Genomic DNA, 70,553 nt, shown 5'->3' with positions numbered 1-70,553 from the left:
TGCGTATACTTCAACGCAAGAAGCATCAGGAATAAGGTGAGTGAATTGAAGGCGTGGATGGGCACTTGGGACTACGATGTTGTGGCCATCACTGAAACGTGGATAGGTGAGGGGGAGGAATGGTTTTTGGAGGTACCTGGTTATAGATGTTTTCATAAGATTAGGAATGGTGGTAAAAGAGGTGGGGGGTGGCATTGTTAGTTAGAAATAGTGTAACAACTGCTGAAAGAATTTTCGAGGAGGATCTGCCGACTGAGGCACTGTGGGTTGAGGTCAGGAACAGGAAAGGAGCAGTCACCTTGATGGGAGTTTTCTATAGGCCCCCCAATAGCAGCAGGGAGGTGGAAGAGCAGATTGGGAAACAGATTTTGGAAAGGAGCAGAAGTCACAGGGTAGTAATTATGGGGGATTTCAACTTCCCAAATATTGATTGGCAACTCTTTAGATCGAATAGTTTGGATGGGGTAGTGTTTGTGCAGTATGTCCAGGAAGCTTTTCTGACTCAGTATGTAGACTGCCCGACCAGAGGGGAGGCAATATTGGATTTGGTACTAGGTAATGAACCAGGGCAAGTGATAGAGCTGTTGGTGGGCGAGCACTTTGGAGATAGTGATCACAATTCTGTAGCATTCACTGTGGTAATGGAGAGGGATAGGTATGTGCAACAGGGCAAGGTTTACAATTGGGGGAAGGGTAGATATGATGCTGTCAGGCAGGAACTGAGGAGCATAAGTTGGGAGCATATGCTGGCAGGGAAGGGCACGGTCGAAATGTGGAACTTTTTCAAGGAGCAGATAGTAGGGGCCATTGATAAGCATGTCCCTGTCAGACAGGGAAGGGATGGTCATGTGAGGGAACCGTGGTTGACAAGAGAGGTTGAGAGTCTTGTTAGGAAGAAGAAGGATGCGTATATAAAGTTGAGGAAAAAGGGCACAGGCATAGCTCTGGAGGGATACAAGATGGCCAGGAAGGATCTGAAGAAAGGGATTAGGAGAGCTAAGAGAGGGCATGAAAAATGCTTGGCGGGTAGGATAAAAGAAAACCCCAAGGCCTTTTACGCGTATGTCAGAAATATGAGGATGACTAGGGGGACCATAGGTCCGGTCAAGGACAATAGCGGGAGACTGTGTGTTGAGCCGGAAGAGATAAGTGAGGTTTTGAATGAGTACTTCTCATCGGTATTTACGAATGAGAAGGGGTGTATTACTGAAGAGGACGGTGTGAAACAGACTGGTAAGCTCGAGGAAGTGCTCGTTAGGAGGGAAGATGTGTTGGGGTTTTTGAATAACTTGAAGATAGACAAGTCTCCCGGGCCTGACGGGGTATATCCAAGGATGTTATGGGAAGCAAGGGATGAAATTGCAGAGCCGCTGGCAATGATCTTTTCATCTTCTCTGCTGACGGGGGTGGTACCAGGTGATTGGAGGGTGGCAAATGTTGTGCCCCTGTTCAAGAAAGGGAATAGGAACAACCCTGGGAATTACAGGCCAGTTAGTCTTACTTCGGTGGTAGGCAAGTTGATGGAAAAGGTGCTGAGGGATAGGATTTCTGAGCATCTGGAAAGACACTGCTTGATTCGGGACAGTCAGCACGGTTTTGTGAGGGGTAGGTCTTGCCTCACAAGCCTGATTGAATTCTTTGAGCAGGTGACCAAGCAAGTGGATGAGGGTAAACCAGTGGATGTGGTGTACATGGATTTTAGTAAGGCATTTGATAAGGTCCCCCATGGTAGACTTATGGAGAAAGTCAGGAGGCATGGGATAGTGGGGAATGTGGCCAGTTGGATTAAGAATTGGCTAACTGATAGAAGGCAGAGAGTGGTCTTAGATGGTAAATACTCAGCCTGGAGCCCAGTTACCAGTGGCGTGCCGCAGGGATCAGTTCTGGGTCCTCTCCTGTTTGTGATTTTTATTAACGACTTGGATGAGGAAGTCGAAGGGTGGGTCAGTAAATTTGCAGATGATACAAAGGTTGGTGGAGTTGTGGATACCGAGGAGGGCTATTGTCGTCTGCAAAGGGACTTGGATAGGTTGCAGTGCTGGGCTGAAAAGTGGCAGATGGAGTTTAACCCTGAAAAGTGTGAGGTCGTCCATTTTGGAAGGACAAACATGAATGCAAAATACTGGGTTAACGGTAGGGTTCTTGGGCATGTGGAGGAGCAGAGAGACCTTGGGGTCTATGTGCATAGATCATTGAAAGTTGCAACTCAAGTGGATAGGGCTGTGAAGAAGGCATATGGGGTGTTAGCGTTCATTAGCAGAGGGATTGAATTTAAGAGCCGTGAGGTGATGATGCAGCTGTACAGGACCTTGGTAAGGCCTCATTTGGAGTACTGTGTGCAGTTCTGGTCGCCTCATTTTAGGAAGGATGTGGAAGCCTTGGAGAGGGTGCAGAGGAGATTTACCAGGATGTTGCCTGGAATGGAGAATAAGTCTTACGAGGAAAGGCTGAACATTCTAGGCCTCTTCTCATTAGAAAGGAGAAGGATGAGGGGTGACATGATAGAGGTTTATAAGATGATCAGGGGAATAGATAGGGTAGACAGTCAGAAACTTTTTCCCCGGGTGGAGCAAAGCGTTACAAGGGGTCATAAATTTAAGGTGAAGGGTGGGAGATATAAGGGGGATGTCAGGGGAAGGTTCTTTACCCAGAGAGTGGTCGAGGCATGGAATGCCTTGCCCGGGGAAGTTGTTGAGTCAGAAACTTTAGGGACTTTCAAAAGGCTTTTGGATAGGTATATGGATAAAGGAGAATGATGGGGTATAGATTAAATTGTCCTTGACAGAGGACAAAGGATCGGCACAACATTGTGGGCCGAAGGGCCTGTTCTGTGCTGTATGTTCTATGTTCTATGTAGCTTCAAAAATTACAAAACGTATCTGCAGACATCAAATGACACTGCATTTTCACAATTTGGTTTAAAGGCTTTGCCTTCTCAAAATCTTTGGTTATTTGTTATCTTCTGTGACAAAGTACTGGACCTAATCCGAGGGAATGAAGCCGGTCAAGTGGTAGAAGTGTCAGTGGGGGAGCATTTCTGGGATCGTGACCATAACTCTGTTATCTTCAAGACAGTTACAGAAAAAGATAAGACTGGTCCTCAAGTTCAAGTCCTAAATTGGGGGAAGGCTAATTTTGATGGCATCAGACAGGAACTCTCAATAGTTGATTGGGAGAGGCTGTTCACAGGTAAAGGGACGTCTGGAAAGTGGGAGGCTTTTTAAAGTGAGATAGGAAGAGCTCAGGACCGGCATGTTCCTGTTAGATGGAAGGGCAAGGCTGGAATGTTTAGGGAACCTTGGTTGACGAAGGATATTGAGGGTCTGCTCAGGACAAAGAAGGAGGGATATGTCAGGCATTGGCAGCTGGGATCAAGCGAGTCCCTCGAGGAGTATAAGGGATGTGGGAGCACACTTCAGAAGGAAATTAGGAGGGCGAAAAGGGGCCATGAGATTTTCCTGGCAGATAAGATAAAGGAGAATCCTAAAAGATTTTATAAGTATATGAAGAGCAAAAGGGTAGCTAGGGAGAGAGTAGGTCCCCTTAAAGATCATTGTGGTAATCTATGTGTGGAGCCATGGGAAATGGGCGAGGTCTTAAATGAATATTTCCCATCTGTATTTACCATGGAGAAGGTCATGGAAGCTCATGAGTTCAAGGGAGGGAACAGCGATATCTTGGAGCATAGCAATATTACAAAGGAGGAGGTGTTGGAGGTTTGGAAGCGCATTAATGTGGATAAATCCCCAGGGCCTAAACAGGTGTAACCTAGGATGCTATGGGAAGCAAGGGAAGAGATTGGTGGGGCCCTGCCAGAGATGCTTGTATCATCGTTAGCCACGGGTGAGGTACCGGAAGACTGGAGAATAGCTAATGTTGTGCCTTTATTTAAGAAGGGCAGCACGGATAAGCCAGGGAATTATAGGCCAGTGAGCCTTACATCAATGGTGGGAAAGTTATTGGGAGGGATTCTGAGTGATAGGATTTACATAAGTTTAGAAAGACATGGTCTGATTAAGGACAGTCAGCATGGCTTTGTGCGTGGGTAATCATGTCTCACAAATTTCCTTGAGTTTTTTGAGGAGTTGACCAAGAGCATTGACGAGGGCAGGGCGGTGGACGTTGTCTACATGGAATTTAGTGAGGCCTTTGACAAGGTCCCACATGGTAGGTTGGTCCGGAAGAATCGAACAGATGGGATCCAGGGTGAGCTAGCAAATTGGATACACAATTTTCGAGATGATAGGAGGCAGAGGGTGGTGGTGGAGGGTTGTTTTTCAGATTCGAGGCCGGTGACCAGTTGTGTGCCGCAGGGATCGGTGCTGGGCCCTCTGTTGTTTGTCATAGATATTAATGACTTGGATGAGAATGTAGGGGGCATGATTAGTAAGTTTGCAGATGACAACAAAATTGGTGGTAAAGTGGACAGCGAAGAAGGTTGTCTAAGGTTACAAGATGATATCGATCAACTGGGAAAATGGGCAAGTGATTGGCAAATGGAAGTTAACACAGACAAGGTGCGTGGGTTTTTTCCGGGTGCTCCGGTTTCCTCCCACATGCCAAAGACTTGCATGTTGATAGGTAAATTGGCCATTAGAAATTGCCCCTAGTATAGGTAGATGGTAGGGAAAATATAGGGACAGGTGGGGATGTGGTAGGAATATGGAATTAGTGTAGGATTAGTATAAATGGGTGGTATAAATGGGTCGTTGATGGTCGGCACAGACTCGGTGGGCCTAAGGGCCTGTTTCAGTGCTGTATCTCTAAAAAAAAAAGTGCGAAGTGATGCATTTTGGGAAGTTAAACCAGGGCAGGACATATATTATGAATGGCAGGGTCCTGAGGATCGTTGTTGAGCAGAGAGACCTCGGGGTGCAAGTACAAAGTTCCCTGAAAGTGGCAACACAGGTAGACAGGGTGGTGAAGAAGGCGTCTGGCATTCTTGCCTTCATCGGCCAAGGCATTGAGTACAAGAGTTGGGACGTCATGTTACAATTGTACATAACGTTGGTTAGGCCGCATTTGGAGTGCACTGTGTGCAATTCTGGTCGCCGCTCCACAGCAAATATGTGATTAACCTAGAGAGGGTAAGGAAAAAATTCACAAGGATGTTGCCTGGTTTGGAGGGCTTGAGTTATAAAGAGAGATTGGTTGGGTTGCGTCTGTTTTCCCTGGAGCGAAGGAGGCTGAGAGGGGACATGATAGAGGTATATAAAATGATGAGAGGCATAGATAGGGTAGATAGCCAGAGTCTGTTTCCCATGGTAGGGGCGACTGAAACTAGAGGGCATAGATTTAAGGTGAGAGGGAGGAGGTTTAAAGGCGATCAAAAGGGTAATTCTTTTCACACAAAGAATAGTGGGCATCTGGAATGAGCTGCCTGAGGAGGTGGTGGAGGCAGGAATAGTCGCAACATTTAAGAGGCGTCTGGATAGGTACATGTATGAGCATGGCATAGAGGGATATGGAATTAATACAGGCAGGTGGGTTTTGTATAGATAGACATTATGGTCGGCATGGTCGCAGTGGGCCGAAGGGCCTGTTTTTATACTGTACGACTCTCTATGACTCTATGACTCTGTTTGGTCTGCCTGAAACTTGCTGGTCTTCCAGCGCAATGAGTTGCCCACGACCGAGTGTTGCAGACTGGCACATTCCAATGTCCAGGACTACGTGCTGAGGGACACACTAAAGCTTGGGGCAGCCACGGCAAAGGCTCAATGGGGAAATACCACTGTATAGTCCTCCCACCAAGGTGAATCAAGGGGCTGGATACATGTGAAACCCCTTGGGCTGTTTCCATCAAATATGGGTTTGCTGTAAAATGTACATGGCATGTGTAAAGGAATGGAAGGGTTGTGAGGCAGCTCACTCCTGTATTGAAGAAAACTGATTTCCTTGCACGTTTTAGAATATCAACTTGGTGCTGTTTTGAACTGTGCTGTCATGTAATTTTTTTACGGATTTTTATGAATAAAGTAAATTTTTGGGGGAAACAATGACACATTCCCCACTATTGTTGAGTGTGTGTGCGTGTGTGTGTGTGTGTGTGTGTGTGTGCTCCCTCTGTCTAAATCTGGTTTATAACTGTGATTTGATTGTAATTGAATATTGCTAATTGTCTGTGTAACTGAGAGAGGAAACCCTGGGCTCTTGCTGCACTGTTTTATTTAAAAATATCCTTGCTTCGTACTTTAATGCAATTTTTTCTCTTTCTTTCCCTTGAGGGTTTTTTTTTATTTTGAAAACTGCATAATGAAGATGAAAAGTGGGAAAGTCTGGGACGAGGAATCCTTGGACAGGAGTTTCCTCCAGAGGAGACGGACTGAGGCCTTGTCCGCACGTTGCACCCATAGGGCCCACGTGAGTTGTGTCTGTTTATTAGCCCGAGGTTTAATTTCCTCTCTGAGGCCCTGGGTTAACGAGTTCCTGTCAGATTGGGGCCCTGGAGTTTTAAACAGGTTGAGAGCCTGGGATTAAAGGAGCAGCCCAGTCTTGCAATTTGACACAGACATTTTAACCCCCGGTGCCTGACAAACAGGCTGCACCCCCTCTCCACCTCACAAGACTAAATTAAACAACCGACTGTCGAATGGCTTGTTGTAATTCCCGAATAATGCTGTGAATTTGGGCTGCGCCGTGAATTTGAGGGTTAAATGAAAAATGCAGCTGCCATTTGAATTGAGACTGAGGTTCTGAGAGTGGATTTCTTTGTCTCTGTCTCTCTCTCCATCTGTCTCTCTGAATGAGAGTAACAGGAGGGAGAGATGCAGGAGAGTGAGGGAAACAGGGAGGGAATGAGAAGGGGAGAGCAGGGGCAGCCGGCTGTTATCACACTGCTGCTTGTGGGAGCTTGCTTTGCACAAATGGCCTACAGCATTTCCAACTTTGCAACAGTGACGACCACTTTAATAATTAATTCATTGAGTGTCAAATGCTTCAGTGACTCAGCAGTTACACGGCCAAAATGCGATGGTTTGAAAAGGCGTGTTATCATTCCCGAATAATGCTGGTGTTTTAGGCTGTGGGTTGAATTTGACAGTGAAATGAAACACCTGGGGACCATTTGAACTCAGAGTTTCAGGGATGGGAATGTGGATTTCTCTCTCTATCCTTCTGCGTGAGAGGGGATTGGGGTCACCAGTGTTTGTGTGTTTTTACAGTGAGGCAGAAACTGATGTAGAGAGATATACAGAGGAATAGAGGGAGAGACAGAGAGAGACAGCTGGAAATAACAGGGTAAACACAGAGGCAGACACACAGGCTCTGGGGGGTCTGCAGTGTTTAGTCACTGCCCAGCTCCCAGCCCCTGTAGAGAAGCTCCCCTCGCCCACCCTCCCACAAAACCATCTCCAACCCTCGACTGTGTCTTGATTTTCAGTGAAATTAAATGCTAGCCCAGTGATAAACTGTTGGCAGATTCATCTCAGTTTAAAGAGAGAATTTCACAGTGTCTGGGAACAGAATGGAGCTGATTGCTGCAAATGTCTGTCTGTAAATTGTAGCAATGTTGTCTGCAGTGGGGTTTGGAGTGAAACGTTTGCAGGTCATCAGGAAGCAGCTCCTTGTCATGTCTCTGCTCAGAGTTGGCTCTGTTACCTGGATTAACAGGATAATTGGCAGAAATTCAGCTCCTAAAACCCTGTTTCACATTTCCAATCACTTCCCATTCTCTGGCTCTGTATCGGGGGATGTGTCTGCAAAATGGCGAGTCACTGAGGGATTGTTTTATGTCAATTAGTTAGAGAAAGAGCCCTGGGCACTTGCTGCGTTTGTTTTATGTTCAAAATTGCTTTGCTTTGTTTGAGTCAATTTTATATTCCTTATTCCCAAGGAGAATCTTTTCGGAAGCTGCAGCTTTGATGATGCAGATGGATAATATTTTAAAACGTTCAATTCTCAGAAAACAGCTTGGACCAGAGAGGAAAATAAGAATAAATACAAATGTGTTATTGTCTAATTCATTTTTAGATACAGAAAAAAGAAGACCTTGTGTTTTCTCAGCTGATTGAAAAACAAAGTGCTGGAAATGCTCAGTATTCAGTCTTCCATATGTGTGCTGCAACACCCAGCTCCAACTCTCCATCATCTCTCTCGACCCTCCACTGCCTCTGTGTTATCAGACTCTAACAGTCCTGTTTTCCATGAGCTGCAATTTCGTCCATTTAACTATGGGGCAGAACAAAGCCTCCACCTTTGGCTCCACCACAAACTCCATACACTTGTCATTGATTCCATCGCCATTCCCATCTGTTGTGTTAAGCTAAATATGATGTTGTGTAAATTATGTAAATTATGTAAATTAAAACATTTAGCTTTATTGGTACCCTGCATTGTAGCATGGTAAAGTGGGAAAATTTAGGAAATAGGGCACAGTGTAGACAATATGTCAAGATGGAAGGATTCTGGAGATGGAGTCAAGTTTTAAAATGTTTGCTTGCAGAAAAAGGTTGAGACCTTGAGAGTAGACAGTGGAAACAGCTTCTGTACAGATGTGCCTCGTAATGAGATAAAGAACCTCGAAATGTAAAAGCATTGAGATGAAGTAGTCAACATAAGTGGATATTAATGGCACAAATTCGAAAGGGTAGCAACCAAAACAAAATTATTCTTGGTTGATTCAGAAAGGCATCCTTTAATACAAGACTGATCACTGATTCGGAGAGGAGAGGATTAACTGGAAAGCTGCCAGGATAAAATTACTCCTGTCTTTGATACTATATGGCAGAGAATTTTCAAACAACAACAAGCCAACAAAGAGAGACAGACCAAAGGCTTGAAGAGCAAAAACTGCATGAGAAAGAGTTCTGTGCTCTGCCATCCAGTCTCTAAAACGGGTGCTGGAACTAGGGGTCACTCTTTAAAAATAATGGTTCCCCATTTCTGACAGAGATGAGGAGTTGTTTTCTCTCACAGTGGGTCGTGAGTCTCTGGAATTCTCTTCCTCAAAAGGTGGTGGAAGCATATTCTTTGAAAATTTTGAGGCAGAGGGAGATAGATTCTTGATAAGCAATGGGATGGAGGGTTATCAGGGGTAGGTGGTAATGTGGAGTAATCAGTTCAGCTATAAACTTATTGAATGGTGGAGTGGGCTCGAAGGGCCGGGTGGCCGATTTCCGCTCCTGATTCGGATGTTTGTATCGAGTATCTTTGTTAGGCTATTAATTACTGCCTGAACTTGTGACTATGGTTCATCTGAAAACGAAACAAACTTGTTTTTACCTTTGGTTTAAAGGCTTCGTATTCCGAGACAAAGTGCTCGACAAGGAGCGATAGTTGCAAGAATTTCTGTCCTCAATGTAAAGCTCCATGCCATACCATCAAGCTTGGGCATGAGAAATAGGAAACCATTAGCAAAATTAAATTGACATGTGTGCTTTTTTCAAATACACATGGAGAATGTATTTAAAGTTCAAGGAGATCAACAAAAAACTGGTGAATAAAAGAGGAGCAAAGTGGAAGTAGCAGATTTAAAAAGCATCAAAACATGCTAATGAGAGAGAATCAGCGGGAGGGTGGTGGATTTAAAAAACAATAAAATCCTGGTGAATAAGAGAGGAGCAGTGATAGAGGATTGGATTTAAAAAACACCAAAACCTGGTGAATAAGAGATAAGCAGTGATAGAGGATTGCATTTAAAAAACACCAAAACCTGGTGAATAAGAGATAAGCAGTGATAGAGGATTAGATTTAAAAAACACCAAAACCTGGTGAATAAGAGAGGAGCAGTGATAGAGGATTGGATTTAAAAAACACCAAAACCTGGTGAATAAGAGATAAGCAGTGATAGAGGATTGGATTAAAAAAACACTAAAACCTGGTGAATAAGAGATAAGCAGTGATAGAGGATTGGATTTAAAAAACACCAAAACCTAGTGAATAAGAGATAAGCAGTGATAGAGGATTGGATTTAAAAAACACCAAAAACTGGCGAATAAGAGAGGAGCAGTGATAGAGGATTGGATTTAAAAAACACCAAAACCTGGTGAATAAGAGATAAGCAGTGATAGAGGATTGGATTTAAAAAACACCAAAACCTGGTGAATAAGAGATAAGCAGTGATAGAGGATTGGATTTAAAAAACACCAAAACCTGGTGAATAAGAGAGGAGCAGTGATAGAGGATTAGATTTAAAAAACACCAAAACCTGGTGAATAAGAGAGAAGCAGTGATAAAGGATTGGATTTAAAAAACACCAAAACCTGGTGAATAAGAGAGGAGCAGTGATAGAGGATTAGATTTAAAAAACACCAAAACCTGGTGAATAAGAGATAAGCAGTGATAGAGGATTGGATTTAAAAAACACCAAAACCTGGTGAATAAGAGAGGAACAGTGATAGAGGATTGGATTTAAAAAACACCAAAACCTGGTGAATAAGAGAGGAGCAGTGATAGAGGGTTGGATTTAAAAAACACCAAAACCTGGTGAATAAGAGAGGAGCAGTGATAGAGGATTGGATTTAAAAAACACCAAAACCTGGTGAATAAGAGAGGAGAAGTGATAGAGGATTGGATTTAAAAAACACCAAAACCTGGTGAGTAAGAGAGGAGCAGTGATAGAGGATTGGATTTAAAAAACACCAAACCCTGGTGAATAAGAGAGGAGCAGTGATAGAGGGTTGGATTTATAAAACACCAAAACCTGGTAAATAAGAGAGGAGCAGCGGGAGAGGAGTGGATTTAAAAAACACCAAAACTTGGTGAATAAGAGAGGAGCAGTGATAGAGGATTTGGATTTAAAAAACACCAAAACCTGGTGAATATGAGAGGAGCAGTGATAGAGGATTGGATTTAAAAAACACCAAACCCTGGTGAATAAGAGAGGAGAAGTGATAGAGGATTGGATTTAAAAAACACCAAAACCTGGTAAATAAGAGAGGAGCAGCGGGAGAGGAGTGGATTTAAAAAACACCAAAACCTGGTGAATAAGAGAGGAGCAGTGATAGAGGATTGGATTTAAAAAACACCAAAACCTGGTGAATAACAGAGGAGCAGTGATAGAGGGTTGGATTTAAAAAACACCAAAACCTGATGAATAAGAGAGGAGCAGCGGGAGAGGAGTGGATTTAAAAAACACCAAAACCTGGTGAATAAGAGAGGAGCAGTGATAGAGGATTGGATTTAAAAAACACCAAAACCTGGTGAATAACAGAGGAGCAGTGATAGAGGATTGGATTTAAAAAACACCAACACCTGATGAATAAGAGAGGAGCAGTGGGAGAGGACTGGATTTAAAAATAACTAAAACCTGGTGAATAAGAGAGGAGCAGTGGGAGAGGAGAGGATTTAAAAAAGAACCAAAATCTGGTGAATAAGAGAGGAGCAGTGGGAGAGGAGAGGATTTAAAAAGTAACAAAACCTGGTGAATAAGAGAGGAGCAGTGATAGAGGATTGGATTAAAAAAAAAACAAAACCTGGTGAATAAGAGAGGAGCAGTGATAGAGGATTGGAATAAAAACACACCAAAACCTGGTGAATAAGAGAGGAGCAGTGGGAGAGGACGTGATTTAAAAAACACCAAAACCTGGTAAATAAGAGAGGAGCAGCGGGAGAGGAGTGGATTTAAATACACCAAAACCTGGTAAATAAGAGAGTAGCAGTGGAAGAGGAGTCGATTTAAAAAGCACCGAAACCTTTTGAAAGAGAGGAGCAGCGAGAGAGGAGCTGATTAAAAACAAACACCAAAACCTGGCAAATAACAGAGGAGCAATGGGAGAGGAGGGGATTTAAAAAGCACCAGAACCTGGTGAATAAGAGAGGAGCAGCGGGAGAGGAGGGGATTTAAAAAGCAGCAATACCTGGTGAATAAGAGAAGACCAGAGGGAGAGGAGTCGATTTAAAAAGCACAAGAACCTGGTGAATAAGAGAGAAGCAGCGGGAGAGGAGGGGATTTAAAAAGCACCAAAATCTTTTGAAAGAGAGGAGCAGCGAGAGAGGAGCTGATTAAAAACAAACACCAAAACCTGGCAAATAACAGAGGAGCAGTGGGAGAGGAGTCGATTTAAAAAGCACCAGAACCTGGTGAATAAGAGAGGAGCAGCGGGAGAGGAGGGGATTTAAAAAGCATGAGAATCTGGTGAATAAGAGAGGAGCAGTGGGAAAGGAGTGGATTTAAAAAACACCGAAACCTGGTGAATAAGAGAGGGGCAGTGGGAGAGGAGAGGATTTAAAAAGCACCAAAACATGGTGAAGAAGAGAGGAGCAGTGGGAAAGGAGTGGATTTAAAAAGCACCAAAACCTGGTGAATAAGAGAGGAGCAGCGGGTGGGGCGAGGATTTAAAAAGCACCGACACCTGATGAATAAGAGAGGAGAAGTGGGAGAGGAGAGGATTTAAAAAGCACCGACACCTGATGAATAAGAGAGGAGCAGTGGGAGAGGAGAGGATTTAAAAAGCACCAAAACATGGAGAAGAAGAGAGGAGCAGTGGGAAAGGACTGGATTTAAAAGGCACCAAAATCTGGTGAATAAGAGAGGAGCAGCGGGTGGGGAGAGGATTTAAAAAGCACCGACACCTGATGAATAAGAGAGGAGCAGCTGGAGAGGAGGGGATTTAAAAAGCATCAGAACCTGGTGAATAAGAGAGGAGCAGTGGGAAAGGAGTGGATTTAAAAAGCACCGAAACCTGGTGAATAAGAGAGGACAAGTGGGAGAGGAGAGGATTTAAAAAGCACCAAAAGTGGTGAATAAGAGAGGGGCAGTGGGAGAGGAGAGGATTTAAAAAGCACCAAAACATGGTGAAGAAGAGAGGAGCAGTGGGAGAGGAGAGGATTTAAAAAGCACCAAAACCTGGTGAATAAGAGAGGAGCAGCGGGAGAGGAGTGGATTTAAAAAGAACTAAAACCTGGTGAATAAGAGAGGAGCAGAGGGAGAGGAGTTGGTTTAAAAAGTACCAAAACCTGGTAAATAAGAGAGGAGCAGAGGGAGAGGATTGGATTTAAAAAACACCAGAACCTGGTGAATAAGAGAGGAGCAGCGGGAGAGGAGGGGATTTAAAAAGCACCAGAACCTGGTGAATAAGAGAGGAGCAGTGGGAGAGGAGAGGATTTAAAAAGCACCAAAACCTGGTGAATAAGAGAGGAGCAGTGGGAGAGGAGAGGATTTAAAAAGCACCAAAACCTGGTGAATAAGAGAGGAGCAGTGGGAGCGGAGAGGATTTAAAAAGCACCAAAACCTGGTGAATAAGAGAGGAGCAGTGGGAGATGAGTAGATTTAAAACAGCATCAAAACCTGGTGAATAAGAGAGGAGCAGCGGGAAAGGACTGGATTTAAAAGGCACCAGAACCTGGTGAATAAGAGAGGAGCAGCGGGTGGGGAGAGGATTTAAAAAGCACCAGAACCTGGTGAATAAGAGAGGAGCAGTGGGAGAGGAGTGGATTTATAAAGTACCAAAACCTGGTAAATAAGAGAGGAGCAGTGGGAGAGGAGAGGATTTATAAAGTACCAAAACCTGGTAAATAAGAGAGGAGCAGTGGGAGAGGAGTGGATTTAAAAAGCACCAGAACCTGGTGAATAAGAGAGGAGCAGTGGGAGAGGAGTGGATTTATAAAGTACCAAAACCTGGTAAATAAGAGAGGAGCAGTGGGAGAGGAGTGGATTTAAAAAGCACCAAAACATGGTGAATAAGAGAGGAGCAGTGATAGAGGATTGGATTTAAAAAGCACCAGAACCTGGTGAATAAGAGAGGAGCAGTGGGAGAGGAGTGGATTTATAAAGTACCAAAACCTGGTAAATAAGAGAGGAGCAGTGGGAGAGGAGTGGATTTAAAAAGCACCAAAACATGGTGAATAAGAGAGGAGCAGTGATAGAGGATTGGATTTAAAAAACACCAAAATATGGTAAATAAGAGAGGAGCAGCGGGAGATGAGAGGATTTATAAAGTGCCAAAATCTGGTAAATAAGAGAGGAGCAGTGGGAGAGGCAAGAATTGAAAATGCACCAAAACCTGGTGATTAAGAGAGGAGCAGCGGTTGGAGAGAGGATTTAAAAAGCACCGAAACCTGGTGAATAAGAGAGGAGCCGAGGGAGAGTAGTGGATTTAAAAAGCACCAAAACATGGTGAATAAGAGAGGAGCAGAGGGAGAGGATTGGATTTAAAAAGCACCAGAACCTGGTGAATAGGAGAGGAGCAGTGGGAGAGGAGAGGATTTAAAAAGTAACAAAACCTGGTGAATAAGAGAGGAGCAGTGGGGGAGGAGAGGATTTAAAACAGCATCAAAACCTGGTGAATAAGAGAGGAGCAGCGGGAGAGGAGAGGATTTATAAAGTACCAAAACCTGGTAAATAAGAGAGGAGCAGTGGGAGAGGAGAGGATTTAAAAAACACCAAAACCTGGTGAATAAGAGAGGAGCAGTGGGAGAGGATTGGATTTAAAAAGAACTAAAACCAGGTGAATAAGAGAGGAGCAGTGGGAGAGGAGAGGATTTATAAAGTACCAAAACCTGGTAAATAAGAGAGGAGCAGAAGGAGAGCAGTGGATTTAAAAAGAACCAAAACCTGGTGAATAAGAGAGGAGCAGTGGGAGAGGAGAGGATTTAAAAAACACCAAAATATGGTAAATAAGAGAGGAGCAGCGGGAGAGGAGAGGATTTATAAAGAACTAAACCCTGGTGAATAAGAGAGGAGCAGTGGGAGAGGAGTGGATTTAAAAAACACCAAAACCTGGTGAATAAGAGAGGAGCAGTGGGAGAGGAGAGGATTTAAAAAACACCAAAACCTGGTGAATAAGAGAGGAGCAGTGGGAGAGGAGAGGATTTAAAAAACACCAAAAAATGGTAAATAAGAGAGGAGCAGCGGTTGGAGAGAGGATTTAAAAAGCACCGAAACCTGGTGAATAAGAGAGGAGCCGAGGGAGAGCAGTGGATTTAAAAAGCACCAAAACATGGTGAATAAGAGAGGAGCAGAGGGAGAGGAGTTGGTTTTAAAAGTACCAAAACCTGGTAAATAAGAGAGGAGCAGTGGGAGAGGATTGGATTTAAAAAGCACCAGAACCTGGTGAATAAGAGAGGAGCAGTGGGAGAGGAGAGGATTTAAAAGACACCAAAATTTGGTAAATAAGAGAGGAGCAGCGGGTGGGGAGAGGATTTAAAAAACACCAAAACCTGGTGAATAAGAGAGGAGCAGTGATAGAGGATTGGATTTAAAAAACACCAAAATATGGTAAATAAGAGAGGAGCAGCGGGAGAGGAGAGGATTTATAAAGTACCAAAATCTGGTAAATAAGAGAGGAGCAGTGGGAGAGGAGAGGATTTAAAAAACACCAAAACCTGGTGAATAAGAGAGGAGCAGTGATAGAGGATTGGATTTAAAGAACACCAAAATATGGTAAATAAGAGAGGAGCAGCGGGAGAGGAGAGGATTTATAAAGTACCAAAATCTGGTAAATAAGAGAGGAGCAGTGATAGAGGATTGGATTTAAAAAACACCAAAATATGGTAAATAAGAGAGGAGCAGCGGGAGAGGAGAGGATTTATAAAGTACCAAAATCTGGTAAATAAGAGAGGAGCAGAGGGAGAGCAGTGGATTTAAAAAGAACCAAAACCTGGTGAATAAGAGAGGAGCAGTGGGAGAGGAGAGGATTTAACAGACACCAAAATTTGGTAAATAAGAGAGGAGCAGCGGGTGGGGAGAGGATTTAAAAAGCACCAAAACCTGGTGAATAAGAGAGGAGCAGCGGCTGGGGAGCGGATTTAAAATGCACCAATACCTGGTGAATAAGAGAGGAGCAGTGGGAGAGGAGAGGATTGAAAAAGCACCAAAACCTGGTGAATAAGAGAGGAGCAGCGGTTGGGGAGAGGATTTAAAAAGCACCGAAACCTGGTGAATAAGAGAGGAGCCGAGGGAGAGTAGTGGATTTAAAAAGAACTAAAATCTGGTGAATAAGAGAAGGGCAGTGGAAGAGGAGGGGATTTAAAAAGCACCAGAACCTGGTGAATAAGAGAGGAGCAGTGGGTGAGGAGAGGATTTAAAAAGCACCAAAACATGGTGAATAAGAGAGGAGCAGAGGGAGAGGATTGGATTTAAAAAGCACCAGAACCTGGTGAATAAGAGAGGAGCAGTGGGAGAGGAGTGGATTTAAAAAGAACCAAAACATGGTGAATAAGAGAGGAGCAGCGGGTGGGGAGAGGAGTTATAAAGCACCAGAACCTGGTGAATATGAGAGGAGCAGGGGGAGAGGAGTGGATTTAAAAAACACCAAATCCTGGTGAATAAGAGAGGAGCAGTGGGAGAGGAGTGGATTTAAAAAACACCAAAACCTTTTGAAAGAGAGGAGCAGCGAGAGAGAGGCTGATTAAAAACAAACACCAAAACCTGGCAAATAACAGAGAAGCAGTGGGAGAGGAGTCGATTTAAAAAGCACCAGAATCTGGTGAATAAGAGAGGAGCAGCGGGAGAGGAGGGGATTTAAAAAGCACCAGAACCTGGTGAATAAGAGAGGAGCAGCGGGAGAGGAGGGGATTTAAAAAGCACCAATACCTGGTGAATAAGAGAGGAGCAGCGGGAGAGGAGGGGATTTAAAAAGCACCAGAACATGGTGAATAAGAGAGGAGCATTGGGAGAGGAGTGGATTTTAAAAGCACCAGAACCTGGTGAATAAGAGAGGAGCAGTGGGAGAGGAGTGGACTTAAAAAGCACCAGAACCTGGTGAATAAGAAAGGAGCAGTGGGAGAGGAGTGGATTTAAAAAAGCATCAAAACCTGGTGAATAAGAGAGGAGCAGCGGGAGAGGAGGGGATTTAAAAAGCACCAGAACGTGGTGAATAAGAGAGGAGCAGCGGGAGAGGAGGGGATTTAAAAAGCACCAGAACCTGGAGAATAAGGGAGGAGCAGTGGGAGAGGAGTGGATTTAAAAAGCACCGAAACCTGGTGAATAAGAGAGGAGCATTGGGAGAGGAGTGGATTTAAAAAGCACCAGAACCTGGTGAATAAGAGAGGAGCGGTGGGAGAGGAGTGGATTTAAAATGCATCAGTAACTGGTGAATAAGAGAGGAGCAGCGGTAGAGGAGAGGATTTAAAAAGCACCAGACCCTGGTGAATAAGAGAGGAGCAGCGGGAGAGGAGGGGATTTAAAAAGCACCAGAACCTGGTGAATAAGAGAGGAGCATTGGGAGAGAAGAGGATTTAAAAAGCACCAGAACCTCGTGAATAAGAGAGGAGCAGTGGGAGAGGAGTGGATTTAAAAAGCAGCGAAACTTGGTGAATGAGAGAGGAGCAGAGGGAGAGGAGTTGGTCTAAAAAGTACCAAAACCTGGTAAATAAGAGAGGAGCAGGGGGAGAGGAGTGGATTTATAAAGTAACAAAAACAGGTGAATAAGAGAGGAGCAGTGTGAGAAGAGTGGATTTAAAAAGAACCAAAACCCGGTTGAGAAGAGAGGAGCAGCGGGTGGGGAGAGGAGTTAAAAAGTGCCAAAACCTGGTGAATAAGAGAGGAGCAGTGGGAGAGGACTGGATTTAAAAAGTGCCAAAACCTTGTGAATAAGAGAGGAGCAGTGGGAGAGGACTGGATTTAAAAAGTGCCAAAACCTTGTGAATAAGAGAGGAGCAGTGGGAGAGGAGAGGATTTAAAAAGCACCAAAACCTGGTGAATAAGACATGAGCAGTGGGAGAGGAGTGGATTTAAGAAGAACTAAAACCTGGAGGAGAAGAGAGGAGCAATGCGAGAGGAGTGGATTTAAAAAGCACAGAAACCTGGTGAATAAGAGAGGAGCAGTGGGAGAGGAGTGGATTTAAAAAAACATCAAAACCTGGTTAATAAGAGGGGAGCAGATGGTGGGCACAGGATATACAAAGCACCAAAACCTGGTGAATAAGAGAGGAGCAGTGGGAGAGGACTGGATTTAAAAAGAACCAAAACCTGGTGAAGAAGAGAGGAGCAGTGGGAGAGGAGTGGGTTTAAAAAGCACCAGAACCTGGTGAATCAGCGAGGAGCAGTGGGAGAGGAGTGGATTAAAAAAGAACCTAAACATGGTGAATAAGAGAGGAGCAGTGGGAGAGGAGTGGATTAAAAAAGAACCGAAACCTGGTGAATAAGCGAGGAGCAGTGGGAGAGGAGTGGATTTAAAAAGAACTAAAACCTGGATAATAAGAGAGGAGCAGTGGGAGAGGAGCGGATTTAAAAAGAACCGAAACCTGGTGAATAAGAGAGAAGCAGTGGGAGAGGAGAGGATTTAAAAAGTACCCAAACCTGGTGAATAAGAGAGGAGCAGCGGGTGGGGCAGGATTTAAAAAGCACCAAAACCTGGTGAATAAGACAGGAGCAGAGGGAGAGGAGTGGATTTAAAAAGTACCAAAACCTGGTGAATAAGACAGGAGCAGAAGGAGAGGAGAGGATTTAAAAAGAACTAAAATCTGGTGAATAAGAGAAGGGCAGTGGGAGAGGAGGGGATTTAAAAAGCACCAGAACCTGGTGAATAAGAGAGGAGCAGTGGGAGAGGAGAGGATTTAAAAAGTACCAAAACCTGGTGAATAAGACAGGAGCAGAAGGAGAGCAGTGGATTTAAAAAGAACCAAAACCTGGTGAATAAGAGAGGAGCAGTGGGAGAGGAGAGGATTTAAAAAACACCAAAATATGGTAAATAAGAGAGGAGCAGCGGGAGAGGAGAGGATTTATAAAGAACTAAACCCTGGTGAATAAGAGAGGAGCAGTGGGAGAGGAGTGGATTTAAAAAACACCAAAACCTGGTGAATAAGAGAGGAGCAGTGGGAGAGGAGAGGATTTAAAAAACACCAAAACCTGGTGAATAAGAGAGGAGCAGTGGGAGAGGAGAGGATTTAAAAAACACCAAAAAATGGTAAATAAGAGAGGAGCAGCGGTTGGAGAGAGGATTTAAAAAGCACCGAAACCTGGTGAATAAGAGAGGAGCCGAGGGAGAGTAGTGGATTTAAAAAGCACCAAAACATGGTGAATAAGAGAGGAGCAGAGGGAGAGGAGTTGGTTTTAAAAGTACCAAAACCTGGTAAATAAGAGAGGAGCAGTGGGAGAGGATTGGATTTAAAAAGCACCAGAACCTGGTGAATAAGAGAGGAGCAGTGGGAGAGGAGAGGATTTAAAAGACACCAAAATTTGGTAAATAAGAGAGGAGCAGCGGGTGGGGAGAGGATTTAAAAAACACCAAAACCTGGTGAATAAGAGAGGAGCAGTGATAGAGGATTGGATTTAAAAAACACCAAAATATGGTAAATAAGAGAGGAGCAGCGGGAGAGGAGAGGATTTATAAAGTACCAAAATCTGGTAAATAAGAGAGGAGCAGTGGGAGAGGAGAGGATTTAAAAAACACCAAAACCTGGTGAATAAGAGAGGAGCAGTGATAGAGGATTGGATTTAAAAAACACCAAAATATGGTAAATAAGAGAGGAGCAGCGGGAGAGGAGAGGATTTATAAAGTACCAAAATCTGGTAAATAAGAGAGGAGCAGTGGGAGAGGATTGGATTTAAAAAGCACCAGAACCTGGTGAATAAGAGAGGAGCAGTGGGAGAGGAGAGGATTTAAAAGACACCAAAATTTGGTAAATAAGAGAGGAGCAGCGGGTGGGGAGAGGATTTAAAAAACACCAAAACCTGGTGAATAAGAGAGGAGCAGTGATAGAGGATTGGATTTAAAAAACACCAAATTATGGTAAATAAGAGAGGAGCAGCGGGAGAGGAGAGGATTTATAAAGTACCAAAATCTGGTAAATAAGAGAGGAGCAGAGGGAGAGCAGTGGATTTAAAAAGAACCAAAACCTGGTGAATAAGAGAGGAGCAGTGGGAGAGGAGAGGATTTAACAGACACCAAAATTTGGTAAATAAGAGAGGAGCAGCGGGTGGGGAGAGGATTTAAAAAGCACCAAAACCTGGTGAATAAGAGAGGAGCAGCGGCTGGGGAGCGGATTTAAAATGCACCAATACCTGGTGAATAAGAGAGGAGCAGTGGGAGAGGAGAGGATTGAAAAAGCACCAAAACCTGGTGAATAAGAGAGGAGCAGCGGTTGGGGAGAGGATTTAAAAAGCACCGAAACCTGGTGAATAAGAGAGGAGCCGAGGGAGAGTAGTGGATTTAAAAAGAACTAAAATCTGGTGAATAAGAGAAGGGCAGTGGGAGAGGAGGGGATTTAAAAAGCACCAGAACCTGGTGAATAAGAGAGGAGCAGTGGGAGAGGAGAGGATTTAAAAAGTACCAAAACCTGGTGAATAAGAGAGGAGCAGTGGGAGAGGAGAGGATTTAAAAAACACCAAAATATGGTAAATAAGAGAGGAGCAGCGGGAGAGGAGAGGATTTATAAAGAACTAAACCCTGGTGAATAAGAGAGGAGCAGTGGGAGAGGAGAGGATTTAAAAAACACCAAAACCTGGTGAATAAGAGAGGAGCAGTGGGAGAGGAGAGGATTTAAAAAACACCAAAAAATGGTAAATAAGAGAGGAGCAGCGGTTGGAGAGAGGATTTAAAAAGCACCGAAACCTGGTGAATAAGAGAGGAGCCGAGGGAGAGTAGTGGATTTAAAAAGCACCAAAACATGGTGAATAAGAGAGGAGCAGAGGGAGAGGAGTTGGTTTTAAAAGTACCAAAACCTGGTAAATAAGAGAGGAGCAGTGGGAGAGGAGAGGATTTAAAAAGCACCAGAACCTGGTGAATAAGAGAGGAGCAGTGGGAGAGGAGAGGATTTAAAAGACACCAAAATTTGGTAAATAAGAGAGGAGCAGCGGGTGGGGAGAGGATTTAAAAAACACCAAAACCTGGTGAATAAGAGAGGAGCAGTGATAGAGGATTGGATTTAAAAAACACCAAAATATGGTAAATAAGAGAGGAGCAGCGGGAGAGGAGAGGATTTATAAAGTACCAAAATCTGGTAAATAAGAGAGGAGCAGTGGGAGAGGAGAGGATTTAAAAAACACCAAAACCTGGTGAATAAGAGAGGAGCAGTGATAGAGGATTGGATTTAAAAAACACCAAAATATGGTAAATAAGAGAGGAGCAGCGGGAGAGGAGAGGATTTATAAAGTACCAAAATCTGGTAAATAAGAGAGGAGCAGTGGGAGAGGATTGGATTTAAAAAGCACCAGAACCTGGTGAATAAGAGAGGAGCAGTGGGAGAGGAGAGGATTTAAAAGACACCAAAATTTGGTAAATAAGAGAGGAGCAGCGGGTGGGGAGAGGATTTAAAAAACACCAAAACCTGGTGAATAAGAGAGGAGCAGTGATAGAGGATTGGATTTAAAAAACACCAAATTATGGTAAATAAGAGAGGAGCAGCGGGAGAGGAGAGGATTTATAAAGTACCAAAATCTGGTAAATAAGAGAGGAGCAGAGGGAGAGCAGTGGATTTAAAAAGAACCAAAACCTGGTGAATAAGAGAGGAGCAGTGGGAGAGGAGAGGATTTAACAGACACCAAAATTTGGTAAATAAGAGAGGAGCAGCGGGTGGGGAGAGGATTTAAAAAGCACCAAAACCTGGTGAATAAGAGAGGAGCAGCGGCTGGGGAGCGGATTTAAAATGCACCAATACCTGGTGAATAAGAGAGGAGCAGTGGGAGAGGAGAGGATTGAAAAAGCACCAAAACCTGGTGAATAAGAGAGGAGCAGCGGTTGGGGAGAGGATTTAAAAAGCACCGAAACCTGGTGAATAAGAGAGGAGCCGAGGGAGAGTAGTGGATTTAAAAAGAACTAAAATCTGGTGAATAAGAGAAGGGCAGTGGGAGAGGAGGGGATTTAAAAAGCACCAGAACCTGGTGAATAAGAGAGGAGCAGTGGGTGAGGAGAGGATTTAAAAAGCACCAAAACATGGTGAATAAGAGAGGAGCAGAGGGAGAGGATTGGATTTAAAAAGCACCAGAACCTGGTGAATAAGAGAGGAGCAGTGGGAGAGGAGTGGATTTAAAAAGAACCAAAACATGGTGAATAAGAGAGGAGCAGCGGGTGGGGAGAGGAGTTATAAAGCACCAGAACCTGGTGAATATGAGAGGAGCAGGGGGAGAGGAGTGGATTTAAAAAACACCAAATCCTGGTGAATAAGAGAGGAGCAGTGGGAGAGGAGTGGATTTAAAAAACACCAAAACCTTTTGAAAGAGAGGAGCAGCGAGAGAGAGGCTGATTAAAAACAAACACCAAAACCTGGCAAATAACAGAGAAGCAGTGGGAGAGGAGTCGATTTAAAAAGCACCAGAATCTGGTGAATAAGAGAGGAGCAGCGGGAGAGGAGGGGATTTAAAAAGCACCAGAACCTGGTGAATAAGAGAGGAGCAGCGGGAGAGGAGGGGATTTAAAAAGCACCAATACCTGGTGAATAAGAGAGGAGCAGCGGGAGAGGAGGGGATTTAAAAAGCACCAGAACATGGTGAATAAGAGAGGAGCATTGGGAGAGGAGTGGATTTTAAAAGCACCAGAACCTGGTGAATAAGAGAGGAGCAGTGGGAGAGGAGTGGACTTAAAAAGCACCAGAACCTGGTGAATAAGAAAGGAGCAGTGGGAGAGGAGTGGATTTAAAAAAGCATCAAAACCTGGTGAATAAGAGAGGAGCAGCTGGAGAGGAGGGGATTTAAAAAGCACCAGAACGTGGTGAATAAGAGAGGAGCAGCGGGAGAGGAGGGGATTTAAAAAGCACCAGAACCTGGAGAATAAGGGAGGAGCAGTGGGAGAGGAGTGGATTTAAAAAGCACCAGAACCTGGTGAATAAGAGAGGAGCGGTGGGAGAGGAGTGGATTTAAAATGCATCAGTAACTGGTGAATAAGAGAGGAGCAGCGGTAGAGGAGAGGATTTAAAAAGCACCAGACCCTGGTGAATAAGAGAGGAGCAGCGGGAGAGGAGGGGATTTAAAAAGCACCAGAACCTGGTGAATAAGAGAGGAGCATTGGGAGAGGAGTGGATTTAAAAAGCAGCGAAACCTGGTGAATGAGAGAGGAGCAGAGGGAGAGGAGTTGGTCTAAAAAGTACCAAAACCTGGTAAATAAGAGAGGAGCAGAGGGAGAGGAGTGGATTTATAAAGTAACAAAAACAGGTGAATAAGAGAGGAGCAGTGTGAGAAGAGTGGATTTAAAAAGAACCAAAACCCGGTTGAGAAGAGAGGAGCAGCGGGTGGGGAGAGGAGTTAAAAAGTGCCAAAACCTGGTGAATAAGAGAGGAGCAGTGGGAGAGGACTGGATTTAAAAAGTGCCAAAACCTTGTGAATAAGAGAGGAGCAGTGGGAGAGGAGAGGATTTAAAAAGCACCAAAACCTGGTGAATAAGACATGAGCAGTGGGAGAGGAGTGGATTTAAGAAGAACTAAAACCTGGAGGAGAAGAGAGGAGCAATGCGAGAGGAGTGGATTTAAAAAGCACAGAAACCTAGTGAATAAGAGAGGAGCAGTGGGAGAGGAGTGGATTTAAAAAAACATCAAAACCTGGTTAATAAGAGGGGAGCAGATGGTGGGCACAGGATATACAAAGCACCAAAACCTGGTGAATAAGAGAGGAGCAGTGGGAGAGGACTGGATTTAAAAAGAACCAAAACCTGGTGAAGAAGAGAGGAGCAGTGGGAGAGGAGTGGGTTTAAAAAGCACCAGAACCTGGTGAATCAGCGAGGAGCAGTGGGAGAGGAGTGGATTAAAAAAGAACCTAAACATGGTGAATAAGAGAGGAGCAGTGGGAGAGGAGTGGATTAAAAAAGAAACGAAACCTGGTGAATAAGCGAGGAGCAGTGGGAGAGGAGTGGATTTAAAAAGAACTAAAACCTGGATAATAAGAGAGGAGCAGTGGGAGAGGAGCGGATTTAAAAAGAACCGAAACCTGGTGAATAAGAGAGAAGCAGTGGGAGAGGAGAGGATTTAAAAAGTAGCCAAACCTGGTGAATAAGAGAGGAGCAGTGGGAGAGGAGTGGATTTTAAAAGTACCAAAACCTGGTGAATAAGAGAGGAGCAGCGGGTGGGGAGAGGATTTAAAAAGCACCAAAACCTGGTGAATAAGACAGGAGCAGAGGGAGAGGAGTGGATTTTAAAAGTACCAAAACCTGGTGAATAAGAGAGGAGCAGCGGGTGGGGAGAGGATTTAAAAAGCACCAAAACCTGGTGAATAAGACAGGAGCAGTGGGAGAGGAGTGGATTTAAAAAGTACCAAAACCTGGTGAATAAGACAGGAGCAGAGGGAGAGGAGTGGATTTTAAAAGTACCAAAACCTGTTGAAGAAGAGAGGAGCAGTGGGAGAGGAGTGAATTTAAAAAGCACCAGAACCTGGTGAATAGGAGAGGAGCAGTGGGGGAGGAGAGGATTTAAAAAGTAACAAATCCTGGTGAAGAAGAGATAGAAGCGGGAGAGGAGTGGATTTAAAATGCAGTAAAACCTGGTGAATAAGAGAGGAGCAGAGGGAGAGGAGTGGATTTTAAAAAATACACAAAAACCTGATTAATAAGAGAGGTGCAGTGTTAGAGCAGTTGGTTTAAAAGGTACCAAAACCTGGTGAATAAGAGAGAAGCAGTGGGATAGGAGAGGATTTAAAAAGCACAAAAACGTGGTGAATAAGAGAGGTGCAGTGGGAGAGGAGAGGATTTAAAAAGCACCGAAACCTGGTGAATAAGAGAGGGGCAGTGGGAGAGGAATGGATTTAAAAAGCACCGAAACCTGGTGAACAAGAGAGGGGCAGTGGGAGAGGAGAGGATTTAAAAAGCACCGAAACGTGGTGAACAAGGGAGGGGCAGTGGGAGTGGAGAGGATTTAAAAAGCACTGAAACCTGGTGAATAAGAGAGGAGCGGCGGGAGAGGAGTGGATTTAAAAAGCACAGAAACCTGGTGAATAAGAGAGGGGCAGTGGGAGAGGAGAGGATTTAAAATGCACCTAAACCTGGTGAATAAGAGGGGAGAGGTGGGAGAGGAGAGGATCTAAAAAGCACCGAAACCTGGTGAATAAGAGAGGGGCAGTGGGAGAGGAATGGATTTAAAAAGCACCGAAACCTGGTGAATAAGAGAGGGGCAGTGGGAGAGGAGAGGATTTAAAAAGCACTGAAACCTGGTGAATAAGAGAGGAGCAGTGGGAGAGGAGTGGATTTAAAAAGCACCGAAACCTGTAGAATAAGAGAGGGGCAGTAGGAGAGGAGCGGATTTAAAAAGCAACAAAACCTTGTGAATAAGAGGGGAGCAGTGGGAGAGGAGAGGATTTAAAAAGAACTAAAACCTGGTGAATAAGAAAGGAACAGTGGGAGAGGAGAGGATTTAAAAAGCACCGAAACCTGGTGAATAAGAGATGGGCAGTGGGAGAGGAGAGGATTTAAAATGCACCAAAACCTGGTGAATAAGAGGGGAGAGGTGGGAGAGGAGAGGATCTAAGAAGCACCGAAACCTGGTGAATAAGAGAGGGGCAGTGGGACAGGAGAGGATTTAAAAAGCACCGAAACCTGGTGAATAAGATAGGAGAAGTGGGAGAGGAGAGGATTTAAAAAGCACCGAAACCTGGTGAATAGGAGAGGAGAAGTGGGAGATTAGAGGATTTAAAAAGCACCGAAACCTTGTGAATAAGAGAGGAGAAGTGAGAGAGGAGAGGATTTAAAAAGCACCAAAACCTGGTGAATAAGAGAGGGGCAGTGGGAGAGGAGAGGATTTAAAAAGCACCGAAACCTGGTGAATAAGAGAGGGGCAGTGGGAGAGGAGAGGATTTAAAATGCACCAAAACCTGGTGAATAAGAGGGGAGAGGTGGGAGAGGAGAGGATCTAAGAAGCACCGAAACCTGGTGAATAAGAGAGGGGCAGTGGGAGAGGAGAGGATTTAAAAAGCACCGAAACCTGGTGAATAAGATAGGAGAAGTGGGAGAGGAGAGGATTTCAAAAGCACCGAAACCTGGTGAATAGGAGAGGAGAAGTGGGAGATTGGAGGATTTAAAAAGCACCGAAACCTTGTGAATAAGAGAGGAGAAGTGGGAGAGGAGAGGATTTAAAAAGCACCAAAACCTGGTGAATAAGAGAGGGGCAGTGGGAGAGGAGAGGATTTAAAAAGCACCGAAACCTGGTGAATAAGAGAGGGGCAGTGGGAGAGGAGTGGACTTAAAAAGCACCGAAACCTGGTGGATAAGAGAGGGGCAGTGGGAGAGGAGAGGATTTAAAAAGCACCGAAACCTGGTGAATAAGATAGGAGAAGTGGGAGAGGAGAGGATTTAAAAAGCACCGAAACCTGGTGAATAAGAGAGGAGAAGTGGGAGAGGAGAGGATTTAAAAAGCACCAAAACCTGGTGAATAAGAGAGGGGCAGTGGGAGAGGAGAGGATTTAAAAAGCACCGAAACCTGGTGAATAAGAGAGGGGCAGTGGGAGAGGAGAGGACTTAAAAAGCACCGAAACCTGGCGAATAAGAGAGGAGCAGTGGGAGAGGAGTGGATTTGAAAAGCACCAAAACCTGGTGAATAAGAGGGGAGCACTGGGAGAGGAGCGGATATATAAAGCACCGAAACCTGTTGAATAAGAGAGGGGCAGTGGGAGAGGAGTGGATTTAAATAGAACTAAAACCTGGTGAATAAGAGAGGGGCAGTGGGAGAGGAGATGATTTAAAAAGCACCAAAACCTGGTGAATAAGATTGGAACAGTGGGAGTGGAATGGATTTAAAAAGCACCGAAACCTGGTGAATAAGAGAGGGGCAGTGGGAGAGGGGTGGATTTAAAAAGCACCGAAACCTGGTGAATAAGAGAGGAGAAGTGGGAGAGGAGAGAATTTAAAAAGCAACAAAACCTGGTGAATAAGAGAGGAGCAGTGGGAGAGGAGAGGATTTAAAAAGCACCAAAACCTGGTGAATAAGAGAGGGGCAGTGGGAGAGGAGACGATTTAAAAAGCACCAAAACCTGGTGAATAAGAGAGGGGCAGTGGGAGAGGAGAGGATTTAAAAAGCACCGAAACCTGGTGAATAAGAGAGGAGATGTGGGAGAGGAGTGGATTTAAAAAGCACCGAAACCTGGTGAATAAGAGAGGAGCAGTGGGAGAGGAGTGGATTTAAAAGGAACTATAACCTGGTAAATAAGAGAGGAGCAGTGGGAGAGGAGTGGATTTGGAAAGAACCAAAACCAGGTGAATAAGAGAGGAGCAGTGGGAGAGGAGTGGATTTAAAAAGAACGAAAAGCAGGTGAATATTGAGAGGGGCAGTGGGAGAGGAGAGGATTTAAAAAGCACCGAAAACTGGTGAATAAGAGAGGGGCAGTGGGAGAGGAGAGAATTTAAAAAGAACCGAAACTTGGTGAATAAGAGAGGGGCAGTGGGAGAGGAGAGGATTTAAAGAGCACCGAAACCTGGTGAATGAGAGAGGAGCAGTGGGAGAGGAGTGGATTTAAAAAGAACCAAAACCTGGTGAATAAGAGAGGGGCAGTGGGAGAGGAGAGGATTTAAAAAGAACCGAAACCTGGTGAATAAGAGAGGAACAGTGGGAGAGGAGTGAATTTAAAAAGAACTGAAACCTGGTGAAGAAGAGAGGGGCAGTGGGAGATGAGAGAATTTAAAAAGAACCGAAACCGGGTGAATAAGAGATGGGCAGTGGGAGAGGAGAGGATTTAAAGAGCACCGAAACCTGGTGAATGAGAGAGGAGCAGTGGGAGAGAGTGGATTTAAAAAGAACCAAAAGCTGGTGAATAAGAGAGGGGCAGTGGATGAGGAGAGGATTTACAAAGAACCGAAACCTGGTGAATAAGAGAGGGGCAGTGGGAGAGCAGAGGATTTAAAAAGCACCAAAACCTGGTGAATAAGAGGTTAGCAGTGGGAGAGGACTGGATTTAAAAAGCACCTTAACCTGGTGAATGAGAGAGGAGAAGTGGGAGAGGTTCGGATTTAAAAAGCACCGATACCTTGTGCATAATAGAGGAGAAGTGGGAGAGGAGAGGATTTAAAAAGCACCAAAACCTGGTGAATAAGAGAGGGGCAGTGGGAGAGGAGAGGATTTAAAAAGCACCGAAACCTGATGAATAAGAGAGGGGCAGTGGGAGAGGAGAGGATATAAAAAGCACCGAACCCTGGCGAATAAGAGAGGAGCAGTGGGAGAGGAGTGGATTTGAAAAGCACCAAAACCTGGTGAATAAGAGGGGAGCAGTGGGAGAGGAGCGGATTTATAAAGCACCGAAACCTGGTGAATAAGAGAGGGGCAGTGGGAGAGGAGTGGATTTCAAAAGAACTAAAACCAGGTGAATAAGAGAGGAGCAGTGGGAGAGGAGATGATTTAAAAAGCACCAAAACCTGGTGAATAAGAGAGGAACAGTGGGAGAGGAGTGAATTTAAAAAGAACCAAAACCTGGTGAATAAGAGAGGGGCAGTGGGAGAGGAGAGAATTTAAAAAGAACCGAAACTGGTTGAATAAGAGAGGGGCAGTGGGAGAGGAGAGGATTTAAAGCGCACCGAAACCTGGTGAATGAGAGAGGGGCAGTGGGAGAGGAGTGGATTTAAAAAGAACCAAAACCTGGTGAATAAGAGAGGGGCAGTGGGAGAGGAGAGGATTTAAAAAGAACCGAAACCTGGTGAATAAGATAGGGGCAATGGGAGAGGAGAGGATTTAAAAAGCAGCAAAACCTGGTGAATAAGAGAGGAGCAGTGGGAGAGGACTGGATTTAAAAAGCACCGAAACCTGGTGAATGAGAGAGGAGAAGTGGGAGAGGAGAGGATTTAAAAAGCACCGAAACCTTGAGAATAAGAGAGGAGAAGTGGGAGAGGAGAGGATTTAAAAAGCAGAATAACCTGGTGAATAAGAGAGGGGCAGTGGGAGAGGAGAGGATTTAAAAAGCACGGAAACCTGGTGAATAAGAGAGGGGCAGTGGGAGAGGAGAGGATTTAAAAAGCACCAAAACCTGGCGAATAAGAGAGGAGCAGTGGGAGAGGAGTGGATTTGAAAAGCACCAAAACCTGGTGAATAAGAGGGGAGCAGTGGGAGAGGAGCGGATTTATAAAGCACCGAAACCGGGTGAATAAGAGTGGAACATTGGGAGAGGAATGGATTTAAAAAGCACCGAAACCTGGTGAATAAGAGAGGGGCAGTGGGAGAGGGGTGGATTTAAAAAGAACTAAAACCTGGTGAATAAGAGAGGGGCAGTGGGAGAGGAGATGATTTAAAAAGCACCAAAACCTGGTGAATAAGAGTGGAACAGTGGGAGAGGAATGGATTTAAAAAGCACCGAAACCTGGTGAATAAGAGAGGGGCAGTGGGAGAGGGGTGGATTTAAAAAGCACCGAAACCTGGTGAATAAGAGAGGAGAAGTGGGAGAGGAGAGAATTTAATAAGCAACAAAACCTGGTGAATAAAAGAGGGGCAGTGGGAGAGGAGAGGATTTAAAAAGCACCAAAACCTGGTGAATAAGAGAGGGGCAGTGGGAGAGGAGACGATTTAAAAAGCACCAAAACATGGTGAATAAGGGAGGGGCAGTGGGAGAGGAGAGGATTTAAAAAGCACCGAAACCTGGTGAATAAGAGAGGAGATGTGGGAGAGGAGTGGATTTAAAAAGCACCGAAACCTGTTGAATAAGAGAGGAGCAGTGGGAGAGGAGTGGATTTAAAAGGAACAATAACCTGGTAAATAAGAGAGGGGTAGTGGGAGAGGAGTGGATTTAAAAAGAACTAAAACCTGGTGAATAAGAGAGGGGCAGTGGGAGAGGAGATGATTTAAAAAGCACCAAAACCTGGTGAATAAGAGTGGAACAGTGGGAGAGGAATGGATTTAAAAAGCACCGAAACCTGGTGAATAAGAGAGGGGCAGTGGGAGAGGGGTGGATTTAAAAAGCACCGAAATCTGGTGAATAAGAGAGGAGAAGTGGGAGAGGAGTGGATTTAAAAAGCACCAAAACCTGGTGAATAAGAGAGGGGCAGTGGGAGAGGAGACGATTTAAAAAGCACCAAAACCTGGTGAATAAGAGAGGGGCAGTGGGAGAGAAAAGGATTTAAAAAGCTCCGAAACCTGGTGAATAAGAGAACAGCAGTGGGAGAGGAGTGGATTTAAAAGGAACTATAACCTGGTAAATAAGAGAGGAGCAGTGGGGGAGGAGTGGATTTAGAAAGCACCAAAACCAAGTGAATAAGAGAGGAGCAGTGGGAGAGGAGTGGATTTAAAAAGAACCAAAAACAGGTGAATATTGAGAGGGGCAGTGGGAGAGGAGAGGATTTAAAAAGCACCGAAACCTGGTGAATAAGAGAGGAGCAGTGGGAGAGGAGTGGATTTAAAAAGCACCGAAACCTGTTGAATAAGAGAGGGGCAGTGGGAGAGGAGCGGATTTAAAAAGCAACAAAACCTTGTGAATAAGAGGGGAGCAGTGGGAGAGGAGTGGATTTAAAAAGAACTAAAATCTGGTGAATAAGAGAGGAGCAATGGGAGAGGAGTGGATTTAAAAAGCACCGAAACCTGGTGAATAAGAGAGGGGCAGTGGGAGAGGAGAGGATTTAAAATGCACCTAAACCTGGTGAATAAGAGGGGAGAGGTGGGAGAGGAGAGGATTTAAAAAGCACCGAAACCTTGAGAATAAGAGAGGAGAAGTGGGAGAGGAGAGGATTTAAAAAGCAGAATAACCTGGTGAATAAGAGAGGGGCAGTGGGAGAGGAGAGGATTTAAAAAGCACGGAAACCTGGTGAATAAGAGAGGGGCAGTGGGAGAGGAGAGGATTTAAAAAGCACCAAAACCTGGCGAATAAGAGAGGAGCAGTGGGAGAGGAGTGGATTTGAAAAGCACCAAAACCTGGTGAATAAGAGGGGAGCAGTGGGAGAGGAGCGGATTTATAAAGCACCGAAACCGGGTGAATAAGAGTGGAACATTGGGAGAGGAATGGATTTAAAAAGCACCGAAACCTGGTGAATAAGAGAGGGGCAGTGGGAGAGGGGTGGATTTAAAAAGAACTAAAACCTGGTGAATAAGAGAGGGGCAGTGGGAGAGGAGATGATTTAAAAAGCACCAAAACCTGGTGAATAAGAGTGGAACAGTGGGAGAGGAATGGATTTAAAAAGCACCGAAACCTGGTGAATAAGAGAGGGGCAGTGGGAGAGGGGTGGATTTAAAAAGCACCGAAACCTGGTGAATAAGAGAGGAGAAGTGGGAGAGGAGAGAATTTAATAAGCAACAAAACCTGGTGAATAAAAGAGGGGCAGTGGGAGAGGAGAGGATTTAAAAAGCACCAAAACCTGGTGAATAAGAGAGGGGCAGTGGGAGAGGAGACGATTTAAAAAGCACCAAAACATGGTGAATAAGGGAGGGGCAGTGGGAGAGGAGAGGATTTAAAAAGCACCGAAACCTGGTGAATAAGAGAGGAGATGTGGGAGAGGAGTGGATTTAAAAAGCACCGAAACCTGTTGAATAAGAGAGGAGCAGTGGGAGAGGAGTGGATTTAAAAGGAACAATAACCTGGTAAATAAGAGAGGGGTAGTGGGAGAGGAGTGGATTTAAAAAGAACTAAAACCTGGTGAATAAGAGAGGGGCAGTGGGAGAGGAGATGATTTAAAAAGCACCAAAACCTGGTGAATAAGAGTGGAACAGTGGGAGAGGAATGGATTTAAAAAGCACCGAAACCTGGTGAATAAGAGAGGGGCAGTGGGAGAGGGGTGGATTTAAAAAGCACCGAAATCTGGTGAATAAGAGAGGAGAAGTGGGAGAGGAGTGGATTTAAAAAGCACCAAAACCTGGTGAATAAGAGAGGGGCAGTGGGAGAGGAGACGATTTAAAAAGCACCAAAACCTGGTGAATAAGAGAGGGGCAGTGGGAGAGAAAAGGATTTAAAAAGCTCCGAAACCTGGTGAATAAGAGAACAGCAGTGGGAGAGGAGTGGATTTAAAAGGAACTATAACCTGGTAAATAAGAGAGGAGCAGTGGGGGAGGAGTGGATTTAGAAAGCACCAAAACCAAGTGAATAAGAGAGGAGCAGTGGGAGAGGAGTGGATTTAAAAAGAACCAAAAACAGGTGAATATTGAGAGGGGCAGTGGGAGAGGAGAGGATTTAAAAAGCACCGAAACCTGGTGAATAAGAGAGGAGCAGTGGGAGAGGAGTGGATTTAAAAAGCACCGAAACCTGTTGAATAAGAGAGGGGCAGTGGGAGAGGAGCGGATTTAAAAAGCAACAAAACCTTGTGAATAAGAGGGGAGCAGTGGGAGAGGAGTGGATTTAAAAAGAACTAAAATCTGGTGAATAAGAGAGGAGCAATGGGAGAGGAGTGGATTTAAAAAGCACCGAAACCTGGTGAATAAGAGAGGGGCAGTGGGAGAGGAGAGGATTTAAAATGCACCTAAACCTGGTGAATAAGAGGGGAGAGGTGGGAGAGGAGAGGATCTAAAAAGCACCGAAACCTGGTGAATAAGAGAGGGGCAGTGGGAGAGGAGTGGATTTAAAAAGCACCGAAACCTGGTGAATAAGAGAGGGGCAGTGGAAGAGGAGAGGATTTAAAAAGCACTGAAACCTGGTGAATAAGAGGGGAGAGGTGGGAGAGGAGAGGATCTAAGAAGCACCGAAACCTGGTGAATAAGAGAGGGGCAGTGGGAGAGGAGTGGACTTAAAAAGCACCGAAACCTGGTGGATAAGGGAGGGGCAGTGGGAGAGGAGAGGATTTAAAAAGCACCGAAACCTGGTGAATAAGATAGGAGAAGTGGGAGAGGAGAGGATTTAAAAAGCACCGAAACCTGGTGAATAGGAGAGGAGAAGTGGGAGATTAGAGGATTTAAAAAGCACCGAAACCTTGTGAATAAGAGAGGAGAAGTGGGAGAGGAGAGGATTTAAAAAGCACCAAAACCTGGTGAATAAGAGAGTGGCAGTGGGAGAGGGGAGGATTTAAAAAGCACCGAAACCTGGTGAATAAGAGAGGGGCAGTGGGAGAGGAGAGGATTTAAAAAGCACCGAAACCTGGCGAATAAGAGAGGAGCAGTGGGAGAGGAGTGGATTTGAAAAGCACCAAAACCTGGTGAATAAGAGGGGAGCACTGGGAGAGGAGCGGATTTATAAAGCACCGAAACCTGTTGAATAAGAGAGGGGCAGTGGGAGAGGAGAGAATTTAAATAGAACTAAAACCTGGTGAATAAGAGAGGGGCAGTGGGAGAGGAGATGATTTAAAAAGCACCAAAACCTGGTGAATAAGATTGGAACAGTGGGAGTGGAATGGATTTAAAAAGCACCGAAACCTGGTGAATAAGAGAGGGGCAGTGGGAGAGGGGTGGATTTAAAAAGCACCGAAACCTGGTGAATAAGAGAGGAGAAGTGGGAGAGGAGAGAATTTAAAAAGCAACAAAACCTGTTGAATAAGAGAGGAGCAGTGGGAGAGGAGAGGATTTAAAAGGCACCAAAACCTGGTGAATAAGAGAGGGGCAGTGGGAGAGAAGACGATTTAAAAAGCACCAAAACCTGGTGAATAAGAGAGGGGCAGTGGGAGAGGAGAGGATTTAAAAAGCACCGAAACCTGGTGAATAACAGAGGAGATGTGGGAGAGGAGTGGATTTAAAAAGCACCGAAACCTGGTGAATAAGAGAGGAGCAGTGGGAGAGGAGTGGATTTAAAAGGAACTATAACCTGGTAAATAAGAGAGGAGCAGTGGGAGAGGAGTGGATTTGGAAAGAACCAAAACCAGGTGAATAAGAGAGGAGCAGTGGGAGAGGAGTGGATTTAAAAAGAACGAAAAGCAGGTGAATATTGAGAGGGGCAGTGGGAGAGGAGAGGATTTAAAAAGCACCGAAAACTGGTGAATAAGAGAGGGGCAGTGGGAGAGGAGAGAATTTAAAAAGAACCGAAACTTGGTGAATAAGAGAGGGGCAGTGGGAGAGGAGAGGATTTAAAGAGCACCGAAACCTGGTGAATGAGAGAGGAGCAGTGGGAGAGGAGTGGATTTAAAAAGAACCAAAACCTGGTGAATAAGAGAGGGGCAGTGGGAGAGGAGAGGATTTAAAAAGAACCGAAACCTGGTGAATAAGAGAGGAACAGTGGGAGAGGAGTGAATTTAAAAAGAACTGAAACCTGGTGAAGAAGAGAGGGGCAGTGGGAGATGAGAGAATTTAAAAAGAACCGAAACCGGGTGAATAAGAGAGGGGCAGTGGGAGAGGAGAGGATTTAAAGAGCACCGAAACCTGGTGAATGAGAGAGGAGCAGTGGGAGAGAGTGGATTTAAAAAGAACCAAAAGCTGGTGAATAAGAGAGGGGCAGTGGATGAGGAGAGGATTTAAAAAGAACCGAAACCTGGTGAATAAGAGAGGGGCAGTGGGAGAGCACAGGATTTAAAAAGCACCAAAACCTGGTGAATAAGAGGTTAGCAGTGGGAGAGGACTGGATTTAAAAAGCACCTTAACCTGGTGAATGAGAGAGGAGAAGTGGGAGAGGAGCGGATTTAAAAAGCACCGAAACCTTGTGCAAAATAGAGGAGAAGTGGGAGAGGAGAGGATTTAAAAAGCACCAAAACCTGGTGAATAAGAGAGGGGCAGTGGGAGAGGAGAGGATTTAAAAAGCACCGAAACCTGATGAATAAGAGAGGGGCAGTGGGAGAGGAGAGGATTTAAAAAGCACCGAAACCTGGCGAATAAGAGAGGAGCAGTGGGAGAGGAGTGGATTTGAAAAGCACCAAAACCTGGTGAATAAGAGCGGAGCAGTGGGAGAGGAGCGGATTTATAAAGCACCGAAACCTGGTGAATAAGAGAGGGGCAGTGGGAGAGGAGTGGATTTCAAAGGAACTAAAACCAGGTGAATAAGAGAGGAGCAGTGGGAGAGGAGATGATTTAAAAAGCACCAAAACCTGGTGAATAAGAGAGGAACAGTGGGAGAGGAGTGAATTTAAAAAGAACCAAAACCTGGTGAATAAGAGAGGGGCAGTGGGAGAGGAGAGAATTTAAAAAGAACCGAAACCGGTTGAATAAGAGAGGGGCAGTGGGAGAGGAGAGGATTTAAAGAGCACCGAAAACTGGTGAATGAGAGAGGAGCAGTGGGAGAGGAGTGGATTTAAAAAGAACCAAAACCTGGTGAATAAGAGAGGGGCAGTGGGAGAGGAGAGGATTTAAAAAGAACCGAAACCTGGTGAATAAGAGAGGGGAAGTGGGAGAGGAGAGGATTTAAAAAGCACCAAAACCTGGTGAATAAGAGAGGAGCAGTGGGAGAGGACTGGATTTAAAAAGCACCGAAACCTGGTGAATGAGAGAGGAGAAGTGGGAGAGGAGAGGATTTAAAAAGCACCGAAACCTTGTGAATAAGAGAGGAGAAGTGGGAGAGGAGAGGATTTAAAAAGCACCATAACCTGGTGAATAAGAGAGGGGCAGTGGGAGAGGAGAGGATTTAAAAAGCACGGAAACCTGGTGAATAAGAGAGGGGCAGTGGGAGAGGAGAGGATTTAAAAAGCACCAAAACCTGGCGAATAAGAGAGGAGCAGTGGGAGAGGAGTGGATTTGAAAAGCACCAAAACCTGGTGAATAAGAGGGGAGCAGTGGGAGAGGAGCGGATTTATAAAGCACCGAAACCTGGTGAATAAGAGAGGGGCAGTGGGAGAGGAGTGGATTTAAAAAGAACTAAAACCTGGTGAATAAGAGAGGGGCAGTGGGAGAGGAGATGATTTAAAAAGCACCAAAACCTGGTGAATAAGAGTGGAACATTGGGAGAGGAATGGATTTAAAAAGCACCGAAACCTGGTGAATAAGAGAGGGGCAGTGGGAGAGGGGTGGATTTAAAAAGCACCGAAACCTGGTGAATAAGAGAGGAGAAGTGGGAGAGGAGAGAATTTAAAAAGCAACAAAACCTGGTGAATAAAAGAGGGGCAGTGGGAGAGGAGAGGATTTAAAAAGCACCAAAACCTGGTGAATAAGAGAGGGGCAGTGGGAGAGGAGACGATTTAAAAAGCACCAAAACATGGTGAATAAGAGAGGGGCAGTGGGAGAGGAGAGGATTTAAAAAGCACCGAAACCTGGTGAATAAGAGAGGAGATGTGGGAGAGGAGTGGATTTAAAAAGCACCGAAACCTGTTGAATAAGAGAGGAGCAGAGGGAGAGGAGTGGATTTAAAAGGAACAATAACCTGGTAAATAAGAGAGGAGCAGTGGGAGAGGAGTGGATTTAGAAAGAACCAAAACCAGGTGAATAAGAGAGGAGCAGTGGGAGAGGAGTGGATTTAAAAAGAACCAAAAACAGGTGAATATTGAGAGGGGCAGTGGGAGAGGAGAGGATTTAAAAAGCACCGAAACCTGGTGAATAAGAGAGGAGCTGTGGGAGAGGAGTGGATTTAAAAAGCACCGAAACCTGTTGAATAAGAGAAGGGCAGTGGGAGAGGAGACGATTTAAAAAGCACCAAAACATGGTGAATAAGGGAGGGGCAGTGGGAGAGGAGAGGATTTAAAAAGCACCGAAACCTGGTGAATAAGAGAGGAGATGTGGGAGAGGAGTGGATTTAAAAAGCACCGAAACCTGTTGAATAAGAGAGGAGCAGTGGGAGAGGAGTGGATTTAAAAGGAACAATAACCTGGTAAATAAGAGAGGGGTAGTGGGAGAGGAGTGGATTTAAAAAGAACTAAAACCTGGTGAATAAGAGAGGGGCAGTGGGAGAGGAGATGATTTAAAAAGCACCAAAACCTGGTGAATAAGAGTGGAACAGTGGGAGAGGAATGGATTTAAAAAGCACCGAAACCTGGTGAATAAGAGAGGGGCAGTGGGAGAGGGGTGGATTTAAAAAGCACCGAAATCTGGTGAATAAGAGAGGAGAAGTGGGAGAGGAGTGGATTTAAAAAGCACCAAAACCTGGTGAATAAGAGAGGGGCAGTGGGAGAGGAGACGATTTAAAAAGCACCAAAACCTGGTGAATAAGAGAGGGGCAGTGGGAGAGGAGAGGATTTAAAAAGCTCCGAAACCTGGTGAATAAGAGAACAGCAGTGGGAGAGGAGTGGATTTAAAAGGAAATATAACCTGGTAAATAAGAGAGGAGCAGTGGGGGAGGAGTGGATTTAGAAAGCACCAAAACCAAGTGAATAAGAGAGGAGCAGTGGGAGAGGAGTGGATTTAAAAAGAACCAAAAACAGGTGAATATTGAGAGGGGCAGTGGGAGAGGAGAGGATTTAAAAAGCACCGAAACCTGGTGAATAAGAGAGGAGCAGTGGGAGAGGAGTGGATTTAAAAAGCACCGAAACCTGTTGAATAAGAGAGGGGCAGTGGGAGAGGAGCGGATTTAAAAAGCAACAAAACCTTGTGAATAAGAGGGGAGCAGTGGGAGAGGAGTGGATTTAAAAAGAACTAAAATCTGGTGAATAAGAGAGGAGCAATGGGAGAGGAGTGGATTTAAAAAGCACCGAAACCTGGTGAACAAGAGAGGGGCAGTGGGAGAGGAGAGGATTTAAAATGCACCTAAACCTGGTGAATAAGAGGGGAGAGGTGGGAAAGGAGAGGATCTAAAAAGCACCGAAACCTGGTGAATAAGAGAGGGGCAGTGGGAGAGGAGTGAATTTAAAAAGCACCGAAACCTGGTGAATAAGAGAGGGGCAGTGGAAGAGGAGAGGATTTAAAAAGCACTGAAACCTGGTGAATAAGAGAGGTGCAGTGGGAGAGGAGTGGATTTAAAAAGCACCGAAACCTGGTGAATAAGAGATGGGCAGTGGGAGAGGAGAGGATTTAAAATGCACCAAAACCTGGTGAATAAGAGGGGAGAGGTGGGAGAGGAGAGGATCTAAGAAGCACCGAAACCTGGTGAATAAGAGAGGGGCAGTGGGAGAGGAGTGGACTTAAAAAGCACCGAAACCTGGTGGATAAGGGAGGGGCAGTGGGAGAGGAGAGGATTTAAAAAGCACCGAAACCTGGTGAATAAGATAGGAGAAGTGGGAGAGGAGAGGATTTAAAAAGCACCGAAACCTGGTGAATAGGAGAGGAGAAGTGGGAGATTAGAGGATTTAAAAAGCACCGAAACCTTGTGAATAAGAGAGGAGAAGTGGGAGAGGAGAGGATTTAAAAAGCACCAAAACCTGGTGAAGAAGAGAGGGGCAGTGGGAGAGGGGAGGATTTAAAAAGCACCGAAACCTGGTGAATAAGAGAGGGGCAGTGGGAGAGGAGAGGATTTAAAAAGCACCGAAACCTGGCGAATAAGAGAGGAGCAGTGGGAGAGGAGTGGATTTGAAAAGCACCAAAACCTGGTGAATAAGAGGGGAGCACTGGGAGAGGAGCGGATTTATAAAGCACCGAAACCTGGCGAATAAGAGAGGAGCAGTGGGAGAGGAGTGGATTTGAAAAGCACCAAAACCTGGTGAATAAGATGGGAGCACTGGGAGAGGAGTGGATTTAAAAAGCACCGAAACCTGGTGAATAAGAGAGGAGCAGTGGGAGAGGAGTGGATTTAAAAGTAACTATGACCTGGTAAATAAGAGAGGAGCAGTGGGAGAGGAGTGGATTTAGAAAGAACCAAAACCTGGTGAATAAGAAAGGAGCAGTGGGAGAGGAGAGGATTTAAAAAGAACTAAAACCTGGTGAATAAGAGGGGAGAGGTGGGAGAGGAGAGGATCTAAAAAGCACCGAAACCTGGTGAATAAGAGAGGGGCAGTGGGAGAGGAGTGGATTTAAAAAGCACCGAAACCTGGTGAATAAGAGAGGGGCAGTGGGAGAGGAGAGGATTTAAAATGCACCAAAACCTGGTGAATAAGAGGGGAGAGGTGGGAGAGGAGAGGATCTAAAAAGCACCGAAACCTGGTGAATAAGAGAGGGGCAGTGGGAGAGGAGTGGATTTAAAAATCACCAGAACCTGGTGAATAAGAGAGGGGCAGTGGGAGAGGAGAGGATTTAAAAAGCACCGAAACCTGGTGAATAAGAGAGGAGAAGTGGGAGAGGAGAGGATTTAAAAAGCACCGAAACCAGGTGAATAGGAGAAGAGAAGTGGGAGATTAGAGGATTTAAAAAGCACCGAAACCTTGTGAATAAGAGAGGAGAAGTGGGAGGGAGAGGATTTAAAAAGCACCAAAACCTGGTGAATAAGAGAGGGGCAGTGGGAGAGGAGAGGATTTAAAAAGCACCGAAACCTGGTGAATAAGAGAGGGGCAGTGGGAGAGGAGAGGATTTAAAAAGCACCGAAACCTGGCGAATAAGAGAGGAGCAGTGGGAGAGGAGTGGATTTGAAAAGCACCAAAACCTGGTGAATAAGAGGGGAGCAGTGGGAGAGGAGCGGATTTATAAAGCACCGAAACCTGGTGAATAAGAGAGGGGCAGTGGGAGAGGAGTGGATTTAAAAATAACTAAAACCTGGTGAATAAGGGAGGGGCAGTGGGAGAGGAGTGGATTTAAAAAGCACCAAAACCTGGTGAATAAGAGTGGAACAGTGTGAGAGGAATGGATTAAAAAAGCACCGAAACCTGGTGAATAAGAGAGGGGCAGTGGGAGAGGGGTGGATTCAAAAAGCACCGAAACCTGGTGAATAAGAGAGGAGAAGTGGGAGAGGAGAGAATTTAAAAAGCAACAAAACCTGGTGAATAAGAGAGGGGCAGTGGGAGAGGAGTGGATTTGAAAAGCACCAAAACCTGGTGAATAAGAGGGGAGCAGTGGGAGAGGAGCGGATTTATAAAGCACCGAAACCTGGTGAATAAGAGAGGGGCAGTGGGAGAGGAGTGGATTTAAAAAGAACTAAAACCTGGTGAATAAGAGAGGGGCAGTGGCAGAGGAGATGATTTAAAAAGCACCAAAACCTGGTGAATAAGAGTGGAACAGTGGGAGAGGAATGGATTTAAAAAGCACCGAAACCTGGTGAATAAGAGAGGGGCAGTGGGAGAGGGGTGGATTGAAAAAGCACCGAAACCTGGTGAATAAGAGAGGAGAAGTGGGAGAGGAGAGAATTTAAAAAGCAACAAAACCTGGTGAATAAGAGAGGGGCAGTGGGAGAGGAGAGGATTTAAGAAGCACCAAAACCTGGTGAATAAGAGAGGGGCAGTGGGAGAGGAGACGATTTAAAAAGCACCAAAACCTGGTGAATAAGAGAGGGGCAGTGGGAGAGGAGAGGATTTAAAAAGCACCGAAACCCGGTGAATAAGAGAGGAGATGTGGGAGAGGAGTGGATTTAAAAAGCACCGAAACCTGGTGAATAAGAGAGGAGCAGTGGGAGAGGAGTGGATTTAAAAGTAACTATGACCTGGTAAATAAGAGAGGAGCAGTGGGAGAGGAGTGGATTTAGAAAGAACCAAAACCTGGTGAATAAGAAAGGAGCAGTGGGAGAGGAGAGGATTTAAAAAGAACTAAAACCTGGTGAATAAGAGGGGAGAGGTGGGAGAGGAGAGGATCTAAAAAGCACCGAAACCTGGTGAATAAGAGAGGGGCAGTGGGAGAGGATTGGATTTAAAAAGCACCGAAACCTCGTGAATAAGAGAGGGGCAGTGGGAGAGGAGAGGATTTAAAATGCACCAAAACCTGGTGAATAAGAGGGGAGAGGTGGGAGAGGAGAGGATCTAAAAAGCACCGAAACCTGGTGAATAAGAGAGGGGCAGTGGGAGAGGAGTGGATTTAAAAAGCACCAAAACCTGGTGAATAAGAGAGGGGCAGTGGGAGAGGAGAGGATTTAAAAAGCACCAAAACCTGGTGAATAAGAGAGGAGAAGTGGGAGAGGAGAGGATTTAAAAAGCACCGAAACCAGGTGAATAGGAGAAGAGAAGTGGGAGATTAGAGGATTTAAAAAGCACCGAAACCTTGTGAATAAGAGAGGAGAAGTGGGAGAGGAGAGGATTTAAAAAGCACCAAAACCTGGTGAATAAGAGAGGGGCAGTGGGAGAGGAGAGGATTTAAAAAGCACCGAAACCTGGTGAATAAGAGAGGGGCAGTGGGAGAGGAGAGGATTTAAAAAGCACCGAAACCTGGCGAATAAGAGAGGAGCAGTGGGAGAGGAGTGGATTTGAAAAGCACCAAAACCTGGTGAATAAGAGGGGAGCAGTGGGAGAGGAGCGGATTTATAAAGCACCGAAACCTGGTGAATAAGAGAGGGGCAGTGGGAGAGGAGTGGATTTAAAAAGAACTAAAACCTGGTGAATAAGAGAGGGGCAGTGGGAGAGGAGTGGATTTAAAAAGCACCATAACCTGGTGAATAAGAGTGGAACAGTGGGAGAGGAATGGATTAAAAAAGCACCGAAACCTGGTGAATAAGAGAGGGGCAGTGGGAGAGGGGTGGATTCAAAAAGCACCGAAACCTGGTGAATAAGAGAGGAGAAGTGGGAGAGGAGAGAATTTAAAAAGCAACAAAACCTGGTGAATAAGAGAGGGGCAGTGGGAGAGGAGAGGATTTAAGAAGCACCAAAACCTGGTGAATAAGAGAGGGGCAGTGGGAGAGGAGACGATTTAAAAAGCACCAAAACCTGGTGAATAAGAGAGGGGCAGTGGGAGAGGAGAGGATTTATAAAGCACCGAAACCTGGTGAATAAGAGAGGAGCAGTGGGAGAGGAGTGGATTTAGAAAGAACCAAAACCAGGTGAATAAGAGAGGAGCAGTGGGAGAGGAGTGGATTTAAAAAGCACCGAAACCTGTTGAATAAGAGAGGGGCAGTGGGAGAGGAGCGGATTTAAAAAGCAACAAAACCTTGTGAATAAGAGGGGAGCAGTGGGAGAGGAGTGGATTTAAAAAGCACCGACACCTGGTGAATAAGAGAGGAGAAGTGGGAGAGGAGTGGATTTAAAAAGCACCGAAACCTGTTGAATAAGAGAGGGGCAGTGGGAGAGGAGCGGATTTAAAACGCAACAAAACCTTGTGAATAAGAGGGGAGCAGTGGGAGAGGAGTGGATTTAAAAAGAACTAAAACCTGGTGAATAAGAAAGGAGCAGTGGGAGAGGAGTGGATTTAAAAAGCACCGAAACCTGGTGAATAAGAGAGGGGCAGTGGGAGAGGAGAGGATTTAAAAAGAACTAAAACCTGGTGAATAAGAAAGGAGCAGTGATAGAGGAGTGGATTTAAAAAGCACCGAAACCTGGTGAATAAGAGAGGGGCAGTGGGAGAGGAGAGGATTTAAAATGCACCAAAACCTGGTGAATAAGAGGGGAGAGGTGGGAGAGGAGAGGATCTAAAAAGCACCGAAACCTGGTGAATAAGAGAGGGGCAGTGGGAGAGGAGTGGATTTAAAAAGCACCGAAACCTGGTGAATAAGAGAGGGGCAGTGGGAGAGGAGTGGATTTAAAAAGCACCGAAACCTGGTGAATAAGAGAGGGGGCAGTGGGAGAGGAGAGGATTTAAAAAGCACCGAAACCTGGTGAATAAGAGAGGAGAAGTGGGAGAGGAGAGGATTTAAAAAGCACCGAAGCCTGGTGAATAGGAGAAGAGAAGTGGGAGATTAGAGGATTTAAAAAGCACCGAAACCTTGTGAATAAGAGAGGAGAAGTGGGAGAGGAGAGGATTTAAAAAGCACCAAAACCTGTTGAATAAGAGAGGGGCAGTGGGAGAGGAGAGGATTTAAAAAGCACCGAAACCTGGTGAATAAGAGAGGGGCAGTGGGAGAGGAGTGGATTTAAAAAGAACTAAAACCTGGTGAATAAGAGTGGAACAGTGGGAGAGGAATGGATTTAAAAAGCACCGAAACCTGGTGAATAAGAGAGGGGCAGTGGGAGAGGGGTGGATTCAAAAAGCACCGAAACCTGGTGAATAAGAGAGGAGAAGTGGGAGAGGAGAGAATTTAAAAAGCAACAAAACCTGGTGAATAAGAGAGGGGCAGTGGGAGAGGAGAGGATTTAAGAAGCACCAAAACCTGGTGAATAAGAGAGGGGCAGTGGGAGAGGAGACGATTTAAAAAGCACCAAAACCTGGTGAATAAGAGAGGAACAGTGGGAGAGGAGTGAATTTAAAAAGAACTGAAACCTGGTGAAGAAGAGAGGGGCAGTGGGAGATGAGAGAATTTAAAAAGAACCGAAACCGGGTGAATAAGAGAGGGGCAGTGGGAGAGGAGAGGATTTAAAGAGCACCGAAACCTGGTGAATGAGAGAGGAGCAGTGGGAGAGAGTGGATTTAAAAAGAACCAAAAGCTGGTGAATAAGAGAGGGGCAGTGGATGAGGAGAGGATTTAAAAAGAACCGAAACCTGGTGAATAAGAGAGGGGCAGTGGGAGAGCAGAGGATTTAAAAAGCACCAAAACCTGGTGAATAAGAGGTTAGCAGTGGGAGAGGACTGGATTTAAAAAGCACCTTAACCTGGTGAATGAGAGAGGAGAAGTGGGAGAGGAGCGGATTTAAAAGCACCGAAACCTTGTGCATAAGAGAGGAGAAGTGGGAGAGGAGAGGATTTAAAAAGCACCAAAACCTGGTGAATAAGAGAGGGGCAGTGGGAGAGGAGAGGATTTAAAAAGCACCGAAACCTGATGAATAAGAGAGGGGCAGTGGGAGAGGAGAGGATTTAAAAAGCACCGAAACCTGGCGAATAAGAGAGGAGCAGTGGGAGAGGAGTGGATTTGAAAAGCACCAAAACCTGGTGAATAAGAGCGGAGCAGTGGGAGAGGAGCGGATTTATAAAGCACCAGAACCTGGTGAATAAGAGAGGGGCAGTGGGAGAGGAGTGGATTTCAAAAGAACTAAAACCAGGTGAATAAGAGAGGAGCCGTGGGAGAGGAGATGATTTAAAAAGCACCAAAACCTGGTGAATAAGAGAGGAACAGTGGGAGAGGAGTGAATTTAAAAAGAACCAAAACCTGGTGAATAAGAGAGGGGCAGTGGGAGAGGAGAGAATTTAAAAAGAACCGAAACCGGTTGAATAAGAGAGGGGCAGTGGGAGAGGAGAGGATTTAAAGAGCACCGAAACCTGGTGAATGAGAGAGGAGCAGTGGGAGAGGAGTGGATTTAAAAAGAACCAAAACCTGGTGAATAAGAGAGGGGCTGTGGGAGAGGAGAGGATTTAAAAAGAACCGAAACCTGGTGAATAAGAGAGGGGCAGTGGGAGAGGAGAGGATTTAAAAAGCACCAAAACCTGGTGAATAAGAGAGGAGCAGTGGGAGAGGACTGGATTTAAAAAGCACCGAAACCTGGTGAATGAGAGAGGAGAAGTGGGAGAGGAGAGGATTTAAAAAGCACCGAAACGTTGTGAATAAGAGAGGAGAAGTGGGAGAAGAGAGGATTTAAAAAGCACCATAACCTGGTGAATAAGAGAGGGGCAGTGGGAGAGGAGAGGATTTAAAAAGCACGGAAACCTGGTGAATAAGAGAGGGGCAGTGGGAGAGGAGAGGATTTAAAAAGCACCAAAACCTGGTGAATAAGAGAGGGGCAGTGGGAGAGGAGAGGATTTATAAAGCACCGAAACCTGGTGAATAAGAGAGGAGCAGTGGGAGAGGAGTGGATTTAGAAAGAACCAAAACCAGGTGAATAAGAGAGGAGCAGTGGGAGAGGAGTGGATTTAAAAAGCACCGAAACCTGTTGAATAAGAGAGGGGCAGTGGGAGAGGAGCGGATTTAAAAAGCAACAAAACCTTGTGAATAAGAGGGGAGCAGTGGGAGAGGAGTGGATTTAAAAAGCACCGAAACCTGGTGAATAAGAGAGGAGCAGTGGGAGAGGAGTGGATTTAAAAAGCACCGAAACCTGTTGAATAAGAGAGGGGCAGTGGGAGAGGAGCGGATTTAAAAAGCAACAAAACCTTGTGAATAAGAGGGGAGCAGTGGGAGAGGAGTGGATTTAAAAAGAACTAAAACCTGGTGAATAAGAAAGGAGCAGTGGGAGAGGAGTGGATTTAAAAAGCACCGAAACCTGGTGAATAAGAGAGGGGCAGTGGGAGAGGAGAGGATTTAAAAAGAACTAAAACCTGGTGAATAAGAAAGGAGCAGTGGGAGAGGAGTGGATTTAAAAAGCACCGAAACCTGGTGAATAAGAGAGGGGCAGTGGGAGAGGAGAGGATTTAAAATGCACCAAAACCTGGTGAATAAGAGGGGAGAGGTGGGAGAGGAGAGGATCTAAAAAGCACCGAAACCTGGTGAATAAGAGAGAGGCAGTGGGAGAGGAGTGGATTTAAAAAGCACCGAAACCTGGTGAATAAGAGAGGGGCAGTGAGAGAGGAGTGGATTTAAAAAGCACCGAAACCTGGTGAATAAGAGAGGGGGCAGTGGGAGAGGAGAGGATTTAAAAAGCACCGAAACCTGGTGAATAAGAGAGGAGAAGTGGGAGAGGAGAGGATTTAAAAAGCACCGAAACCTGGTGAATAGGAGAAGAGAAGTGGGAGATTAGAGGATTTAAAAAGCACCGAAACCTTGTGAATAAGAGAGGAGAAGTGGGAGAGGAGACGATTTAAAAAGTACCAAAACCTGTTGAATAAGAGAGGGGCAGTGGGAGAGGAGAGGATTTAAAAAGCACCGAAACCTGGTGAATAAGAGAGGGGCAGTGGGAGAGGAGAGGATTTAAAATGCACCAAAACCTGGTGAATAAGAGGGGAGAGGTGGGAGAGGAGAGGATCTAAAAAGCACCGAAACCTGGTGAATAAGAGAGGGGCAGTGGGAGAGGAGTGGATTTAAAAAGCACCGAAACCTGGTGAATAAGAGAGGGGCAGTGGGAGAGGAGTGGATTTAAAAAGCACCGAAACCTGGTGAATAAGAGAGGGGGCAGTGGGAGAGGAGAGGATTTAAAAAGCACCGAAACCTGGTGAATAAGAGAGGAGAAGTGGGAGAGGAGAGGATTTAAAAAGCACCGAAGCCTGGTGAATAGGAGAAGAGAAGTGGGAGATTAGAGGATTTAAAAAGCACCGAAACCTTGTGAATAAGAGAGGAGAAGTGGGAGAGGAGAGGATTTAAAAAGCACCAAAACCTGTTGAATAAGAGAGGGGCAGTGGGAGAGGAGAGGATTTAAAAAGCACCGAAACCTGGTGAATAAGAGAGGGGCAGTGGGAGAGGAGTGGATTTAAAAAGAACTAAAACCTGGTGAATAAGAGTGGAACAGTGGGAGAGGAATGGATTTAAAAAGCACCGAAACCTGGTGAATAAGAGAGGGGCAGTGGGAGAGGGGTGGATTCAAAAAGCACCGAAACCTGGTGAATAAGAGAGGAGAAGTGGGAGAGGAGAGAATTTAAAAAGCAACAAAACCTGGTGAATAAGAGAGGGGCAGTGGGAGAGGAGAGGATTTAAGAAGCACCAAAACCTGGTGAATAAGAGAGGGGCAGTGGGAGAGGAGACGATTTAAAAAGCACCAAAACCTGGTGAATAAGAGAGGAACAGTGGGAGAGGAGTGAATTTAAAAAGAACTGAAACCTGGTGAAGAAGAGAGGGGCAGTGGGAGATGAGAGAATTTAAAAAGAACCGAAACCGGGTGAATAAGAGAGGGGCAGTGGGAGAGGAGAGGATTTAAAGAGCACCGAAACCTGGTGAATGAGAGAGGAGCAGTGGGAGAGAGTGGATTTAAAAAGAACCAAAAGCTGGTGAATAAGAGAGGGGCAGTGGATGAGGAGAGGATTTAAAAAGAACCGAAACCTGGTGAATAAGAGAGGGGCAGTGGGAGAGCAGAGGATTTAAAAAGCACCAAAACCTGGTGAATAAGAGGTTAGCAGTGGGAGAGGACTGGATTTAAAAAGCACCTTAACCTGGTGAATGAGAGAGGAGAAGTGGGAGAGGAGCGGATTTAAAAAGCACCGAAACCTTGTGCATAAGAGAGGAGAAGTGGGAGAGGAGAGGATTTAAAAAGCACCAAAACCTGGTGAATAAGAGAGGGGCAGTGGGAGAGGAGAGGATTTAAAAAGCACCGAAACCTGATGAATAAGAGAGGGGCAGTGGGAGAGGAGAGGATTTAAAAAGCACCGAAACCTGGCGAATAAGAGAGGAGCAGTGGGAGAGGAGTGGATTTGAAAAGCACCAAAACCTGGTGAATAAGAGCGGAGCAGTGGGAGAGGAGCGGATTTATAAAGCACCAGAACCTGGTGAATAAGAGAGGGGCAGTGGGAGAGGAGTGGATTTCAAAAGAACTAAAACCAGGTGAATAAGAGAGGAGCCGTGGGAGAGGAGATGATTTAAAAAGCACCAAAACCTGGTGAATAAGAGAGGAACAGTGGGAGAGGAGTGAATTTAAAAAGAACCAAAACCTGGTGAATAAGAGAGGGGCAGTGGGAGAGGAGAGAATTTAAAAAGAACCGAAACCGGTTGAATAAGAGAGGGGCAGTGGGAGAGGAGAGGATTTAAAGAGCACCGAAACCTGGTGAATGAGAGAGGAGCAGTGGGAGAGGAGTGGATTTAAAAAGAACCAAAACCTGGTGAATAAGAGAGGGGCTGTGGGAGAGGAGAGGATTTAAAAAGAACCGAAACCTGGTGAATAAGAGAGGGGCAGTGGGAGAGGAGAGGATTTAAAAAGCACCAAAACCTGGTGAATAAGAGAGGAGCAGTGGGAGAGGACTGGATTTAAAAAGCACCGAAACCTGGTGAATGAGAGAGGAGAAGTGGGAGAGGAGAGGATTTAAAAAGCACCGAAACGTTGTGAATAAGAGAGGAGAAGTGGGAGAAGAGAGGATTTAAAAAGCACCATAACCTGGTGAATAAGAGAGGGGCAGTGGGAGAGGAGAGGATTTAAAAAGCACGGAAACCTGGTGAATAAGAGAGGGGCAGTGGGAGAGGAGAGGATTTAAAAAGCACCAAAACCTGGTGAATAAGAGAGGGGCAGTGGGAGAGGAGAGGATTTATAAAGCACCGAAACCTGGTGAATAAGAGAGGAGCAGTGGGAGAGGAGTGGATTTAGAAAGAACCAAAACCAGGTGAATAAGAGAGGAGCAGTGGGAGAGGAGTGGATTTAAAAAGCACCGAAACCTGTTGAATAAGAGAGGGGCAGTGGGAGAGGAGCGGATTTAAAAAGCAACAAAACCTTGTGAATAAGAGGGGAGCAGTGGGAGAGGAGTGGATTTAAAAAGCACCGAAACCTGGTGAATAAGAGAGGAGCAGTGGGAGAGGAGTGGATTTAAAAAGCACCGAAACCTGTTGAATAAGAGAGGGGCAGTGGGAGAGGAGCGGATTTAAAAAGCAACAAAACCTTGTGAATAAGAGGGGAGCAGTGGGAGAGGAGTGGATTTAAAAAGAACTAAAACCTGGTGAATAAGAAAGGAGCAGTGGGAGAGGAGTGGATTTAAAAAGCACCGAAACCTGGTGAATAAGAGAGGGGCAGTGGGAGAGGAGAGGATTTAAAAAGAACTAAAACCTGGTGAATAAGAAAGGAGCAGTGGGAGAGGAGTGGATTTAAAAAGCACCGAAACCTGGTGAATAAGAGAGGGGCAGTGGGAGAGGAGAGGATTTAAAATGCACCAAAACCTGGTGAATAAGAGGGGAGAGGTGGGAGAGGAGAGGATCTAAAAAGCACCGAAACCTGGTGAATAAGAGAGAGGCAGTGGGAGAGGAGTGGATTTAAAAAGCACCGAAACCTGGTGAATAAGAGAGGGGCAGTGAGAGAGGAGTGGATTTAAAAAGCACCGAAACCTGGTGAATAAGAGAGGGGGCAGTGGGAGAGGAGAGGATTTAAAAAGCACCGAAACCTGGTGAATAAGAGAGGAGAAGTGGGAGAGGAGAGGATTTAAAAAGCACCGAAACCTGGTGAATAGGAGAAGAGAAGTGGGAGATTAGAGGATTTAAAAAGCACCGAAACCTTGTGAATAAGAGAGGAGAAGTGGGAGAGGAGACGATTTAAAAAGTACCAAAACCTGTTGAATAAGAGAGGGGCAGTGGGAGAGGAGAGGATTTAAAAAGCACCGAAACCTGGTGAATAAGAGAGGGGCAGTGGGAGAGGAGTGGATTTAAAAAGAACTAAAACCTGGTGAATAAGAGTGGAACAGTGGGAGAGGAATGGATTTAAAAAGCACCGAAATCTGGTGAATAAGAGAGGGGCAGTGGGAGAGGGGTGGATTCAAAAAGCACCGAAACCTGGTGAATAAGAGAGGAGAAGTGGGAGAGGAGAGAATTTAAAAAGCAACAAAACCTGGTGAATAAGAGAGGGGCAGTGGGAGAGGAGAGGATTTAAGAAGCACCAAAACCTGGTGAATAAGAGAGGGGCAGTGGGAGAGGAGACGATTTAAAAAGCACCAAAACCTGGTGAATAAGAGAGGAACAGTGGGAGAGGAGTGAATTTAATAAGAACTGAAACCTGGTGAAGAAGAGAGGGGCAGTGGGAGATGAGAGAATTTAAAAAGAACCGAAACCGGGTGAATAAGAGAGGGGCAGTGGGAGAGGAGAGGATTTAAAGAGCACCGAAACCTGGTGAATGAGAGAGGAGCAGTGGGAGAGTGTGGATTTAAAAAGAACCAAAACCTGGTGAATAAGAGAGGGGCAGTGGATGAGGAGAGGATTTAAAAAGAACCGAAACCTGGTGAATAAGAGAGGGGCAGTGGGAGAGCAGAGGATTTAAAAAGCACCAAAACCTGGTGAATAAGAGGTTAGCAGTGGGAGAGGACTGGATTTAAAAAGCACCTTAACCTGGTGAATGAGAGAGGAGAAGTGGGAGAGGAGCGGATTTAAAAAGCACCGAAACCTTGTGCATAAGAGAGGAGAAGTGGGAGAGGAGAGGATTTAAAAAGCACCAAAACCTGGTGAATAAGAGAGGGGCAGTGGGAGAGGAGAGGATTTAAAAAGCACCGAAACCTGATGAATAAGAGAGGGGCAGTGGGAGAGGAGAGGATTTAAAAAGCACCGAAACCTGGCGAATAAGAGAGGAGCAGTGGGAGAGGAGTGGATTTGAAAAGCACCAAAACCTGGTGAATAAGAGCGGAGCAGTGGGAGAGGAGCGGATTCATAAAGCACCGAAACCTGGTGAATAAGAGAGGGGCAGTGGGAGAGGAGTGGATTTCAAAAGAACTAAAACCAGGTGAATAAGAGAGGAGCCGTGGGAGAGGAGATGATTTAAAAAGCACCAAAACCTGGTGAATAAGAGAGGAACAGTGGGAGAGGAGTGAATTTAAAAAGAACCAAAACCTGGTGAATAAGAGAGGGGCAGTGGGAGAGGAGAGAATTTAAAAAGAACCGAAACCGGTTGAATAAGAGAGGGGCAGTGGGAGAGGAGAGGATTTAAAGAGCACCGAAACCTGGTGAATGAGAGAGGAGCAGTGGGAGAGGAGTGGATTTAAAAAGAACCAAAACCTGGTGAATAAGAGAGGGGCAGTGGGAGAGGAGAGGATTTAAAAAGAACCGAAACCTGGTGAATAAGAGAGGGGCAGTGGGAGAGGAGAGGATTTAAAAAGCACCAAAACCTGGTGAATAAGAGAGGAGCAGTGGGAGAGGACTGGATTTAAAAAGCACCGAAACCTGGTGAATGAGAGAGGAGAAGTGGGAGAGGAGAGGATTTAAAAAGCACCGAAACGTTGTGAATAAGAGAGGAGAAGTGGGAGAGGAGAGGATTTAAAAAGCACCATAACCTGGTGAATAAGAGAGGGGCAGTGGGAGAGGAGAGGATTTAAAAAGCACGGAAACCTGGTGAATAAGAGAGGGGCAGTGGGAGAGGAGAGGATTTAAAAAGCACCAAAACCTGGCGAATAATAGAGGAGCAGTGGGAGAGGAGTGGATTTGAAAAGCACCAAAACCTGGTGAATAAGAGGGGAGCAGTGGGAGAGGAGCGGATTTATAAAGCACCGAAACCTGGTGTATAAGAGAGGGGCAGTGGGAGAGGAGAGGATTTAAAAAGAACTAAAACCTGGTGAATAAGAGAGGGGCAGTGGGAGAGGAGATGATTTAAAAAGAACTAAAACCTGGTGAATAAGAGAGGGGCAGTGGGAGAGGAGATGATTTAAAAAGCACCAAAACCTGGTGAATAAGAGTGGAACAGTGGGAGAGGAATGGATTTAAAAAGCACCGAAACCTGGTGAATAAGAGAGGAGAAGTGGGAGAGGAGAGAATTTAAAAAGCAACAAAACCTGGTGAATAAAAGAGGGGCAGTGGGAGAGGAGAGGATTTAAAAAGCACCAAAACCTGGTGAATAAGAGAGGGGCAGTGGGAGAGGAGACGATTTAAAAAGCACCAAAACATGGTGAATAAGAGAGGGGCAGTGGGAGAGGAGAGGATTTAAAAAGCACCGAAACCTGGTGAATAAGAGAGGAGATGTGGGAGAGGAGTGGATTTAAAAAGCACCGAAACCTGTTGAATAAGAGAGGAGCAGTGGGAGAGGAGTGGATTTAAAAGGAACAATAACCTGGTAAATAAGAGAGGAGCAGTGGGAGAGGAGTGGATTTAGAAAGAACCAAAACCAGGTGAATAAGAGAGGAGCAGTGGGAGAGGAGTGGATTTAAAAAGAACCAAAAACAGGTGAATATTGAGAGGGGCAGTGGGAGAGGAGAGGATTTAAAAAGCACCGAAACCTTGTGAATAAGAGGGGAGCAGTGGGAGAGGAGTGGATTTAAAAAGCACCGAAACCTGTTGAATAAGAGAGGGGCAGTGGGAGAGGAGCGGATTTAAAAAGCAACAAAACCTTGTGAATAAGAGGGGAGCAGTGGGAGAGGAGAGGATTTAAAAAGAACTAAAATCTGGTGAATAAGAGAGGAGCAGTGGGAGAGGAGAGGATTTAAAAAGAACTAAAACCTGGTGAATAAGAGAGGGGCAGTGGGAGAGGAGAGGATTTAAAATGCACCAAAACCTGGTGAATAAGAGGGGAGAGGTGGGAGAGGAGAGGATCTAAAATGCACCAAAACCTGGTGAATAAGAGGGGAGAGGTGGGAGAGGAGAGGATCTAAAAAGCACCGAAACCTGGTCAATAAGAGAGGAGCAGTGGGAGCGCAGTGGATTTAAAAAGCACCGAAACCTGGTGAATAAGAGAGGAGCAGTGGGAGAGGAGTGGATTTAAAAAGAACTAAAACCTGGTGAATAAGAGAGGGGCAGTGGGAGAGGAGAGGATTTAAAATGCACCAAAACCTGGTGAATAAGAGGGGAGAGGTGGGAGAGGAGAGGATCTAAAATGCTCCAAAACCTGGTGAATAAGAGGGGAGAGGTGGGAGAGGAGAGGATCTAAAAAGCACCGAAACCTGGTGAATAAGAGAGGGGCAGTGGGAGAGGAGTGGATTTAAAAAGCACCGAAACCTGGTGAATAAGAGAGGGGCAGTGGGAGAGGAGAGGATTTAGAAAGCACCGAAACCTGGTGAATAAGAGAGGAGAAGTGGGAGAGGAAAGGATTTAAAAAGCACCGAAACCTGGTGAATAGGAGAGGAGAAGTGGGAGATTAGAGGATTTAAAAAGCACCGAAACCTTGTGAATAAGAGAGGAGAAGTGGGAGAGGAGAGGATTTAAAAAGCACCAAAACCTGGTGAATAAGAGAGAAGTGGGAGAGGAGAGGATTTAAAAAGCACCGAAACCTGGTGAATAAGAGAGGGGCAGTGGGAGAGGAGAGGATTTAAAAAGCACCGAAACCTGGCGAATAAGAGAGGGGCAGTGGGAGAGGGGTGGATTTAAAAAGCACCGAAACCTGGTGAATAAGAGAGGAGAAGTGGGAGAGGAGAGAATTTAAAAAGCAACAAAACCTGGTGAATAAGAGAGGGGCAGTGGGAGAGGAGAGGATTTAAAAAGCACCAAAACCTGGTGAATAAGAGAGGAGCAGTGGGAGAGGAGTGGATTTAGAAAGAACCAAAACCAGGTGAATAAGAGAGGAGCAGTGGGAGAGGAGTGGATTTAAAAAGAACCAAAAACAGATGATGATAGAGAGGGGCAGTGGGAGAGGAGAGGATTTAAAAAGCACCGAAACCTGGTGAATAAGAGAGGAGCAGTGGGAGAGGAGTGGATTTAAAAAGCACCGAAACCTGTTGAATAAGAGAGGGGCAGTGGGAGAGGAGCGGATTTAAAAAGCACCAAAACCTGGTGAATAAGAGGGGAGAGGTGGGAGAGGAGAGGATCTAAAAAGCAACAAAACCTGGTGAATAAGAGAGGGGCAGTGGGAGAGGAGTGGATTTAAAATGCACCAAAACCTGGTGAATAAGAGGGGAGAGGTGGGAGAGGAGAGGATCTAAAAAGCAACAAAACCTGGTGAATAAGAGAGGGGCAGTGGGAGAGGAGTGGATTTAAAAAGCACCGAAACCTGGTGAATAAGAGAGGGGCAGTTGGAGAGGAGAGGATTTAAAAAGCACCGAAACCTGGTGAATAAGAGAGGAGAAGTGGGAGAGGAGAGGATTTAAAAAGCACCGAAACCTGGTGAATAGGAGAGGAGAAGTGGGAGATTAGAGGATTTAAAAAGCACCGAAACCTGGTGAATAAGAGAGGGGCAGTGGGAGAGGAGTGGCTTTAAAAAGCACCGAAACCTGTTGAATAAGAGAGGAGAAGTGGGAAAGGAGAGGATTTAAAAAGCACCGAAACCTGGAGAATAAAAGAGGAGAAGTGGGAGAGGAGAGGATTTTAAAAGCACCGAAACCTGGTGAATAAGAGAGGAGAAGTGGGAGAGGAGAGGATTTAAAAACCACCAAAACCTGGTGAATAAGAGAGGGGCAGTGGGAGAGGAGAGGATTTAAAAAGCACCAAAACATGTAGAATAAGAGAAGGGCAGTGGGACAGGAGAGGATTTAAAAAGCACCAAAACCTGGTGAATAAGAGAGGGGCAGTGGGAGAGGAGAGGACTTCAAAAGCACCAAAATCTGGTGAATAAGAGAGGTGCAGTGAGAGAGGAGAGGATTTAAAAAGCACCGAAACCTGTTGACTAAGAGAATGGCAGTGGGAGAGGAGTGGATTTAAAAAGCACCAAATCCTGGTGAATAAGAGTGGGGCAGTGGGAGAGGAGAGGATTTAAAATGCAACAAAACCTGGTGAATAAGAGAGGAACAGTGGGAGAGGAGTGGATTTAAAAAACCAAAACCTGGTGAATAAGAGAGGGGCAGTGGGAGAGGAGAGGATTTAAAAAGCACCAAAACCTGGTGAATAAGAGAGGGACAGTGGGAGAGGAGAGGATTTAAAAATCGCCAAAACCTAGTGAATAAGAGAGGAGCAGTGGGTGAGCTCTGGATTTAAAAAGAACAGAAACCTGGTGAATAAGAGAGGAGCACTGGGAGAGGAGAGGATTTAAAAAGCACCGAAACCTGGTGAATAAGAGAGGAGCAGCGGGAGAGGAGTGGATTTAAAAAGCAGCAAAACCTGGTGAATAAGAGAGGAGCATTGGGAGAGGAGTGGATTTGAAAAGCACCAAAAACTGGTGAATAAGAGGGAAGCAGTGGGAAAGGAGCGGATTTATAAAGCACCGAAACCTGGTGAATAGGAGAGGAGAAGTGGGAGAGGAGAGGATTTAAAAAGCACCGAAACCTGGTGAATAGGAGAGGAGAAGTGGGAGATGAGAGGATTTAAAAAGCACCGAAACCTGGTGAATAAGAGAGGGGCAGTGGGAGAGGAGTGGCTTTAAAAAGCACCGAAAACTGTTGAATAAGAGAGGAGAAGTGGGAGAGGAGAGGATTTAAAAAGCACCGAAACCTGTTGAATACAAGAGGAGAAGTGGGAGAGGAGAGGATTTTAAAAGCACCGAAACCTGGTGAATAAGAGAGGAGAAGTGGGAGAGGAGTGGATTTGAAAAGCACCAAAAACTGGTGAATAAGAGGGAAGCAGTGAGAGAGGAGCGGATTTATAAAGCACCGAAACCTGGTGAATAGGAGAGGAGAAGTGGGAGAGGAGAGGATTTAAAAAGCACCGAAACCTGGCGAATAAGAGAGGAGCAGTGGGAGAGGAGTGGATTTGAAAAGCACCAAAAACTCGTGAATAAGAGGGAAGCAGTGGGAGAGGAGCGGATTTATAAAGCACCAAAACCTGGTGAATAGGAGAGGAGAAGTGGGAGAGGAGAGGATTTAAAAAGCACCGAAACCTGGTGAATAAGAGACGGGCAGTGGGAGAAGAGAGGATTTAAAAAGCACCGAAACCTGGTGAATAAGAGAGGAGCAGTGGGAGAGGAGTGGATTTAAAAAGCACCGAAACCTGTTGAATAAGAGAGGGGCAGTGGGAGAGGAGCGGATTTAAAAAGCAACAAAACCTTGTGAATAAGAGGGGAGCAGTGGGAGAGGAGTGGATTTAAAATGCACCAAAACCTGGTGAATAAGAGGGGAGAGGTGGAAGAGGAGAGGATCTAAAAAGCACCGAAATCTGGTGAATAAGAGAGGGGCAGTGGGAGAGGAGTGGATTTAAAAAGCACCGAAACCTGGTGAATAAGAGAGGGGCAGTGGGAGAGGAGAGGATTTAAAAAGCACCGATACCTGGTGAATAAGAGAGGAGAAGTGGGAGAGGAGAGGATTTAAAAAGCACCGAAACCTGGTGAATAGGAGAAGAGAAGTGGGAGATTAGAGGATTTAAAAAGCACCGAAACCTTGTGAATAAGAGAGGAGAAGTGGGAGAGGAGAGGATTTAAAAAGCACCAAAACCTGGTGAATAAGAGAGGACAGTGGGAGAGGAGAGGATTTAAAAAGCACCGAAACCTGGTGAATAGGAGAAGAGAAGTGGGAGATTAGAGGATTTAAAAAGCACCGAAACCTTGTGAATAAGAGAGGAGAAGTGGGAGAGGAGAGGATTTAAAAAGCACCGAAACCTGGTGAATAAGAGAGGGGCAGTGGGAGAGGAGAGGATTTAAAAAGCACCGAAACCTGGCGAATAAGAGAGGAGCAGTGGGAGAGGAGTGGATTTGAAAAGCACCAAAACCTGGCGAATAAGAGGGGAGCAGTGGGAGAGGAGCGGATTTATAAAGCACCGAAACCTGGTGAATAAGAGAGGGGCAGTGGGAGAGGAGTGGATTTAAAAAGAACTAAAACCTGGTGAATAAGAGAGGGGCAGTGGGAGAGGAGATGATTTAAAAAGCACCAAAACCTGGTGAATAAGAGTGGAACAGTGGGAGAGGAATGGATTTAAAAAGCACCGAAACCTGGTGAATAAGAGAGGGGCAGTGGGAGAGGGGTGGATTCAAAAAGCACCGAAACCTGGTGAATAAGAGAGGAGAAGTGGGAGAGGAGAGAATTTAAAAAGCAACAAAACCTGGTGAATAAGAGAGGGGCAGTGGGAGAGGAGAGGATTTAAGAAGCACCAAAACCTGTGAATAAGAGAGGGGCAGTGGGAGAGGAGACGATTTAAAAAGCACCAAAACCTGGTGAATAAGAGAGGGGCAGTGGGAGAGGAGAGGATTTAAAAAGCACCGAAACCTAGTGAATAAGAGAGGAGATGTGGGAGAGGAGTGGATTTAAAAAGCACCGAAACCTGGTGAATAAGAGAGGAGCAGTGGGAGAGGAGTGGATTTAAAAGGAACTATGACCTGGTAAATAAGAGAGGAGCAGTGGGAGAGGAGTGGATTTAGAAAGAACCAAAACCAGGTGAATAAGAGAGGAGCAGTGGGAGAGGAGTGGATTTAAAAAGCACCGAAACCTGGTGAATAAGAGAGGGGCAGTGGGAGAGGAGAGGATTTAAAAAGAACTAAAACCTGGTGAATAAGAAAGGAGCAGAGGGAGAGGAGTGGATTTAAAAAGCACTGAAACCTGGTGAATAAGAGAGGGGCAGTGGGAGAGGAGAGGATTTAAAATGCACCAAAACCTGGTGAATAAGAGGGGAGAGGTGGGAGAGGAGAGGATCTAAAAAGCTCCGAAATCTGGTGAATAAGAGAGGGGCAGTGGGAGAGGAGAGGTTTTAAAAAGCACCGAAACCTGGTGAATAAGAGAGGAGAAGTGGGAGAGGAGAGGATATAAAAAGCACCGAAACCTGGTGAATAGTAGAAGAGAAGTGGGAGATTAGAGGATTTAAAAAGCACCGAAACCTTGTGAATAAGAGAGGAGAAGTGGGAGAGGAGAGGATTTAAAAAGCACCAAAACCTGGTGAATAAGAGAGGGGCAGTGGGAGAGGAGAGGATTTAAAAAGCACCGAAACCTGGTGAATAAGAGAGGGGAAGTGGGAGAGGAGAGGATTTAAAAAGCACCGAAACCTGGCGAATAAGAGAGGAGCAGTGGGAGAGGAGTGGATTTGAAAAGCACCAAAACCTGGTGAATAAGAGGGGAGCAGTGGTAGAGGAGCGGATTTATAAAGCACCGAAACCTGGTGAATAAGAGAGGGGCAGTGGGAGAGGAGTGGATTTAAAAAGAACTAAAACCTGGTGAATAAGAGAGGGGCAGTGGGAGAGGAGTGGATTTAAAAAGCACCAAAACCTGGTGACTAAGAGAGGAGCAGTGGGAGAGGAGTGGATTTAAATGGAACTATAACCTGGTAAATAAGAGAGGAGCAGTGGGAGAGGAGTGGATTTAGAAAGAACCAAAACCAGGTGAATAAGAGAGGAGCAGTGGGAGAGGAGTGGATTTAAAAAGCACCGAAACCTGGTGAATAAGAGAGGAGCAGTGGGAGAGGAGTGGATTTAAAAAGCACCGAAACCTGGTGAATAAGAGAGGAGCAGTGGGAGAGGAGTGGATTTAAATGGAACTATAACCTGGTAAATAAGAGAGGGGCAGTGGGAGAGGAGTGGATTTAGAAAGAACCAAAACCAGGTGAATAAGAGAGGAGCAGTGGGAGAGGAGTGTATTTAAAAAGCACCGAAACCTGGTGAATAAGAGAGGAGCAGTGGGAGAGGAGCGGGTTTAAAAAGCAACAAAACCTTGTGAATAAGAGGGGAGCAGTGGGAGAGGAGTGGATTTAAAAAGAACTAAAATCTGGTGAATAAGAAAGGAGCAGTGGGAGAGGAGTGGATTTAAAAAGCACCGAAACCTGGTGAATAAGAGAGGGGCAGTGGGAGAGGAGAGGATTTAAAATGCACCAAAACCTGGTGAATAAGAATGGAGAGGTGGGAGAGGAGAGGATCTAAAAAGCACCGACACCTGGTGAATAAGAGAGGGGCAGTGGGAGAGGAGTGGATTTAAAAAGCACCGAAACCTGGTGAATAAGAGAGGGGCAGTGGGAGAGGAGAGGATTTAAAAAGCACCGAAACCTGGTGAATAAGAGAGGGGCAGTGGGAGAGGAGAGGATTTAAAATGCACCAAAACCTGGTGAATAAGAGGGGAGAGGTGGGAGAGGAGAGGATCTAAAAAGCACCGACACCTGGTGAATAAGAGAGGGGCAGTGGGAGAGGAGTGGATTTAAAAAGCACCGAAACCTGGTGAATAAGAGAGGGGCAGTGGGAGAGGAGAGGATTTAAAAAGCACCGAAACCTGGTGAATAAGAGAGGAGAAGTGGGAGAGGAGAGGATTTAAAAAGCACCGAAACCTGGTGAATAGGAGAAGAGAAGTGGGAGATTAGAGGATTTAAAAAGCACCGAAACCTTGTGAATAAGAGAGGAGAAGTGGGAGAGGAGAGGATTTAAAAAGCACCAAAACCTGTTGAATAAGAGAGGGGCAGTGGGAGAGGAGAGGATTTAAAAAGCACCGAAACCTGGTGAATAAGAGAGGGGCAGTGGGAAAGGAGAGGATTTAAAAAGCACCGAAACCTGGTGAATAAGAGAGGAGCAGTGGGAGAGGAGTGGATTTAAAAAGCACCGAAACCTGTTGAATAAGAGAGGGGCAGTGGGAGAGGAGCGGATTTAAAAAGCAACAAAACCTTGTGAATAAGAGGGGAGCAGTGGGAGAGGAGAGGATTTAAAAAGAACTGAAACCTGGTGAATAAGAAAGGAGCAGTGGGAGAGGAGTGGATTTAAAAAGAACTGAAACCTGGTGAATAAGAAAGGAGCAGAGGGAGAGGAGTGGATTTAAAAAGCACCGAAACCTGGTGAATAAGAGAGGGGCAGTGGGAGAGGAGAGGATTTAAAATGCACCAAAACCTGGTGAATAAGAGGGGAGAGGTGGGAGAGGAGAGAATTTAAAAAGCAACAAAACCTGGTGAATAAAAGAGGGGCAGTGGGAGAGGAGAGGATTTAAAAAGCACCAAAACCTGGTGAATAAGAGAGGGGCAGTGGGAGAGGAGACGATTTAAAAAGCACCAAAACATGGTGAATAAGAGAGGGGCAGTGGGAGAGGAGAGGATTTAAAAAGCACCGAAACCTGGTGAATAAGAGAGGAGATGTGGGAGAGGAGTGGATTTAAAAAGCACCGAAACCTGTTGAATAAGAGAGGAGCAGTGGGAGAGGAGTGGATTTAAAAGGAACAATAACCTGGTAAATAAGAGAGGAGCAGTGGGAGAGGAGTGGATTTAGAAAGAACCAAAACCAGGTGAATAAGAGAGGAGCAGTGGGAGAGGAGTGGATTTAAAAAGAACCAAAAACAGGTGAATATTGAGAGGGGCAGTGGGAGAGGAGAGGATTTAAAAAGCACCGAAACCTTGTGAATAAGAGGGGAGCAGTGGGAGAGGAGTGGATTTAAAAAGCACCGAAACCTGTTGAATAAGAGAGGGGCAGTGGGAGAGGAGCGGATTTAAAAAGCAACAAAACCTTGTGAATAAGAGGGGAGCAGTGGGAGAGGAGAGGATTTAAAAAGAACTAAAATCTGGTGAATAAGAGAGGAGCAGTGGGAGAGGAGAGGATTTAAAAAGAACTAAAACCTGCTGAATAAGAGAGGGGCAGTGGGAGAGGAGAGGATTTAAAATGCACCAAAACCTGGTGAATAAGAGGGGAGAGGTGGGAGAGGAGAGGATCTAAAATGCACCAAAACCTGGTGAATAAGAGGGGAGAGGTGGGAGAGGAGAGGATCTAAAAAGCACCGAAACCTGGTCAATAAGAGAGGAGCAGTGGGAGCGCAGTGGATTTAAAAAGCACCGAAACCTGGTGAATAAGAGAGGAGCAGTGGGAGAGGAGTGGATTTAAAAAGAACTAAAACCTGGTGAATAAGAGAGGGGCAGTGGGAGAGGAGAGGATTTAAAATGCACCAAAACCTGGTGAATAAGAGGGGAGAGGTGGGAGAGGAGAGGATCTAAAATGCACCAAAACCTGGTGAATAAGAGGGGAGAGGTGGGAGAGGAGAGGATCTAAAAAGCACCGAAACCTGGTGAATAAGAGAGGGGCAGTGGGAGAGGAGTGGATTTAAAAAGCACCGAAACCTGGTGAATAAGAGAGGGGCAGTGGGAGAGGAGAGGATTTAGAAAGCACCGAAACCTGGTGAATAAGAGAGGAGAAGTGGGAGAGGAAAGGATTTAAAAAGCACCGAAACCTGGTGAATAGGAGAGGAGAAGTGGGAGATTAGAGGATTTAAAAAGCACCGAAACCTTGTGAATAAGAGAGGAGAAGTGGGAGAGGAGAGGATTTAAAAAGCACCAAAACCTGGTGAATAAGAGAGGAGAAGTGGGAGAGGAGAGGATTTAAAAAGCACCGAAACCTGGTGAATAAGAGAGGGGCTATGGGAGAGGAGAGGATTTAAAAAGCACCGAAACCTGGCGAATAAGAGAGGGGCAGTGGAAGAGGGGTGGATTTAAAAAGCACCGAAACCTGGTGAATAAGAGAGGAGAAGTGGGAGAGGAGAGAATTTAAAAAGCAACAAAACCTGGTGAATAAGAGAGGGGCAGTGGGAGAGGAGAGGATTTAAAAAGCACCAAAACCTGGTGAATAAGAGAGGAGCAGTGGGAGAGGAGTGGATTTAGAAAGAACCAAAACCAGGTGAATAAGAGAGGAGCAGTGGGAGAGGAGTGGATTTAAAAAGAACCAAAAACAGATGATGATAGAGAGGGGCAGTGGGAGAGGAGAGGATTTAAAAAGCACCGAAACCTGGTGAATAAGAGAGGAGCAGTGGGAGAGGAGTGGATTTAAAAAGCACCGAAACCTGTTGAATAAGAGAGGGGCAGTGGGAGAGGAGAGGATTTAAAAAGCACCAAAACCTGGTGAATAAGAGGGGAGAGGTGGGAGAGGAGAGGATCTAAAAAGCAACAAAACCTGGTGAATAAGAGAGGGGCAGTGGGAGAGGAGTGGATTTAAAATGCACCAAAACCTGGTGAATAAGAGGGGAGAGGTGGGAGAGGAGAGGATCTAAAAAGCAACAAAACCTGGTGAATAAGAGAGGGGCAGTGGGAGAGGAGTGGATTTAAAAAGCACCGAACCCTGGTGAATAAGAGAGGGGCAGTTGGAGAGGAGAGGATTTAAAAAGCACCGAAACCTGGTGAATAAGAGAGGAGAAGTGGGAGAGGAGAGGATTTAAAAAGCACCGAAACCTGGTGAATAGGAGAGGAGAAGTGGGAGATTAGAGGATTTAAAAAGCACCGAAACCTGGTGAATAAGAGAGGGGCAGTGGGAGAGGAGTGGCTTTAAAAAGCACCGAAACCTGTTGAATAAGAGAGGAGAAGTGGGAAAGGAGAGGATTTAAAAAGCACCGAAACCTGGTGAATAAAAGAGGAGAAGTGGGAGAGGAGAGGATTTTAAAAGCACCGAAACCTGGTGAATAAGAGAGGAGAAGTGGGAGAGGAGAGGATTTAAAAACCACCAAAACCTGGTGAATAAGAGAGGGGCAGTGGGAGAGGAGAGGATTTAAAAAGCACCAAAACATGCAGAATAAGAGAAGGGCAGTGGGACAGGAGAGGATTTAAAAAGCACCAAAACCTGGTGAATAAGAGAGGGGCAGTGGGAGAGGAGAGGACTTCAAAAGCACCAAAATCTGGTGAATAAGAGAGGTGCAGTGAGAGAGGAGAGGATTTAAAAAGCACCGAAACCTGTTGACTAAGAGAATGGCAGTGGGAGAGGAGTGGATTTAAAAAGCACCAAATCCTGGTGAATAAGAGTGGGGCAGTGGGAGAGGAGATGATTTAAGAAGCAACAAAACCTGGTGAATAAGAGAGGAACAGTGGGAGAGGAGTGGATTTAAAAAACCAAAACCTGGTGAATAAGAGAGGGGCAGTGGGAGAGGAGAGGATTTAAAAAGCACCAAAACCTGGTGAATAAGAGAGGGACAGTGGGAGAGGAGAGGATTTAAAAATCGCCAAAACCTAGTGAATAAGAGAGGAGCAGTGGGTGAGCTCTGGATTTAAAAAGAACAGAAACCTGGTGAATAAGAGAGGAGCACTGGGAGAGGAGAGGATTTAAAAAGCACCGAAACCTGGTGAATAAGAGAGGAGCAGTGGCAGAGGAGTGGATTTAAAAAGAACCAAATCCTGGTGAAGAAGAGAGGAGCAGCGGGAGAGGAGTGGATTTAAAAAGCATCAAAACCTGGTGAATAAGAGAGGAGCATTGGGAGAGGAGTGGATTTGAAAAGCACCAAAAACTGGTGAATAAGAGGGAAGCAGTGGGAGAGGAGCGGATTTATAAAGCACCGAAACCTGGTGAATAGGAGAGGAGAAGTGGGAGAGGAGAGGATTTAAAAAGCACCGAAACCTGGTGAATAGGAGAGGAGAAGTGGGAGTTTAGAGGATTTAAAAAGCACCGAAACCTGGTGAATAAGAGAGGGGCAGTGGGAGAGGAGTGGCTTTAAAAAGCACCGAAAACTGTTGAATAAGAGAGGAGAAGTGGGAGAGGAGAGGATTTAAAAAGCACCGAAACCTGTTGAATACAAGAGGAGAAGTGGGAGAGGAGAGGATTTTAAAAGCACCGAAACCTGGTGAATAAGAGAGGAGAAGTGGGAGAGGAGTGGATTTGAAAAGCACCAAAAACTGGTGAATAAGAGGGAAGCAGTGAGAGAGGAGCGGATTTATAAAGCACCGAAACCTGGTGAATAGGAGAGGAGAAGTGGGAGAGGAGAGGATTTAAAAAGCACCGAAACCTGGCGAATAAGAGAGGAGCAGTGGGAGAGGAGTGGATTTGAAAAGCACCAAAAACTCGTGAATAAGAGGGAAGCAGTGGGAGAGGAGCGGATTTATAAAGCACCAAAACCTGGTGAATAGGAGAGGAGAAGTGGGAGAGGAGAGGATTTAAAAAGCACCGAAACCTGGTGAATAAGAGACGGGCAGTGGGAGAAGAGAGGATTTAAAAAGCACCGAAACCTGGTGAATAAGAGAGGAGCAGTGGGAGAGGAGTGGATTTAAAAAGCACCGAAACCTGTTGAATAAGAGAGGGGCAGTGGGAGAGGAGCGGATTTAAAAAGCAACAAAACCTTGTGAAGAAGAGGGGAGCAGTGGGAGAGGAGTGGATTTAAAATGCACCAAAACCTGGTGAATAAGAGGGGAGAGGTGGAAGAGGAGAGGATCTAAAAAGCACCGAAATCTGGTGAATAAGAGAGGGGCAGTGGGAGAGGAGTGGATTTAAAAAGCACCGAAACCTGGTGAATAAGAGAGGGGCAGTGGGAGAGGAGAGGATTTAAAAAGCACCGATACCTGGTGAATAAGAGAGGAGAAGTGGGAGAGGAGAGGATTTAAAAAGCACCGAAACCTGGTGAATAGGAGAAGAGAAGTGGGAGATTAGAGGATTTAAAAAGCACCGAAACCTGGTGAATAAGAGAGGGGCAGTGGGAGAGGAGTGGCTTTAAAAAGCACCGAAAACTGTTGAATAAGAGAGGAGAAGTGGGAGAGGAGAGGATTTAAAAAGCACCGAAACCTGTTGAATACAAGAGGAGAAGTGGGAGAGGAGAGGATTTTAAAAGCACCGAAACCTGGTGAATAAGAGAGGAGAAGTGGGAGAGGAGTGGATTTGAAAAGCACCAAAAACTGGTGAATAAGAGGGAAGCAGTGAGAGAGGAGCGGATTTATAAAGCACCGAAACCTGGTGAATAGGAGAGGAGAAGTGGGAGAGGAGAGGATTTAAAAAGCACCGAAACCTGGCGAATAAGAGAGGAGCAGTGGGAGAGGAGTGGATTTGAAAAGCACCAAAAACTCGTGAATAAGAGGGAAGCAGTGGGAGAGGAGCGGATTTATAAAGCACCAAAACCTGGTGAATAGGAGAGGAGAAGTGGGAGAGGAGAGGATTTAAAAAGCACCGAAACCTGGTGAATAAGAGACGGGCAGTGGGAGAAGAGAGGATTTAAAAAGCACCGAAACCTGGTGAATAAGAGAGGAGCAGTGGGAGAGGAGTGGATTTAAAAAGCACCGAAACCTGTTGAATAAGAGAGGGGCAGTGGGAGAGGAGCGGATTTAAAAAGCAACAAAACCTTGTGAAGAAGAGGGGAGCAGTGGGAGAGGAGTGGATTTAAAATGCACCAAAACCTGGTGAATAAGAGGGGAGAGGTGGAAGAGGAGAGGATCTAAAAAGCACCGAAATCTGGTGAATAAGAGAGGGGCAGTGGGAGAGGAGTGGATTTAAAAAGCACCGAAACCTGGTGAATAAGAGAGGGGCAGTGGGAGAGGAGAGGATTTAAAAAGCACCGATACCTGGTGAATAAGAGAGGAGAAGTGGGAGAGGAGAGGATTTAAAAAGCACCGAAACCTGGTGAATAGGAGAAGAGAAGTGGGAGATTAGAGGATTTAAAAAGCACCGAAACCTTGTGAATAAGAGAGGAGAAGTGGGAGAGGAGAGGATTTAAAAAGCACCAAAACCTGGTGAATAAGAGAGGGGCAGTGGGAGAGGAGAGGATTTAAAAAGCACCGAAACCTGGTGAATAGGAGAAGAGAAGTGGGAGATTAGAGGATTTAAAAAGCACCGAAACCTTGTGAATAAGAGAGGAGAAGTGGGAGAGGAGAGGATTTAAAAAGCACCGAAACCTGGTGAATAAGAGAGGGGCAGTGGGAGAGGAGAGGATTTAAAAAGCACCGAAACCTGGCGAATAAGAGAGGAGCAGTGGGAGAGGAGTGGATTTGAAAAGCACCAAAACCTGGCGAATAAGAGGGGAGCAGTGGGAGAGGAGCGGATTTATAAAGCACCGAAACCTGGTGAATAAGAGAGGGGCAGTGGGAGAGGAGTGGATTTAAAAAGAACTAAAACCTGGTGAATAAGAGAGGGGCAGTGGGAGAGGAGATGATTTAAAAAGCACCAAAACCTGGTGAATAAGAGTGGAACAGTGGGAGAGGAATGGATTTAAAAAGCACCGAAACCTGGTGAATAAGAGAGGGGCAGTGGGAGAGGGGTGGATTCAAAAAGCACCGAAACCTGGTGAATAAGAGAGGAGAAGTGGGAGAGGAGAGAATTTAAAAAGCAACAAAACCTGGTGAATAAGAGAGGGGCAGTGGGAGAGGAGAGGATTTAAGAAGCACCAAAACCTGGTGAATAAGAGAGGGGCAGTGGGAGAGGAGACGATTTAAAAAGCACCAAAACCTGGTGAATAAGAGAGGGGCAGTGGGAGAGGAGAGGATTTAAAAAGCACCGAAACCTAGTGAATAAGAGAGGAGATGTGGGAGAGGAGTGGATTTAAAAAGCACCGAAACCTGGTGAATAAGAGAGGAGCAGTGGGAGAGGAGTGGATTTAAAAGGAACTATGACCTGGTAAATAAGAGAGGAGCAGTGGGAGAGGAGTGGATTTAGAAAGAACCAAAACCAGGTGAATAAGAGAGGAGCAGTGGGAGAGGAGTGGATTTAAAAAGCACCGAAACCTGGTGAATAAGAGAGGGGCAGTGGGAGAGGAGAGGATTTAAAAAGAACTAAAACCTGGTGAATAAGAAAGGAGCAGAGGGAGAGGAGTGAATTTAAAAAGCACCGAAACCTGGTGAATAAGAGAGGGGCAGTGGGAGAGGAGAGGATTTAAAATGCACCAAAACCTGGTGAATAAGAGGGGAGAGGTGGGAGAGGAGAGGATCTAAAAAGCTCCGAAATCTGGTGAATAAGAGAGGGGCAGTGGGAGAGGAGAGGTTTTAAAAAGCACCGAAACCTGGTGAATAAGAGAGGAGAAGTGGGAGAGGAGAGGATATAAAAAGCACCGAAACCTGGTGAATAGGAGAAGAGAAGTGGGAGATTAGAGGATTTAAAAAGCACCGAAACCTTGTGAATAAGAGAGGAGAAGTGGGAGAGGAGAGGATTTAAAAAGCACCAAAACCTGGTGAATAAGAGAGGGGCAGTGGGAGAGGAGAGGATTTAAAAAGCACCGAAACCTGGTGAATAAGAGAGGGGCAGTGGGAGAGGAGAGGATTTAAAAAGCACCGAAACCTGGCGAATAAGAGAGGAGCAGTGGGAGAGGAGTGGATTTGAAAAGCACCAAAACCTGGTGAATAAGAGGGGAGCAGTGGTAGAGGAGCGGATTTATAAAGCACCGAAACCTGGTGAATAAGAGAGGGGCAGTGGGAGAGGAGTGGATTTAAAAAGAACTAAAACCTGGTGAATAAGAGAGGGGCAGTGGGAGAGGAGTGGATTTAAAAAGCACCAAAACCTGGTGACTAAGAGAGGAGCAGTGGGAGAGGAGTGGATTTAAATGGAACTATAACCTGGTAAATAAGAGAGGAGCAGTGGGAGAGGAGTGGATTTAGAAAGAACCAAAACCAGGTGAATAAGAGAGGAGCAGTGGGAGAGGAGTGGATTTAAAAAGCACCGAAACCTGGTGAATAAGAGAGGAGCAGTGGGAGAGGAGTGGATTTAAAAAGCACCGAAACCTGGTGAATAAGAGAGGAGCAGTGGGAGAGGAGTGGATTTAAATGGAACTATAACCTGGTAAATAAGAGAGGAGCAGTGGGAGAGGAGTGGATTTAGAAAGAACCAAAACCAGGTGAATAAGAGAGGAGCAGTGGGAGAGGAGTGTATTTAAAAAGCACCGAAACCTGGTGAATAAGAGAGGAACAGTGGGAGAAGAGTGGATTTAAAAAGCACCGAAACCTGTTGAATAAGAGAGGGGCAGTGGGAGAGGAGCGGGTTTAAAAAGCAACAAAACCTTGTGAATAAGAGGGGAGCAGTGGGAGAGGAGTGGATTTAAAAAGAACTAAAATCTGGTGAATAAGAAAGGAGCAGTCTGAGAGGAGTGGATTTAAAAAGCACCGAAACCTGGTGAATAAGAGAGGGGCAGTGGGAGAGGAGAGGATTTAAAATGCACCAAAACCTGGTGAATAAGAGGGGAGAGGTGGGAGAGGAGAGGATCTAAAAAGCACCGACACCTGGTGAATAAGAGAGGGGAAGTGGGAGAGGAGTGGATTTAAAAAGCACCGAAACCTGGTGAATAAGAGAGGGGCAGTGGGAGAGGAGAGGATTTAAAAAGCACCGAAACCTGGTGAATAAGAGAGGAGAAGTGGGAGAGGAGTGGATTTAAAAAGCACCGAAACCTGGTGAATAGGAGAAGAGAAGTGGGAGATTAGAGGATTTAAAAAGCACCGAAACCTTGTGACTAAGAGAGGAGAAGTGGGAGAGGAGAGGATTTAAAAAGCACCAAAACCTGTTGAATAAGAGAGGGGCAGTGGGAGAGAAGAGGATTTAAAAAGCACCGAAACCTGGTGAATAAGAGAGGGGCAGTGGGAGAGGAGAGGATTTAAAAAGCACCGAAACCTGGTGAATAAGAGAGGAGCAGAGGGAGAGGAGTGGATTTAAAAAGCACCGAAACCTGTTGAATAAGAGAGGGGCAGTGGGAGAGGAGCGGATTTAAAAAGCAACAAAACCTTGTGAATAAGAGGGGAGCAGTGGGAGAGGAGAGGATTTAAAAAGAACTGAAACCTGGTGAATAAGAAAGGAGCAGTGGGAGAGGAGTGGATTTAAAAAGAACTGAAACCTGGTGAATAAGAAAGGAGCAGAGGGAGAGGAGTGGATTTAAAAAGCACCGAAACCTGGTGAATAAGAGAGGGGCAGTGGGAGAGGAGAGGATTTAAAATGCACCAAAACCTGGTGAATAAGAGGGGAGAGGTGGGAGAGGAGAGGATCTAAAAAGCACCGAAACCTGGTGAATAAGAGAGGGGCAGTGGGAGAGGAGTGGATTTAAAAAGCACCGAAACCTGGTGAATAAGAGAGGGGCAGTGGGAGAGGAGAGGATTTATAAAGCACCGAAACCTGGTGAATAAGAGAGGAGATGTGGGAGAGGAGTGGATTTAAAAAGCACCGAAACCTGGTGAATAAGAGAGGAGCAGTGGGAGAGGAGTGGATTTAAAAGGAACTATAACCTGGTAAAAAAGAGAGGAGCAGTGGGAGAGGAGTGGATTTAGAAAGAACAAAAACCAGGTGAATAAGAGAGGAGCAGTGGGAGAGGAGTGGATTTAAAAAGCACCGAAACCTGGTGAATAAGAAAGGAGCAGTGGGAGAGGAGTGGATTTAAAAATCACCGAAACCTGTTGAATAAGAGAGGGGCAGTGGGAGAGGAGCGGATTTAAAAAGCACCGAAACCTGTTGAATAAGAGAGGGGCAGTGGGAGAGGAGCGGATTTAAAAAGCAACAAAACCTTGTGAATAAGAGGGGAGCAGTGGGAGAGGAGAGGATTTAAAAAGAACTAAAACCTGGTGAATAAGAAAGGAGCAGTGGGAGAGGAGTGGATTTAAAAAGCACCGAAACCTGGTGAATAAGAGAGGGGCAGTGGGAGAGGAGAGGATTTAAAATGCACCAAAACCTGGTGAATAAGAGGGGAGAGGTGGGAGAGGGGAGGATCTAAAAAGCACCGAAACCTGGTGAATAAGAGAGGGGCAGTGGGAGAGGAGTGGATTTAAAAAGCACCGAAACCTGGTGGATAAGAGAGGGGCAGTGGGAGAGGAGAGGATTTAAAAAGCACCGAAACCTGGTGAATAAGAGAGGAGAAGTGGGAGAGGAGAGGATTTAAAAAGCACCGAAACCTGGTGAATAGGAGAAGAGAAGTGGGAGATTAGAGGATTTAAAAAGCACCGAAACCTTGTGAATAAGAGAGGAGAAGTGGGAGAGGAGAGGATTTAAAAAGCACCAAAACCTGTTGAATAAGAGAGGGGCAGTGGGAGAGGAGAGGATTTAAAAAGCACCGAAACCTGGTGAATAAGAGAGGGGCAGTGGGAGAGGAGAGGATTTAAAAAGCACCGAAACCTGGCGAATAAGAGATGGGCAGTGGGAGAGGAGAGGATTTAAAAAGCACCGAAACCTGGTGAATAAGAGAGGGGCAGTGGGAGAGGAGAGGATTTAAAAAGCACCAAAACCTGGTGAATAAGAGGGGAGCAGTGGGAGAGGAGCGGATTTATAAAGTACCGAAACCTGGTGAATAAGAGAGGGGCAGTGGGAGAGGAGTGGATTTGAAAGGAAATAAAACCTGGTGAATAAGAGTGGAACAGTGGGAGAGGAATGGATTTAAAAAGCACCGAAACCTGGTGAATAAGAGAGGGGCAGTGGGAGAGGGGTGGATTCAAAAAGCACCGAAACCTGGTGAATAAGAGAGGAGAAGTGGGAGAGGAGAGAATTTAAAAAGCAACAAAACCTGGTGAATAAGAGAGGGGCAGTGGGAGAGGAGAGGATTTAAGAAGCACCAAAACCTGGTGAATAAGAGAGGGGCAGTGGGAGAGGAGACGATTTAAAAAGCACCAAAACCTGGTGAATAAGAGAAGGGAAGTGGGAGAGGAGAGGATTTAAAAAGCACCGAAACCTGGTGAATAAGAGAGGAGATGTGGGAGAGGAGTGGATTTAAAAAGCACCGAAACCTGGTGAATAAGAGAGGAGCAGTGGGAGAGGAGTGGATTTAAAAGGAACTATAACCTGGTAAATAAGAGAGGAGCAGTGGGAGAGGAGTGGATTTAGAAAGAACCAAAACAAGGTGAATAAGAGAGGAGCAGTGGGAGAGGAGTGGATTTAAAAAGAACCAAAAACAGGTGAATATTGAGAGGGGCAGTGGGAGAGGAGAGGATTTAAAAAGCACCGAAACCTGGTGAATAAGAGAGGAGCAGTGGGAGAGGAGTGGATTTAAAAAGCACCGAAACCTGTTGAATAAGAGAGGGGCAGTGGGAGAGGAGCGAATTTAAAATGCACCAAAACCTGGTGAATAAGAGGGGAGAGGTGGGAGAGGAGAGGATTTAAAAAGCACCGAAACCTGGTGAATAAGAGAGGGGCAGTGGGAGAGGAGTGGATTTAAAAAGCACCGAAACCTGGTGAATAAGAGAGGGGCAGTGGGAGAGGATAGGATTTAAAAAGCACCGAAACCTGGTGAATAAGAGAGGATCAGTGGGAGAGGAGAGGATTTAAAAAGCACCGAAACCTGTTGAATAAGGGAGGGGCAGTGGGAGAGGAGCGGATTTAATAAGCAACAAAACCTTGTGAATAAGAGGGGAGCAGTGGGAGAGGAGTGGATTTAAAAAAAACTAAAATCTGGTGAATAATAGAGGAGCAGTGGGAGAGGAGAGGATTTAAAAAGCACCGAAACCTGGCGAATAAGAGATGGGCAGTGGGAGATGAGAGGATTTAAAAAGCACCGAAACCTGGTGAATAAGAGAGGGGCAGTGGGAGAGGAGAGGATTTAAAAAGCACCGAAACCTGGCGAATAAGAGATGGGCAGTGGGAGAGGAGAGGATTTAAAAAGCACCGAAACCTGGTGAATAAGAGAGGGGCAGTGGGAGAGGAGAGGATTTAAAAAGCACCAAAACCTGGTGAATAAGAGATGGGCAGTGGGAGAGGAGAGGATTTAAAAAGCACCGAAACCTGGTGAATAAGAGAGGGGCAGTGGGAGAGGAGCGGATTTATAAAGCACCGAAACCTGGTGAATAAGAGAGGGGCAGTGGGAGAGGAGTGGATTTAAAAGGAAATAAAACCTGGTGAATAAGAGTGGAACAGTGGGAGAGGAATGGATTTAAAAAGCACCGAAACCTGGTGAATAAGAGAGGGGCAGTGGGAGAGGGGTGGATTCAAAAAGCACCGAAACCTGGTGAATAAGAGAGGAGAAGTGGGAGAGGAGAGAATTTAAAAAGCAACAAAACCTGGTGAATAAGAGAGGGGCAGTGGGAGAGGAGAGGATTTAAGAAGCACCAAAACCTGGTGAATAAGAGAGGGGCAGTGGGAGAGGAGACGATTTAAAAAGCACCAAAACCTGGTGAATAAGAGAAGGGCAGTGGGAGAGGAGAGGATTTAAAAAGCACCGAAACCTGGTGAATAAGAGAGGAGATGTGGGAGAGGAGTGGATTTAAAAAGCACCGAAACCTGGTGAATAAGGGAGGAGCAGTGGGAGAGGAGTGGATTTAGAAAGAACCAAAACCAGGTGAATAAGAGAGGAGCAGTGGGAGAGGAGTGGATTTAAAAAGAACCAAAAACAGGTGAATA

Source organism: Heterodontus francisci, unplaced genomic scaffold (genome assembly GCF_036365525.1).
Source record: "Heterodontus francisci isolate sHetFra1 unplaced genomic scaffold, sHetFra1.hap1 HAP1_SCAFFOLD_374, whole genome shotgun sequence".
Classification (NCBI taxonomy): domain Eukaryota; kingdom Metazoa; phylum Chordata; class Chondrichthyes; order Heterodontiformes; family Heterodontidae; genus Heterodontus; species Heterodontus francisci.
This window is presented reverse-complemented; position numbering follows the sequence as displayed.